Source organism: Ixodes scapularis, unplaced genomic scaffold, assembly GCF_016920785.2.
Source record: "Ixodes scapularis isolate PalLabHiFi unplaced genomic scaffold, ASM1692078v2 PGA_scaffold4__175_contigs__length_147842914, whole genome shotgun sequence".
Taxonomy (NCBI): domain Eukaryota; kingdom Metazoa; phylum Arthropoda; class Arachnida; order Ixodida; family Ixodidae; genus Ixodes; species Ixodes scapularis.
This window is the reverse complement of record NW_024609879.1, coordinates 96,884,572-96,950,988: the sequence shown is the minus strand read 5'-3', so window position 1 is coordinate 96,950,988 and position 66,417 is coordinate 96,884,572. Positions and strand designations below refer to the sequence as shown.

Sequence of the window (66,417 nt, the reverse complement as noted above, 5' to 3'; positions counted from 1 at the left end):
TCGCGTTGGGTTCCTGGGGAAAATGCAAGAGGGTCGTTTTGCTGACTCATTTTTTTTTTCAGAAAGCCGGTTTTTTTGTCCGTCAACGAGCAACGGCCGGCCAGGAACGAACTCTCAGTCTCGGCTTCTCGTTCCATGTGTGCGACCTGCATCTTCCAAAGCAGCTGGGTGTGCAGATGAAAAGAGTATATTTTTCAGTGACCTGTTTCTTGCGCCTCTTTGTCCCTCCGTCCTCAGAAGCATCCAGCGAGCGAAAAAGACTGTGCCAAAGATTTCTCAACGTCGGCGGATGTCCGTTTCGCGCGTTCGTGGTTTTCGCTAAGCGTGCTACTGACGCCTGGTGCACCCGCGGCGACGGCATATGGTAGACATCCTGAGTGTGCCCGGGATTTCTCAACGGCGGCGGATCTTCGCTCCGCGCGTTCGTGGTTTTCGCTAAACGTGCTGCTGACAGTATACGTGTGTGTGTCCGTGTGGTGCACCTGCGCGATTTTATTAGTTGAACTACCGTGAATTTAGGAATTTACCCACCGGCATTGTGAGTTCCTTGAAAGATTTCTTTTGCGGCAAAGACCTTGGTTGTTCCTATTTGGTGTGATTGCTTTTGTCTACAGCTGTGCAAATTTTTTCACTGGTATCGACCATGTTAAAGAAATACTTAGAACCTTCAGGTCTATATGGACTAACCACTTTAATTGTTATCGAATCGTCCAGCATCTGCTAAACATAACCAACCATGGTTCACAGGCTTCCTCCTAAGTGCCTTCCGTTGACGTTCGAAAAAAACAAAGAAAAAGCACGGTAAATTCCGGCCAATCTGGTGATCTTCTGGTAAATTCTGGCTTTACTGGAAGTGTAAGAGTCCCATAGTCCAGTAAAATAGATTTTTACTAAAAATAATCTTCCGGTAAAAATCCGGTGACATTATGATAAAATATCTGGTGGCATTCCGGTGAAAATCCGGTAACATTCCTGTCAAACAAACGGTGACAATCCAGTAAGAAATCCGGCAACATTCCGGTGAACTACGGCTTTACTGGAGGTGACAACAGCCCCATAATCCAGCAAAATGGACTTCTACTGGAAATGACATACCGGTAAGAAATATTTTTCAATAGGGTAGTAAATAAATTTGGACGAAAAAACGAATACATGTGGGTTCTATAATAGATGACAGGATACCAAATAGCTCCGAATTTTTGAAGATGTTTCACGACCACTTACCACAAGCGATTTTTACCAAGTTAGTAAACAGAGCTTTACAAGTTCATTTGATGTGAATGCTGTGGAACGCTGGGAAATGGATATATTTCAGAAACATCGAAAGGACAGCAGGCTAGATCACTTCTATCAGAAAAAGAGATTTCTTCAGCTCACTGATTCTACTTAGCTGGAAACACCCATCGTTCCACTGGTCATCCTGGGCGTGAGCAAAGATGCACAAAAACAAGCGTAGGCAAAATCTTCAAAAGCCATCGAGGAACTTCCGCATTAAGCGAGGTCGTAAGCGCCGATTGCATAACTACTTAATAGCACCAACGACCGGGTTCTATCCTAAAAAAATAAACTTTCAACGTTTGTAGCGGAAGCGAGCTTCCACCACCACTTGTAACACGCCCTTAATTACAAGTTAAGAACCAGTTGGCCTGATCGCATCGCAGACGACAATACTTAGGAGGAGCCAAACATCAAATTGAAAAGGGTGTGTAGTTCCACCTTATATAAAGAAAAGGATTGCTTACTCTGTAAGAGTAGAACATTCTCTATGTTTTGCTATCGTCAGTGGTAGACATGTTGATGCCTTAGTTGACAATGGTGGACCTAACAGACTTGTTAATAAGTATATCGTGGGCACGTGACATAGACAGATTGAAACGCTCATCGAAGCTCACAGCTGTGTCGATACTGTTGGGGGACACTGAAAATTGAGTTCCAGGAAAATAAACTTATGGTAAAGGCACTCGCTGTGGAAGGGGTCGAATTTCTGTTCATTTATTACAGCCTAAAATGGAGAGTATTGAAATGAATGTATCTTGGAAAGACGAGGTGACCTCGACCAGGGTGCAAAAGTTCAGCCGGGTACTTTTTGCGAACATCCTATTGTGAAAAGTGCTGAAGACGTGCCTGCCCCTTGCCTGGCACTGATAAGTGTCAAATATTGTACACGAGCGACTTTAGTTACTGTTTTTTTTATGCTACATGACACTTTCGTTGTACAAAAAAAAGCCATACGTCCAACGAAAAACAAAATTAGCTAAAGCCCAAAATTCAAGGAATGCTAGATGCCGAGATCAACAGGTCATCGACATCAACGTTTTCCTCCCAGATTACCTTCGTGCCTGAAGACCTAAACTAGGGGTGTCGCGAACCGGCCGAGGTTCGAGTTCAACCAGGTTCGACTTTTTCGAACTTTTTGTGGAAATTTCGACGAACCTTGCATTGAGGTTCGACTCGTGTGCGCTTGCGCGACAGGCTGGCCAGTTGGCTCCAGATTGGATGGTGATGGCTAAGGGATGAATTAAGGGCAGTGCTGATTGGTTATTTCAGTTAATAAAGTAGAAAAAAAATTGAGTTATTAGGTTCTTCAGTGAATAGAATTGGTTTCTTTTAATTGCAACCGTCCATAAAATAAAATAACCTTTTGCATAAAAATAAATTCTCCAAACCTAGACATGGTTGCATCAAAGTCTGGCCACACTGTCCGCAAAGTCGAACCGGTCAAATCTCGTGAAAAGTTTCGAAGGTTCGTCGAGCGGTTCGACCTAGTCGAACCCCGAAAGTTCGACCTAAAAATCCGGTTCAACAAAAGTTCGCGACACCCCTGACCTACACTACACGGCATATCCCGACTTCGTAGCGATAATCGCCAAGTTAATAGCCAGGCTTAACTTTTCCCGTTGCCAATGCCACGGGTGGATGACATCATTAGTGATACTGGAGGGTGTTCATGGTTGTCGAGGATTGTTATCTGCGGAAGGCATTGTAACGTAATCACATATTTGTGACGCAGTTAGAGGTGTGCGAGTATAACCGCGGCTCACACTTGGATGAAGGAGCTCTGGAGCCTTGTTTCTGAAGATGACGAATGAAGTGTTCTATAACGTTTTGGGTCCTGCACCGTTTATATTAATGAGATTATCAATCGTTCTCGAGCTTAATTACTTTGAAAATTAACATAAAGAAAAGTAATTTCCTTAAAAAAAAATAAAAAATGGCGTAGCTCGGAAGTTTCTCATGGTTTAACACGAAGCATTAAAATGAATTAATGCAGAACAGCTCAAAACCTAGAGAGCGCTAGGTTTTGCACATACTTCGCATTTTCCTCGCTTGTTGCGGGACATTTTCGGGTGCTTGTAAAAACTATGCCACAAAGACAAAATGGCTGGCGACACTGACTCAGGTACTTCGTTTGTTTCGTCTGAGGAGTTCGAAAGCGTGTTTGAGTACCTGATGAATGTCATCCCTACTGATACTGCCTGATTTGGAACTGACGCTTGCACTTTTTATAGACATTTCACACAATGGCACAAGAGCCGTCTTTTATCAACAAAACATTACAGCATTGCCCAACCGCAATGCAGGACTAGTCGGCTACTACTCATTCGCTTTCTCCAAGAGCCAGGAAGAATATGCCATAACAGAAAAGGAAGGTCTAGCGGTGGTCTCGGCCTTGAGGGATTCCCGAAGTTACCTCGAAGATCGGCATTTTAAAATTTTCAAGGAAACCCAAGCTCTCACTGATGTCTTGAACTTAACCCAACCGACTAGACGGCGTACCAGGTGGATCAGAGAGATTCAAGAGTTTCCGTTTGAAATGACCCATCCATCTGGAGGGAATCATCCCGATGCGGATGCCCTCTCCATACTCGGCATTCGTATGGATACCCACACCTAAAGTATCAATCATGTCCAATTGTGGGACGGTTCTAAGGACGTGAACTTACAAGATGGGAAGTTCCCATGTGTCAGTGTAAAGATTCCACCACCCTAAAGCTTCATCACGAGAGTCATTGGTTTGGAAAATACGATACGTTTTGGAGGACTCAATGGATATTTAGACGAAAGTTCATATAGATGAGCATGAAGGAAAATGACACTAATTATATGCGTAGTTGCTTCGCCTGCCATTTCAATAAGGCATATGACCAACATCCCGCAGACGAAATTATGACCCTTGAGTACTCTCGACGTTCCCTTTGAGACCATTCATCTTGATTTTGCAGAAATCGTAAGAGGGCAGGAGTCACGAAAATGCAAGCGTTTTTCGTCGTTATTGAAGAATTTATGCTTGTGCAGTCTGTCTGCGCTGGCCGAAGAGACACCGACTCCGTCATTTCGCTGGTGGAACGAGATGTTATTCGCGATGCAAAGGAAATTGTTCCAAATAATTAACCAACCTTTTCGAGCAAGAAGTTCCAAAATTGGCGCAGGAGAGAGATATGAACCTTCGATTTTCTGCTATTTATTATGCTTAATCAGATCCCTTAGCAAAACACATTTTACGTTACATATCAAAGTTTATGGCAATTTATCCTGAGTTTACAGGTGGATAGAAGTGCTTGCTTGAAGCAACCATCGCGCACCAGAGCTCCCATACTGTTGGATTAGGATGTAGCCCACACTTCGCCGAATGCGAGGTGAGTCAATGGTTGCCGGTGGATTACTTTCTTGCTTTGACTAACAAGATAACGTTATAAGAACTAAAACAAATTCTAAAGTAGATATAAAAAATAATAATAAAAAATTACTACAAGCAACACTAAAGTGCAGTCGCTGCTAATGAACCAGGCGAGAATATTTTAGGAAAAGCTTGCAAGGCCCCAATGCCGCCGTTCCTGGTCACTACATGGTAACCAATACTTGCAGGCAATGAGTAATCCTCAATATTCTGTAATGCTTCGGATTAAACGATGGCAAAAGCCCCGGCTTGTGTGTAGTTCAAAGAGGAAGACCAAAAAAGCACACAAAAGTAGACATAATAAAAGTGACATTAGTCTTCTTAATTATATAATAATAATATGATTATTAATAATGCGTTATAATAAGGGTTATCAAAACTTTATAACTGTATTTCGTGCGTAGAATTCTTTTTTTTTTCAATCGAGGTGTATTCAAGCTACTGAATTGAGTTCAATTATCATATATTACGAAGCAGTGCATTCCCCTATATTTCGAATAAGTCATATTCGTAGAATGTGTTCTTAAAGATATATTCTTGGACTTATAGCTTACATTACGGAGTCGTTTCGGGGAATCAATAAGGCGTTTTATTTATTGGCATTGTCCCTTTCGCCTCTTCAATATTAGTAGCACTACTGAAAGCACCGGCTTGTGTGAACTGTATCAGCAGGAGCATACTGTATACACCTTGACCAGCGCAACTACAGAGTATTGCAACTGGCGAAGACGTAGCGCATCGGGTTGCGAATCGGAGCGGTCTTGGTTTCGTTTCTTGGTGGGAGATGGGAATATCTGTCTGTAGCTTTCGGGACATAAATGGTAATTGGAAATAAGTGGTAATTAATTTGTTGTGCTGATATTTCCTACCTTCCGGTACGTGCGGACGCACACACGCTCGATTGAGCAGACAAATTTATGGGAGTAGGATTCTCCTACAAAGCATGCCATGCCTTATAACTAAAAAACAAGAAATTAGAATGATAGTTATGTCTGAATTGAGTATATTGGTAATTTAGAGCACAGAAAAGCGAAAGCGGGAAGAGATTTTGTTTAACGTTACATTAACATTCTATGCAGGTGATTGAGAATTTTAGGGAAGTTTACGGAAAATGGCGTTATATTAGAAAACTGTACTCACTCTCCAACAACACAAATCATATCGGGGCTCACTTTGCTTTCATAAGACTGCTTTAGATAGTCCATATAATGCTTAGCATTTATTACATTGCGGGCACAGAAATATGGACATTTTTGCGTGTCGGTGATATCAGTCTACGAGAAAGAAGTTCATCAATGTGATAACAAAACAAACCAGCACCAGTAAAAGTAGCAATTTGAATCTTAGGTACTTACCATATTAATATCCGTAATGTTAAATTTTATTTTCATTTGAAACTCTTTGTTTAACTCTTGTTGCGCCTGTAGATATGTTGGGGATTGAAAAATGTTATACATAAATAACTAAATAAACAATTTAATTGACTGCCTTGAGGTCTCTTTCGACCATTTCGTTTTAGTCGAATACAATACAATACAATGCAATTTATTTTATTTTTTAACACATTTCGCTCTGAACGTGTATTCTAAACATTTTGTTATTTAGAACAAAGAAGGTGGCTACGGTGAAAGCTTAATTCTTGTTAAAAGGACCGCTAGCCTGATTTATTGGTGCCATAAAATATAGGTGAAATTATGTGATGAAGTAATACTTATTCGCAACAAAACGTAAGGCCGCGAGTGAGGTGGTGTATACTGAACATTTTGAAGCAACCCGATTCTGAGGAAAGACGAAACGACACAGACAGAAGAGAAGGAGAACGTCTCAAACACAGATAACATTATGTTATGAACAGAACCCCTGATATAAGGATTGAACAAACTCAAGGAAAGGAAAAGACAGGAATAAAAATTTAGCTCTGTTTGGAACGCTTTTCTTCCCTTCTCCTGGTGTCCTTTCGTTATTCCCAATCCTTAATATGTACGGCGCCTTTATTACTTGAGGCATTCATTAGGTTAGGGTGGGTGTTTGTGTGTGTATGAACATCTTTTATCATTAGATACTATAGGAGCATAATCTCATAAATTTTATCCTGAGCCATAGCAACTGAATGTAAAGTAATTGTGTTGCATTATAGTTAACGACAACTGCATTGCCCTCACTACACTTAAGAAATTCTGAGCGGGCGGTCGACTATCACTAAGGCAAGTATCAAAGGTTATGTCTGAAAGCATCTTCCTACACCGTAGGACAACACGAAACTCGATCCCTCCGTGACCTTTGTATTGCCAATGTTGGACGAATATATTCGCAAATTAGAGAGTTATTTTTTTTACTAGCAAAGTTTATAAGGTTTCAGTAGCTGTGCCATCGATAACAGAAGTGCTTTTTCTTAATCAACAAAAGTGAACATACATGCCTTAATAAGAAAAAATAATCCATGATTTTTTTCAAGGATTCTAGGTTGCCGTATCTTAAATGGAACATGGCATGGAAAATGTAGGGCAACATGCTTCTCTCGGATATTCTTCCGAACGACCGAGCCGCTGTCGTTCCCCAAGCCCCGAAAAAAATATAAGGATTTTTTTTTGTACAGTTATCAATCACTTGGCGCACGAAGTGAAACCTTTTATGGTCTGCGACATTTGGATTTTTTAAAGTTTAGCAGCTGGTGGGCTCTAAGAGATGCTAAACTGCACTGCGCAATGTAAATTTTCACTTTCGCAGCCCCTTTCCCCCCTCTTGCCTCATAAAAATTTTCAATAAAATGTGAGAATTTCGTTTTCAGATTATTTTATCACTGCTTGATCAGAGTCACAAGAACAATTAAAGCTCAATTTTTTTAAATGGCTGAGCACCGTGCTAGCTTCTTTTGTGGTAACAATTCTTAAATCACGGAGCCTAAGTTTTTATTACAAACCTTACAGAGTTGGTCATATCGCTTTTAATAAAACCGTACTGGGAGATATGTTACCTTTTCTAGGACACTATTCAACCAATTTCCAACTGTGGAATTCCGAGCTGCGTCTTCATTTAAAAATGCGTTCGAATCCAATAGGAAGGCAATCGTAATCGGCGTTTCATGCGTGCCTGAAATAAAAAAAATTACCCATGCAAATAAAAATATACCTTTCATTTAATTGGCATAGGCCCGTGAAATAGGCGGGTAGTTTTAGAAGCATTAATAATATTCGGGTTTGATGGCATAATCGGCCTTTCCAAGTAGAAATACGATTCCGCAAAAAAGGGTGTTTTACGATGGCCTTTAATTACGCCGATAATTTTACCTTATTGACAGCATTTCTTGACAGAATAATGATAGGTCTCAAACATACCAGTAGCTCTCAGAAAGAAGTCTTTTTCTTTGTTTAATAAATAAACGTTTATGCTAGTCATTCCGTGCCGGAATGACTGGGAGCAAAGACGTGCGCGGAAAGTGCTCTTCCCAGTTTTTCGGCCGTCAACAATTCCTGGCTTGTAGTGGCATCTGCATGTGCCGTTTTCACTGTAAATGCCTAAATGTTGAAGGGGATGATTACGGCTTCTACATGTCCAGCAGAATGAGCACGTAGAAATGTGCTTCGTGTACCAAGCGCCGTGACCCGGACAGTCCTGGGATTCTCGATAGCGAGCCTATCGTGGTTTCCGTGAGTGCTGATGGCGAAGATCGTGTGGGACCGAACGCTACTGGGCAGTGCGCCTGCGGACTCGGCGGGCTTGTAACGGCGCTCGTACGAAAAACGGACCAACTCGTCAGTGCGGTTCAATTCCTTCGCGATGACAACGCAGCCCTTCAAGATGACCTTCAAAAATTGAATTGAAAATTGAAAAATTGCCGCGCCTGACGCCATCGATTCCAGTGAAACTACTGAAAGTAGGCGCACTTACGTCAAAGTGGCACGAAGCGCCGTTTCTTCTGTTCGTCGTCCTCAATCGAGGGACAAGGTGGCCGCGCCAAGCTCCGCTGAGCGCCAGTACACGCGAAGCGGCGTGTACTGGTTAAGTTTTGTAATTAGCAGCCAATACTGTCGCCGCGAAGCGGCGTGAACGCAGGCGGGGGGCTGTGTTAACGAGCTCCCAAGTGATACACGCGCCGTTCGAAAAGGGTGGCCCGAGCGGCATGAGCTCTCCGGGGAGTGCGTATAGCCATTTCGTCCGAAGTGCACTGCGGAGTGCGTATTGCTTAACTCTTTTGAAAAAGTCATTTTTAAGCGTGTGAGTTTTCATTATAAGCAGACGCTCAGTCCAAATCAGCACTGTTTTGTCGTGGACGATCCGTTAAAACATATCTTTTAACCTTTTTGGTGTTCGCGAAACCTATCGTTGGGTCCCGTGGTGAAGTTGATGTTATTTATTTTGACTGTTCGAAGGCGTTTGACCTCGTAGATTACAAACTATTGCTGTCGAAGCTGTTACATGTGGGTCTTTCTTCGGGTTCCTGCGACTGGTTTGCTAGTTAACTTGGTGAAAGCTGAAACATGGTTTCCCACTTAAGTTGAAAATCATCCCCTTATCTGTTGAACTCTGGGGTCCCCCAAGGGTCGAACCTTGGACCTTGGCTTTTTTAATATTTTTGTAAATGATATTGTAACTAGTGTGAGTGACTCAATGATACTTCACTATGCTGATGACGTGAAAATTTATCGTAGTATCCACACGCATGTGGACTGTGAATTGTTAGAAAAAGATATTGATGCAATTCATTTGTGGTGCTGTGCGAACTCGCTGGTTTTAAAGCCTACCAAAACTAAGCTTGTTTCTTTTTCCCGTAAAGGCCCGTTCACACTCTCGCGACCTCTTAAACCTGGGTTCCTCAAAACGTCTTAAACCGGAGAACACACTGGCGCCATCTATTGGGAAGCAGAGTAAACTCGGCGGTCCGGCATATTTTTTATTTCTTGCGCATTATCCTTTTCTTTTTTTTTTTTTGGCTCGGAAAACTTTTGTCAACGTTATAAACGAGCATTTCTATGGGTATTACGCACATTGAACCTCGGAAATCCCGCAAAGCCTTCGCTCTTGTGCAATGCATTTTTAGGGTCACCGCATAGATGGCGCCCCAATGCCAGTGTGTTCTGTCATTCTGAAAACATTTAAGTTTTAAGAGATCTCGTCTCTCTCAGTCGTACTCGGTCGCAAGAGTGTGAACGGGCCTTAAGGCAAATGTTGTTGTACATCCTTACACCTTAGACGGATCTAAAATTTCAAGATCTTCTGCTGTGCGTCACCTTGGCATTTTCTTCGATTCACGCCTGAACTTTAACTATCATGTTTCAAAGGTTATTAATGATTCTTTGCGAATCATGGGGATAATTGCACGCATTACCCGTGACTTCCGAAATTACAACTGTATACTGCACCTTTTTCTGGCTTTAGTTCTATCACGGTTGGACTTTTGTTCAACGGTACGGAATTCTTTGGGTGTTAGGCGCTCACGTTGGAGAGCATACAGAGACGACTTGTGAGAATTGTCTACGATCGCCACATTGGACGGAGTGTTTTTTTTATGATTATGTGCTTCTTTAGGGCACTGTTCGTCCTTTGCCTTTTTCAACTTTGCGTCTAGTCCGCGACATGGTGTTTTTATATAAGTTGTTTAATTCTGCTTTTGATCCCCCAATGTCATTGAGTAGAATCTCAATTCATGTCCCCCAGCGACAAAATAGGTCTACTCTTTCCTTTTTTTTACCCCTCTTATCTAGAGTCCAGTCCCCCGCTGACACGGATGATGCTCACGTACAAGTATTTTAGCCCTCACGTGGACTCTTTTATACCTTTTAAAAAGTTCAAGTATAGTATTGTGGTTAGGATTGTCGTGTAGTTCGTTTAGTTCATTGCTGTTTTATAATGTGAAGTGTAACCCTAAAAAGGCCCCTAAAGCTGCTTGGGAAACGCAATAAAACTCTGAATGATGATGCCTCCCATAAAAAAATGAAATCTTGAGTGTGGCAAACAAGCTAATTTAATTCTAAATTGGGGTTTGTACAACTTACATGTTGCATAAATGCTTTGTTTTAAGCAGTTGTTATATTTTATAACTATTTATTGATATTACATAAAATTATACCAAAATATGTTGTGTTAAGAAGCGCATATTACAGTAAGCGTGGTTGCCACTCTTTAACGGACGAAAGAAATTAATCTCGTGACTCGAAGTATTTTTTCAAAGACCCAAGACTGCAGTGAATACAGCAATATATACAGCGTTTAAGATGAACACGAAAGTAGTTAATCAAGCCACGACATATAAAATATTTTTTTAAATGTTCGGATTTCGATTTTTAGCTATCGGTCGACACAATCAAAATCCTGTGTAATTTGAAGCTACTATTACGATTGCTTTCGACTTGTAACCAAACACTACGAAGATGTTTCCTCGTAAATTCTAGTGGGCATACAATTGTTGGTCATGCACTTGAAATAGTTAGGAGCTTCGGAAATTGACCTTCATTTATTTATGCTAATTTATAGCATTCTTTGCAGGGTCTGTGCTGCTATGACATTACACCGTACACCATTGACAACGCCAGAGAATTCCACACATCGGGGCGTTGGTGAATGTTGTGCCGCTTAGGGGATGGAGGAATAATTTATCTGCCTATCATTTTGGTCTAAATGTACGACGTTATAGTGGGCAACGATAGGAAATCGCGACACTATAACATGACCCACTGAATCTTACTTTAGAATTAAGTAATTAATTAAAACACGTTCATTTAGTCACACGAGTAAATCTTGCACGTGTTTATGCTGCTGAAGCAATGATTCGTTTGCAACGTATGTTTCTTTAAAATCTAGCGCTGGTGTCAGTCTACAGCAAAGTGGATGTGTTTGAATTGAAGTTCTTAAATTCAATTTTAATAAAAATTAACACTCGATTGACAGACTACGCGGTGTTGACAAGAGGAAAAGTATACCTGCTACAGAAAAGTGACAGCATGGCGACAGAATAGAAGTAGAACCTCAACCCCAGAAATGTGTGCCATCGCATGCGTGCGAATCTCTTAGCTAGTTACGGAAGCGCTCCCGTTGAAGTCCATGTATTTAATATACAAATATAATAGCACCGAAACGTTGCGCTTGGGACATTTCGCCATGCTACTTCTCCAGTGTATCATATTCCACTATTATTGTGACGACATTTCAAGACACTCAGGTGTAAAATGCAAGTTCCTCATTCGAAACCTTTTTGGTATATTCAAAACCTTTGATGTATTGCCACTGCGGATAGTATCATTCGAAACCTTTTGTTGTTTTGCCACCACGGTTGGTATCCAAGTTAATATAATTCTGCGGTTTATTCTTTGACGTAAAAAAACTGATGACTTTATAAATTAAATTTAATCTCTTCCCAATATTATGGCAAACACTGCAGTGCTTATGATGTGTATCACATTCGTAGAACATACATTTTCGAGGCACCTCGCGTAAATATTTGAAAAACAGCGAAGTTCTAACGAGCACACTTTAAAAATACAACAAAGTACAAGATTTGCCGTACGACCGTAGTAAACCAGAATAATCCATAATGGGCTAGCTACGTGTTTTTTTTTGTTTTTTTGTTTTGTGTGTGAAATCTGGTTTCTTGGGTCCCTGAAACCAATTTGCCAAACAAAATAGATTCGTTGTCACTTGGATGTTTACGATGATTTACAGTATTCTAATACTGACATCACTGAACTAGCAGACAAAACAGCTGTTCTATATCATAATATTCTAAAATCATAAGGAAAGTTTTCAAAATATTCTCGATATATAATACTGTTTTGTGATCAAAAGAAAGTAATTTTTATTGCAAGGAGTGGGAGCACTGCGGTGAGTACCCCATTCATGAGAGGATGATTGTTCACGCGAAATAAACATTCACATCTCAAAAGTTATATTTAATGGCGTACTAAATGTCTAAGCTAAATAATTAACCAACTTGATATGATATTACTCAGTGTGGGGGAAAGTCCTATTTGATATAGCACCGGCTTGCAGTCGGCGACCTTAACTTTTATATTTCGTCGCCAGTTGAGAACTCGGTCGACCTCAGAATGTCCCCGGGCAAGACACGGGTTTCCGAATTTGAAATGATGAACGAATGCCTGAAAACAGTCGAACCATGTCTACCTCAATCCAAGTTTTCTCAAAGATGGCTGATTTTAGAGGTTTCGCCATAGCAGCAACTTGAAGTCGAGGGTCCTAAAGTGTTTTTTTTATCGTTGCCAATTAAGGACCCTTCCGATCTCAAAAAAATTCCTGGAGGACACGTAGGTGCCCTAATCTGAAGGGATATACGAATGCTTCGAAATAGTCGACCAAGGTCCATTTCGTGACAAGTTTACTCCAAGATGACTCATTTTACAGGTTTTTCCGTAGCAGCAACGTATATTCGAGGGTCTAAAATTTTTTTCTTAGGTATTAACTAGTTAACTTCTCGGTTGATCTCAATAAGTTCCTGGATGACGCGCGGCCGCCAGAATTTCAAAAGATGAACCTGTGCGGAAAAATGGCCAATAATCCCCACTTTGGAACCGCCTTTCTCAAAAAGGGCTATATTTAAAGTGTTTGCCACTGTACCATGACGTGCTCGAGGGCCTTATATTTCGTATTTTGCCGTTAGTTGGAAACTGGGTTATCCTCAAAGTTCACTGGCGAGGCGCGGGTGCCAAAAGTTCAAAAGATTAAGTAATGCGTAAAAACGGAGGAATCATCCCCAATTTGAGAACGGCTCTCTTAAAAAGGACTTATTTCAAAGTATTTGCCATTGTACGAGGATGTGTAGGAAAGCTCTAGATTTTATATTTCGTCGTTATTTGCGGGCCTGAAATGTTCTCAAAAGTTCCCTGGCAAGACGCGGTTCCCGAAAGATGAATGAATGCGTAGAAATGGCCGAACCATCCCCGATTTGAGACCGGTTGTCTCAGAAAGAATTCACATTGAAGTGTTTTCTATAGTACCAGGGTGTGCCCTAGGGCTCAAGCTTTTTTATTTCACCTCTAGCTGGGATCTGGGTTGTCTTCAAAAAATTTTCTGGCGAGGCGCGGGTGCTCAAATTTCAAAAGATGAACAAATGCGTAAAAACAGTCGAACGACCCTCAATCTGAGGCCACTTTCTCAACAAGAACTAATTTTGGAGTATTTGCCATAGTACCGGGATGGGATCGCGGGATTTACATTTTATATTCCGCCTTTTGTTGTGAACATGGTTTTCCTCGAAATTTCCCTTGCGAGGCGCAGAGGCCCAAATTTCAAAAACGTGAACAAATCCGTAAAAACAGCTGACCTACCTCCAGTTTGAGCCACGTTATCTCAAAAACAATTCGTTCTGGATTTTTTGCCATACTACTACGATGGGGTCAAGGGCTGTACATCTTAGACTCTACCTTCAGCTGGGAACTGGATTGTTCTCAAAAGGTTGCCTGGCAATGCACGGGTGCCCAAATTTGAAAGATGAATGAATGCGTAGAGACGGTCGAACCATCCCTCCTTTAAAACGGTGCAACTCGGTACGCGTTACTTTTCGATAACTTGGCATGACGGACGCGGATGACGAAAGTATCATCCGCGTTTTCATACCGCCAGCCTCGCGCCTGTTGCACGAGAGGTAATAGGGAGTTTTAGCAGGTCGTTTCCACACGAACGGTTCACCCTCGAACGTATCCGCGACGCCACTGCTCATGCGCGCGCGAGTCGTTCGGGGAGTCGGGAGGCTCTTCTCGTTCGTTTCTCCCATTGCAGCCGCTGGAGTCGTCACCCCAACACAGCCAGCACCGTTCACGACTCGGGTAAAAAAAATAGATGGCGGTCGCTTCAGCGACCGCCTTTGCCGGGGAGGCACTCACTTCATCGAATGACGTTTGAGCGAACGCCCACGTTTCACCGAATGACACTTTAACGAATAGTCGGACGCCGCGAAGCAGCGTTTTCGGGTGGGCCAAATGGGTTTACATTTTTGTAATGAGCCGCCGCAGACTGTCGCCGCGAAGCGGCGTAAAGCGCAGCGCGGCGGATGGGTTAACGCGCCCCCCCGTTATTCGCTAAAACGTCGATTCGCTCAAACGTCGCTGTTCGCTAAAACGTCATTCGCTCGTGTGATATGGACCCCCTTTGCCGACCGAGCCGAGCGTTAGGCTTAGGACAGCGGGAGGCGATTTGCTCTCCTGTTCGTCTGCTTCATTTGAGAGGTTGAACCAAATCATTTCGAGGACTGCTCACAATGGTAAGCTATCGTGAATGCTGTAAACTGTGCATGCTAGTAAATTTTTGCGATCTGCGGGCAGACTAGCTGCCGTGGCGACCGCGAGCAGACGAAATGATTCGGTTCGACGGCACACAACGTGAACGATCGTCCAAGTTCAAGATGACGGAGACACACCACATACCTTTACGATCGTTCAGACACTTTTTACTCGATCGAGCTTCGCCGTTCTTGAATTTCCGACCGGCTAATGTTACGTCGGCCGTCTTGTTTACATCAGTCGTTCGCCGGACACAAGCCGCCACGGATTTACACGTTGCAGAATGTTTCACATGTTTACTAGAAGATGGCGCCACCGTTAAGCCCAATCATCATCATCGTTTACACGGTTGCGCCACTTTCACGATTCACTAAAGTATGTAAAATTTGAGGTACGGCTTCACGGAACAGACCAGCTGTTCCGTTCGCGATTTCGGAACCGTGTGCTTGAAAAACGACTCGCTAAAACTCCCTAATATTAGCGCCCCACTGCGTTTCCCACGTGCTGCGATTCTTTCCAACATTTACCGATTTAGAGGCTTTTCATGACGCTCAGCGAGTTTCTAAATTAAACGGTGTGTTTATTTAAACCATCTAAAATTATTCAGCGAATTTAGGTTATTGTTCAAATTATCGTGACAATTAGCCCCCTAATAATCTGCACATGACCGCATAACCTACTTGATTACGCAGCATAAATGTAACCTCAACGAATTAAAAAAAAAATGTTGTGGAAAGCCTAAAATAACACCAAGTTTATATGATATCAACGTAATACATTTAATATTGTAGTAGATTCGGACGCGCTGTAAACGCCTCATAAGCGATAGTTTTTACACTTTCTTTCTCATTAGGAAGAGACGCAGCCGACGCTACGAGGGGATCGACCAATGAAGCAGCGTCAAAAGCGCAAATCGATGAGTCTTTTTCTCTTTATGATAAGTTCAGTGATGATAGAACACACGACAGAAAAACAAAATGATGAACACTATGATGGTGTGTTTTTGACGCTTGATCCACAAAGTAAGGGTGATATTGCCCCGTGCGTGACGGAGCTGACAATGCATGTGGCTATCACACAGAGGAATGGAGTTCGGATCCCGCTCGCCCGGATCCTTCTCTTATTATTTTGCGTTCGTCTATAAAATCCCAACCCATTCTCGGCTTTCATCAAGTATTCTTGTTCAGAATATTCCTGAACGTGCTGCGTGTATGAAAGTATTGATAGCGCGCTTTTTCGGGTCAGTACAGTACTGAAAAATCTAATTTACGTGAGAAATTTCAGTGTCCAATAAACACATATGAATCATACAAGATATATAAGAACATATCAGAACCATATAACAACTATATAATATATATAAGAACATGTAGGAACCAAATAAAAAAACTAGTGAGAGCTTTCTTATAAGTTTCTTATGGGGTTCTTTTATGTTCTTACATATGTTACATATTTATTATATAGTTCCTCTATGAATATTATATGTTCGTATATATCTTTTATGATTCATGTGTGTTTATTGGACACAAAAAAAAAATCTCATACAAATGGCTTTTTCGGTAGGGTTGTCTACCCGTCGCCGACGGAAGATGCGTGGCACCTTTCTCTTTATGTATGATAGGCAAAATTTCGCTTCATTGAACGTTTATTTTTCGTTTTAAAGTAATGTTTTTTTTTTTGTTTTTTTTTTACTGGCGACAACATTCCACGAGGCGGAAAGTGGATAAAAACCAACGCGTAAAAAAATTATGTGCCTAGAGTACATTCGTTTTGAATACATCCTTCGATACGCCCTGTACGAAATGAACCAGTAATAATAGCGTACGTTTTATGCCCTATACTCACTCACAACACAGCTATCTCTGAAGGCACATACCTAACGATATCGCACCACAAATCAACTATAAAAACTATATAAACGCGCGCGACGACGTCTGCCAAATCTCTTAGAAGCTAATTCCGGTGTTATTCCTTAGATCACAGTATCGCCATGAAATGGTAACGGACAACTATCAAGTTATTAGAATATTCCAACAGCAAGGCATCCATAATCTCTTTAAGTTTTCTTTTTTTTTCACTCGGCACACCCCGCTTTGGTGGGAATTTCGACACGTCATAAAAGTTAAAGCTGAATACGCCTTGTGGAGGGCTGATAATTGAACTAGAAGCGCCTGTCTCAAATTTCTGGCGATGGGAAGTCGGCATATGTTGTCGTTTCAAACTCAAATGGACGATGCGTGGCACCGAATCAAGTTGACACTATCTAATAATTCGAGGTCCACAATACAGTCTTCTTCAAAAAACCTTTGTCAAAAGCATCTAGGCACACACCGGTGCCCTTTGGCGTGAGATTCGTGCTCATAAAATGCATCCAGTCATGATATTCATTCCTATCATGACAATATGCTAACGTAGCACGTTTTGTTTCAAGTGCATGCTTAGCTGCTTCAGAGAAACTTCACCTGCCATTGAAGAAATGTTATTTTGATATAATTCTGCCGATCTCTCATACCTTTGTACTTTGTTAGAAATGACGATTAACTGAATAAAACTGGAGAAGTGTCGGCGTTACAAACAAAAATAATGCAATGGCCATAAAGCGTTGTTTCGCGTACTTGTATATAAAAGAACGAAGCTTTTAAAACCACGACCAGATCAAATTACTTACCTGAACCTTTCTCCTTGGGACCTTTTGGCCTGCGTTCAGCATCAAGACAAAATAAAAGTGATGCAATCACCAACATTCCGAAAAAGACCTTCATTTTGAAACGCTTAGACTGGTATAAGAAAATAATTTGTTTCTCCATTTGCGCACACTTTTTATACTACTGTAATCCGGAAGACAGCAACTGTTCCTGACGAATATTCATTTCATTGTTTCCAGCGGCTGTGCTTCCCTCGTACATAAATGACAACTTCCTATTCCGAGAATTGAACTCGACTGGAAAAGGTCATGAGTTTTATAGCTATAACTTTATTGGCTCTTCCCAGGCACGTAGCCAGGATTTTGTTTCGGGGGGCCCACCCATAACAAAATGCTGCATGAGGGGGAAGGGGAGAGGAGGACCCATGCAAAATGGAAGATTTCGGGGGGAGGGGGGGGGGGGGCCGGGCCCCATGGGCCTCCCCCCTGGCTACGTGCCTGGCTCTTCCCATCACTGGAAACGGCGTACGTTGTTGATGCTGTAGACGTAGTTGTCGATGTTGTATTGGCGTAGTAGAATGTCCGTCGTCGATGTTTGCCAAATCGTTGAAAAACATCGGCCGCCGCCCGCGGGGAATGCACCTAGGTCCGCCGCGCGTGAAGCGGAGTCGTTGCCACAGAGCTACTCGACAACGTTAACAACTCGCTTTATACTTAGGGTTCTTGTAGTCTCCAATGCCCACTGCACGCGATATCTGAAAAAGAAATAGTTAATTCCAAAATACTGTTGGAAAACTGCCAATGCCAAGAGTCTGTGCCTGGAGACACGATTTCACGCGATCCGGAACAAAAAAAAAAAGAAAGTATTTGGAATAAAATGATGAGACGTTTTTTTTCGTTCCGTACGCTTTTGTTCACGCACCACACGGTGCGTGAACTGAACGCCGATGCCCAACAATTTGGCCGTGACGTGTCGCAGCTCTCACTGCGACTCTACTGTGGGCTAACGCAGGACTGCTAAATGGTTTTTACTGCTGGAGTTAGCAGGTTGTCCTAGTCGTCTTTTGTATATGAGAGACTGTTCAACTATGGAGAAACTAATGGTGTTAAATATCATCCCGAGTTTTCCTCAAGGACAGGTATTGTTGTCAAGGTCGACGACATTGCCGTAAAAGCATTTTACATGGATGCTGTATTCGACGCTATTTTCACGCATAATCTTCATGCACTCTATTTAGAACATGGTGATTTTTGTCCATATACCTGGAGGTATGTGTTTGTGCTTAAAACATTCCGAGAACATTTCCAAAGCAATATATTGCAAAAAAGCAGAGCATCTATATTTTTAAAAGCATAAAAGGCTTTTTTTTTAACGGAATCCCCAATTCCAAAATGTTGCCCGTCCCTTCTAGATAAATTTAGCGGGGAAGTGGCGTTTAGGTCACGAGATGTGAATTGATGTCACGTGATCTCACATCACGTGATCTATACACTAATTATGATCCCCTACTAAATTTAGCGAGAAAATTAATATCACGTGACCTGCCGTCACGGGACCTACAATCAACTCAGTTTCCCCGCTAATTTTCCCGGACAAATTGATGTCACGTGACCTGATGATATGACCTAACACAAATTTAATTTCCCCGGTGAAGTTAGCAGGATAATTCATGTCATGTGTTCATGACGTCACGTGACATTTACAATTTAGTTTGCCCCCGTATGTTTAGCTGGAAAATTGATGTTGCGTAACCTGACGTTTTCTCTACACCATTTCAGTTTCATTGCTTAATTTAGCAGGAAACACGGTGCCACGTTACCGCATGTCGCATGATCTATGCATCAATGCAGTTCCCCCCTATATTTAGCAGGCCAATTGATATTGCGTGACCTATACGCAAATTTATATTTCCCGCTAAATTTAGCGGGAAGTTTGTCACGTGACTTGACTCTTGACACCCATACATCAATTTATTTTCCCCGCTTAATGTATCGAAGAATTTTATAAAAAGAAAGGCTCTTTATTCTCCGAAAGAAAGGTTTAATATACTGTGACCAATTTTAAATGGTCGCATTTTAAATACTGCATTTCATGCATTAGAGAACTTTGAAGACAAAGGGGCCCTGAAAATATTTGCTTAATATTGCTTTGCACTGTTCCCAGATGCTAACATTACATGTAATTCCCTAGAAATAGGTTGATTTATTTCCTAGCCAATGGAATCCGTTTTCTTTGAACGATTTATATTTCTTTAATATGAAAGCGGATTTCTTCGTCAAATTTGATAACGTCTGTTATTTAATCACACAATTTTATATAATAAAACCTAATATTATAATGCGTGGAAATAACCAGTTAGGAGATTTGTGATGGGTGTATTTATACTGCACGAAAGCTTCGTTAAATAGTTTACGTGATCAACATAGCACTTCTTCTTAAAATTGTTTTTACAGATACCCCTTAAAATTCTCAACGTCACTAGCACTAGTATGGTGCTTGGATCGCGCTTTTGACTGGTGTGTTTAGCGTCCTATCCCGCCTATACGTCAAAAGTGGTCCCCTAGTGGCAACAAATGACGTCACAGAAGCCGGAGTGTCATGGTGTTGCCTGTCGCGATCCTGGCGGTTGGCCGTAAAAATGCTGGCGAAAAGCACGAGCGAACGCGAGTGTCGCTGTCGTCACGGCGTCCCAGGCGTCCCAACTTTCGGCTGCTCTAGCTTCCATGAACTGCCACTGTGGAGAGCGTCCTACAGCAAAACAGGCGTCTGCCATATATACCACAACTGTTGGGACGCCGTCAGGGTCGCGACCTGCGGCAGCATAACACCTCTATGACGTCATCAGGCGGCAATCAAGGGACCACTTTTTAGGCCGCCGTAAGCACACCAGTCGGAGACGCCGTCCAAACACCATAGCACTAGCAAAAAAAAGAAGAATAAAAAAATGAAGCCATGCAGCCGATAGCGAAGCGATACAACTTTACGTTTTTCTTGTTTTAAAGCGAATATAACTCTGGGATTCATAATAATGCTAGTAACAAAACAAGAAAACGAGGCGCATATTCGTAAATTATGGTGTTAAATTTTGACGATATTAAGATCTTTGGTCATTCATTAATGATGATTCCCAATCTACAAGCTCGCTCAAAGGGTTAGCTATCTTTCGAGCATTCGGGAGCAAGTCAACAGTTTTTGCGGGTCGTAGAGGAGGCCGACATAGCGCATAATGGTCATGGAATTTTCAACAAAAAATGTACTGCATGCATGCGATGGGATTTAGAAATTACCCACCCAATGATATGGGCACGTGACATTGCGAAAAGCTAATCACTATTCGTGATGTATATCTGCGCCATAAAAATTCGGAAATAATATATATTTTTTGTCATAACTGTCATAACCTCACGGGGGTCACGTGACGTCACCGGGGCCACTTGACCTTACGGGGGTCACTTGACGTCACGGGAGTCACATGACCATGACGATGACGCCATCAGTGACGATGACGACGCCGATGCCGATGACGTCATCAGTCACGTCACCGATGACGTCATCAGCGACGATGACGATGCGGATGCCAACGTCATCAGTGACGTCACTGATGACATCATCAGGGACGATGTCGATGGCGATGCGGATGGAAATGACGTCATCAGTGACGTCACTGATCTACGTCATCAGTTACGATGACGACGAGTATACCGATGAGATCATCAGTGACGTCCGTAATGACGTAAAGAGCCCAGGTCAACAGTCGTACTGTGCGTGCCACGTTAACCCCACACAGCTAGGAAACGGGACGTTGTTTAAGGATAAACTTTTTCGGTATAGAAGTAACAGTACATGCCAGTTAGAGTCTTTTTTTCTTGAATGCCCGCGAAACTGGCATATATTACCTGCTATAAGAAACCAATAGTTTTAAATATTACTGTGTTTTAAAATTTATATTTTTACTTCTGAATGTTCCCACATTTAAGGTAAGACAGAAAATTAATTTAATATTTAAACCTGAACAGACAGGCAGTTTAGCATATCGTGGACTCTCGTGCAAGTTTTAGGAACGAATCGCCTTAATGAAATTGATAGGCACTACTTTAAACCATTTGAATAAAAAGCGTTGTAATGTCAGTCTCTAAAAAAAGCGTTTTTCGATAAACGGAAGCAGAGAGGTCTGCGAGAAGTGCCTAGTTACTGAATACTTAAGTATGCAATTTTGCTTCAGCAGAAGTCTGCCCAGTATTGTATAAATATCATCCATGAACACGAGAAAACTAACCGCTTACTCGAAGTATTGTCCCATATTACGTAAGTGATGGGCAGTGCTGCAGAATAAAGAAGGTTACATTTTTATTGAAGTTATATAAAGAAATAACAATTCAGGTAAAGGAGAGTCTCGGCGGTTTCTGTATAGGCTGTAGAATCCGCTTTAGTTCCAGCGTTAGATTGAACTAGGCCCGTAGCCAGTAGGGCAGGGGGGGGGGGCGGCATGGGGCATGCCCCCCCCCCCCCCCCCCCACGAAATCTTCCATTTTACTGAGGCCTCCTTTCCTCCTCTCTCGTACAACATTTTAATTTAGTTCTGTGCTAATGGAAATCACCAAGTAATATTGCCGTGTGCATGGCCGAGATGAGTGCTTCTCCGTACTTTTGGAAGATTCGCATTTACTCTCCCCCCAAATGATTCGACGTTTGATTGGAATGTTACAAATACCAAGTGTAATAAAGCAGGAGGCCACCATGACCTTGCCGAGTCAGTCTCGCGCGTGTTCGACGCTCGAACATTCTAGACCAAATCTTGGAGACACCGAGTGTAGCAGATTAGGAGCCCAGACTGACCTTGCTGACTAACTCCCGCACTCTCGCACTAGAGAGCTGCCAGGCCGACACCGTGGCGCTGCCGCTTTCACGGCCCTTGTTTTTTCTTTAGCTTTGGACGCAAGTTCGCCGGTTAAACCTTTATTTTCCATTTTGCGCAAGTCGATTTTTTTTAATCCGTGACATTTCTTGAACAAAAAAGAAAAAAAAATGAAAACTGTTTATAACACTCTGTAACGCGGAATTAGAGCGCAGCTCTTGAGAAGGAGGCAAGGGTACTGAGGGGAGCGTATACACCTCCTCTCTCCCCTCCTCTCCCCCTCCTCCGCCTCCTCCATCCCCCCACGCAGTGCATCATGGGAAATATCCCATATTGCACCGCGCGGTTATGCCGACGGCGCTCAAGCCGGAAACGCGCGCCAAAGAGCTGCGCTCTAAAAAATAACGAGCGTCGAAAAAGCAGCGGTGAGCGTGGACATGTCGGTGTGACATACTGCGTGAGTGCGGGAGTGAGTCGGCAAGGCCACTTTCGGCTCCTTATCTTCTGCACTCAGTGTCTCTAGCATTCAGTCTAGAATGTTGGAGCGTCGAACACTCGGGAGATTGAATTGACAAGGTGATGTTGTCCTTTTCATCTATTACCCTTGGTATGTGGAACATTCCGATCTAACATCGAATCAATTAGGGTCAGAGTAAACGCGAATCTTTTAGAACTAAAGAAAAGTTTTCCTCTCAGCCATTCACGGGGCAATATACATAGCGGGTAACGAGTGATTTACATATTAACCAGATCTAAAAGCACCATTCTAAAATGTGTTTGCAATATCAAAAAACATTAATTGAAGGCTAAGGATTTCAGTTAATAATGGTTTCAACGGACACTTTGACCAGTGAATAAACACGACTCACCTGTTCATTACTAGTTTATGTCAAAGATGCCCAGTAATTTTAACATTGTCTCTATTATATGTCAAAAGCATTGGCACCGTAGTGGTGCGAGGGGATTTGTGCATTCCATAACCTTGAATATGAATAGGAACAAGTTAATCGGGATGTTTGAGATACTACTTGTTATAAAAGTTCTTAACCTCAACATATGCAACATACGTTTACCATGTCTCACAAGTATAGATCACAGTGTACTTTTAAAGCAAGATTATGCATATATTTTATGAATATACATAAACATGCAATGTCCGCAAAACATTCCTGTCGAGATTTAATCTAATATTAATATACTATCACAATATTTCTCCTGATATGGAAATAAAGGCTTACCCAGCAAATTAATTTCATCGTCTTGGTACAGTTTTAGTCTGAAAAAAGACATTTCTGGATTTTTAAAATGTAATAGTCAAAGGGCCTGTGTAAGAATGAGAACAAATATGATCGCCGGGGTATATTGTTTCTCGTTTGACTACTACCCTCAGTTTGGTAAAGCGCTTCTGAAATAACAGTTTGCTGAGAGGTGTCTCCACGCCGGTAACAACACGATATAAACAGACGAATCCTAATCGTATAGTGGCAGTTCGTGGTAGAACATGATAAAACTAAACATTATAAATATTTGTACGTAAAGCGAAATACTTAAACAAAGCATGTGGATGTTCGTATGTATTTTTGAAGATTTTGTTTGTAGTTAAATTTTTGATAGTATAGAACTCTGTGCTCGGCAGCAGGAGGAGGGGAGTCGTGGTAGAGTGAAGGAATGCATTGGGCAGAACAGCACACGACGAAACAGCACGCGATAAAAGAGCACTGTCACGTAAGCACGCGTCAAAATAGCACACACTTTGAGAAATAGTGGGTGTAACACTTATAACCCTTGTCCCATATATAAAACCCAAAAACTGCCTATCGACGTTCAGTCCGCCGACGTCGAACTGACGATACCAAATTTCACGAGCGACTTGATAGCAGTGTGATATAACTTACTCAGTACCTACTGTGCGTATCAAAGACTACAGAGAACAAAAACACCGAGGTTTCGCACCATGGCCAAGAGAACCTTCAGTGTTTTCCCGTAGTGTTTTGTGCGTGCATTAGCTATTTTAATAAGTTTTATCACTGGACAATCAAACCGCCCGTGAAACCTGGTACCGTCGCTTCTACGTCAGTGGACTGAACATCGATTTGTAGTTTTTACAGTGTTCTGGGGTCTAATGAAGGCGTAAGTACTACGGCCCCTATTTCGAAGAGTGCAGCGACAAATCAGCATGTGGCAAAACAGCACAAGACAAAACCGCAGGACAATGAAACAGCACACACTTAAATGCGTGCCGTTCTTTTTTTTTTTTTTGTGTGGGACACGTAGTTATCAGCACCCTAAATTAAGTACTTGCCGCTAACGTTTTCAGTCGAATATGTGCAGTGTCGTTCCATTATATTATTTGCCATTATACGAGTTTATATTATTACCTGTGCCGTTAGATTTGACTACCTACTTATAAGCCAATGCGCTCTTTCCAAACAAGCTCCCACAAGGTGTGGGCGAGCGCGGAGTCCCCACATGAGGTGCAGGCACTGCGCGTGCCCAGGAACTAGATTCGCGTGAAGCATGTGCGCATGCGCCAAGCCAATACCAGTGCCGCCGCAGCAATGTGACGTCAGGGCCGTGCGTGGGTGTATAGCTTTTCGTGCATGTTTAGTAATATAAAACCTCCCCAACGCAAGCTAATTAAGCTACATTTCCTGCCTTCTTTTTAATTATTTTTTAATGTTAATCTGTTAGCGTTTTATATCGATACAAATGTGGCACCCTATTTACTAAAATGAAGAATGAAGATCACAATTGACGAGTTTAGTGGAACTGGTAAAGGTTTTTTTTTTTTTTACATGCGCTCTTGTTTAACGTACCTGCAGCTTACGTGCACTAAGAAAAGCGACAGCCCAAAAGTGTGTCAGTGAGGGACTGTGTTCCATACTGGGGCAGAATGTTCCCTAGTCTTAGCGAGATTCTCGTGTATGGATTTGAATCTGATAAGGTTCACAGCCGTCGATTATCTTCTGCTGGGTGCGGCTCTGCTCTGTTTCAGGACCTCGATGAGCCGATACGGGCCAGGATGTTGAAACACGAGCGAAAACTGAATATTTCGGTGTCATGCTTCTACGCTGTTGTTGGTCTTAGGAAGCTCGTCTACAACGCGCTCATAGCACCTCCACACTCTAAACAAAAGGGGTCAACGTTGATTCCTTTTGAGTTTGTCTTGACTTGTCTGTGGTTATACCTCTAAAAGAGTCATCAGACCTTAGTGCTCGGTGACTCAGTGGACTGTGACCCTAGTAGAATGTGGTGCCTCTATTACTCAGTGGCGTCACGTGACCCTTCTCCTGCCTGGAGTCAGGCGAATAATTTTCACAAGAGTAAGCGGACTCTATCCAAATAAATCATATGACTTGTTTTACTTGAATCACGCGACCCCAACATATGAGTCACCTGATTGCACTTTTTGATGGTGTCGGACGTCTTATTCATAAGACTCACTGGACTTTTGTGTTTTGTTTTGTTACTAGAATCACGTGAACTCCCCACGAGTGTCACTGAATTCTCTCCGCAACAATCATGTGACTTCTGTTTTACTCTAAATCACGTCACTCCGTCATGAGAATCACTGCACAGCCCTAGTTGCGTAAAGCGCGGTCCAAAAACACGCGTTTTTGTGCGTAGGTCATGCAGCTTTCGTAAATTACGTATTTCGTGACATCGCGCTGATTTCGTTCTCCTTCCGGGAGCGCATAAGAAGGTTGGATAATTTCAACGTTTTCTAAAGGCGCAAGAAAACACGCTGCGACGTAGTAGGGCACTCCTGTCTCCCGGCCAATCGGTGGAGGCATAGCCTCCTTATACTCACAAAGCCTGGCAGTTCGACGACGCAGCCATAGAGTGCGCGGTCGCAGATTTGCGAGGATCTGGTAGCAGAGTTCATTTCTCAGGAAATCTCGTATTCAGCGCACAGCTCTTGCAGCGGCTAGGGCCCGAATCATGGTTTTGTAACCCGACGAGAAAAGAAGCGGTAGCACGAGGAACGCAAGGAGCACGAGCGGATATTCCATCGCTCTAAACGAGTGTGTTTGGAGTCTCGCCTCGACGGCGCGGCCATTACATGGGTCTCCACTCATCCGTTTTCTGCCGCTCCACATTTTCACTTTCGGCGACCGCGTCTCTTGGCGATCTGCCAGGCTTTTTTTTAGAGGAGGCTAAGGTGGAAGGCAGTCCGTTTCATACTTGGCCCGCAACGCTGTCAAAGCTACTGGCGCGAGCGCGTGACTTCATCTATGGGTTTGTTTGCGCGAGAACGCGTGCAAATGATCAACGAGATCAAGCCCCGTGCTCGCGCCAAAAGCTTTGACAGCGTTGCACACTAAGTATGAAACAGAGTATAGTACCGGCTGCGCGTTTCTTCGCCGTCTGGCATAAATGCTGTCTGCTTGCTTGCAAGTATATGGCTGTGTGTTAGAACTTTCCCTCTGTTCCAACGCGAGCAAGTTGACCTCTGCACCTGAAAAGAGGGCTGCTGCGGACGCCCAGAGGATAGACGAAGCTGCGCAGGGGGCCGCAGATGCTGCCGTATCCGATGACCAGAGAAAGTGTTTTCAATTGATCGAGCTCATGCAAAACTACCCTTGGCTCTACGGGAAGTTTCGGCGCAACCAAAAAGACCATCCGAAACGGGAAAACCCATGGAAGGAGACCGCCCATGTGTTGGGCGATCTCCTTCCAAGACGGGCGTGCGAGCTCGCCCTAGCCGCACCGTCTTAACCAACGCGCATGGTCGTTACTCAGAGACAGGCCCGGAAACATCAAAAACGTCACGAATTACGTCATTTCCGGAAAGCGCAAAGCTTACGCACGCACAAAAACGCGCTGGTTTGGTTCGCGCTTACGCTGCTTAACATCGACTACATCGGAAAATGCTGAGTAATTTTTTTACTCCAAACATGCGTTGTCTCTTTTTTTTTTTTTTTTTGATTTATACTTCTAAGTTTTTGTCACCAATATGCATTTCGTATTGTCTAAAAACCGTCTTTTCCGATTTGTGCCGGTGTTCAAACCAGATTAATGAATGTTACAATCACTATAAAAAATGGGCAGAGGCACTTAAGACTGCAGGCTTACGTGTAGGAATGCGAAAGCATTCCTATATGCCCAGCGCATTCCTGCAAGCAGAACGCCAAGTCTTCCTTTTTCGCACGGCGCTCCGGCGGTGACATCACGCTCCCTCAAGGGGGGCAGGTGCGGCGAACTCCGCCGGCTTCCGGGCGCATCTGCGCATCTTCCAGATGCATCTGCGTTGCTGTGCTTTTCTTTGTGTTTTATTTTTGAGGCGCGTCCGCTTTCACCTTGAGCTCCCTCGCCGGCTTCCGGGACGGAACATCTGCGTTGCCGTGCTTTTGCTCAATGGAAATTTAACTGCCGTTTCGCCGCTACAGGCAGTTAGACAACGCCGGCTCCGTTCCATCTGATAGCTAATGCTTTTGCAATAAAAAAAAGTTCCTTGGAGTGGACAAGTTAGCTAAACTTCACACAGAGGTTATTCGGATCACCAGAAATAAAAAAGAGGAATCTTTTAACCAGTGTGTCGAACCGAAAAAAATACGGGTTCGGTTACGGTTCAGGTTCAGGTAAATTTATTTTGTTCCCGTTCAGTTCCGGTTCGATTAATTCGATCTGCGAACCGGTTCGCGCAGCGGTTCGGGGCACTGAACCGGTTCGGAAATTATAAATGGCAAATTGCAACATCAAAATAAATTACAAATAAAACAAATGAAATCAGCACATACGAAACGGGATACATCGTAGTGTAAGGCTCAGGGATTTCTACCAGGAATGGTTTCTTTATGTGCACTCAAAGGTTACCTCACCGACGTTTACGCATTCGGACTTCATCTAATTGGGTCCGTCGCAGAAGCTGTAATATTCGCGACCTCCTTATAAACCCACTTACAAGTAGAACTCGCTAACTATCCCGCCACCTCGGCGTGTAAGCAATTGAAGGAACACTGGGGAGAAAATACAGCTTTCTTTATTTGAACTAGCATTCGGTAACTCAGATTAGACCTTTATCAAGAAGTTTTCATTAAACAAGATACGGAATATGAAAAACACTTCACCGAACGCAACGCCAGAAGGACGTAATAGGATAAATATTAAAATAGAAGAGTTCGCTGTCTCACAAATATGTTAGCTTCTAAGTGCCTATACGAAACCGGATGCATTATTATCAAACTCCACAGCCTTTTCTTTTCTCATTCCGATGGAAGCAAGCTTCAAGAACTCGCGCGTTCTAGAAACGTGTTATGAAATGAGCACACAGCAGCATTTAGGATTTACGCGATTGTAAAAAAATAAAATCCCGTGACGCGATTGTTTTTTTGTTGTTTTTTTTTGCACAGCTTTTTCCAATTTTCTTTCTTCCGTGCAAGTCGCGACCAGCGCAATACTGGTTCCTATGTCAAGATTCATGGATGCAGCGTTTGTCAAGATTCATGGATGCAGCGTTTATATTCCTAAGACTGAGTGGAGAAGAAAAATATGTAAGCGAGGTGTGTGTCAGTTGACGGCACTTAAAAAACAAATGGCATTGATAGCACATTCATTGTCAACAGCGCGTGGCCGAACCGTTTTGACATGAGCCGGTAACCGTTATTTTTTTTCCGGTTCAGTTCCGGTTCGGGTTCATCGCGATAGCAATATAACGGTTCGGGTTCGGGTTCAGTTTCGGAAAAAATACCCGTTCGATTCCGGTTTTCGGTTCGCTTCGGTTCCGGTTCGACACCCTGCTTTTAACAATTCTTTATCTCGAGTTTTGACTATTTTTATCTTAGTGATATAGTTTGGATTTGGCTAAAAAATACATATTGTAAAAGGATTGTACTCACTTTGTAAGGACACATATGATATGTGACTGGAGAGGCCAGTACGTTGATTCCAATTTTATTGCACCCAGGACCTTGCCAGCATTCATTAGACTCTCGCTACCGCAGCTACCCATACTTGTCCAGCTGAGTAGCTTTCCTGTAAGTTCCTTATCACTCTACGAAAAATAAATAATCTAACGTTAATAAAATCTATGAAACGATATCATCAGCGGTTCAAGAATAAAATAAAGTTTCAGTCAAAGCAAATTACTTACCAGGCTGATGTTTTTAATATCGAATTTGATTTCCTCTTTTGTTTGATGCTTTAACAGCGTTTGTGCCTAAAGGGAAGTTTGAGGTAAACCAAATGCATAAATAAAGAAATCATTGATATATCAAATTAATGTAATTATTTGAGCTGCGCTTCATTAAATGCATATTCTATGTACGCACTAATTTTCATCAAATAAAAAAAAAAACTAGTTTTCAAGTTTAGTTACGTTTGTCATCAAACCTGACGCTAGAACTGCGGCTATTTTGCAGTCGTTTTTTTTCTATCAAGATAACTTCTAATCTGGTATATTAATATATCATGGTGTTTTATTGATTGAAGTAATCATGTGACCGATGTGTTTTTATTTTCAAACATTTTATGTTTGAATCATATGGGGAGCACAATACAGAAGTGAAATAATTCTTGGTGTTCCTGCGTACCATGGCAACACTGAATATTTTCTATGCTTCAATTTAAGTAGTTGTGACTTCCGTTTTAATAAATAAAATAAAATGTGTGCTATCTGTAAAATATTAAGCGACGGCCATACCGCTTTCATAAATTGACTGTCTCTAAAGAGGTGCTGTGTTGGCGATTGGCCTGACAAAAAAAAAATAACCTTGGAATATACTATAGCGCAGTGCTTGTGATCAACCTTCACAAAGATGTTGAGCATTCTTGTCCATTCTTCAGACAACACAAAATATGTTTTTAGCAGCGTCTCTATGGCTACTGTTTTTTAAGTAACTACTATATTAGACCAACAGATCTTTAGAACAACGTTCTAGCATTAGAGTAGTTACGCCCTCGTCTCCTGTGAGAAGCGAGTTTTAAGAAAGTGCAATTACCTTAGTAAAGGCACATACAGTGTCCTGAGCACTGGGATCAGTTATCAGATAATTTAAAAAAATGCTACTGTGTGTTCGAAATAACGGTCAGGTTTTTTATATCAACCGCAAACATTCGTTTCTTAACCTATCTCGTTCCGATATTGTACAGCGTTGGCCAGAGGTCGTGCATTCTTTCTATACGCCTCGCAAGTGGGCTCATTTTCGTCTTCTGCGCATGATAAAGGAAGTAGCGGCGACGTCAGAACGCCGAGCCTTGATTGGCTGATCGCGTCCCCCTATCTCAGCATCGTCTGCTCCTTTGCAACGTCGTCTGCTCGAAACGTCGTCTGCGCCTGTCTTACCTTTCCTGCGACTTTCGGAGCGAACTCCACTTCGTCTTTAAGAGAGGGGAGACGAAATAACTCGAGCGGTACGTTGTTTTTGTCTAAAACTAGCAGACGCGCATCAAGGAGAAAGTCAAAGGACTCACTGGCGAGGTGTCCCGGGGCGTTGAGGTTTGTTTGCTTAGAACCGAGAGTGAGCGTGTTAGTGTCCGCAAGTTCCCTCCCAAATACTTTTTCCCTCCATTCGTGTGCGGCGAGCCCCCTCACTCTTTAACGGCGTCGGCGGCTGTACGTCTGCTAGTCAAAGCTATGGCTGCTCTACCTTTCCTGCGTCTGTCGGAGATTCACCGCTTTTTCACCGGCGAGAGTCACCGTTGCCTCGGGAAACAAGGAGATAACAAGAGGAAGAAATTGACCTCTTAATCTAAAATTGAGGTCAGCGATCAAAGTATAATACGGGAAGGGTTCACAAAGGTCGTGCGGGCATATTCCATTCGGCACGCCAGCCGGTCGTGGGCAGACGGTCGCCGGGTCGCGGAGCGACTGCTAGGCCTAACTGCCCAGCTCGTTTGGTCGCGTTCGGTGGAATCGAGGCCGTTGGAGCTTTTCCTGGGTGTTTGTGGATCCAGCGTTCTTGTTCGTCGTGGTCTGTTTCAAGTACTTCTTAATTTTTTCTTGCTGCTTGGAGTCGGGACGCGTCAGAAGCGCAGGTTGAAAAATAAACGTCCGTGGGTCGTCGCGACCGCGACGCTGTCGGCCATGCTGATTTGATCGTAAGAAGTGCGTAAGACAGCTTCGGAGGTTCCGTAGGATTTCGTCGTAACCTGCACAAAACTTACGAAAATTTCGTTTCGTGAATACGAATTTGTTCTTCAGTTTTGTCTTACGCACAATTTTGGCGTAAGATCGTTTCGTGAATCTGAGGCCAGATTCATAAAGAACCTCTTACCTACGACAACTTAGCTACGAAGTTCGTAAAGTTACGATCATCGTAAGATGAGGCGAGAACGGTATTCACAAACGCGTTCTTAAGTGAGAGGAGGAAAGTTACGACCTCCTACGGAGAAACGATGACTTCCGGTGCTGTTGCTATGGCAACGGCGTCTTCGGCAAAACGAACAACCAATTAGAGAGCTAGGCATAGTTCGGAGCACGTGGATTTTTAATAACAAACACAGGCTAACCACTCGTTGATAGCTGCTCTGTGTATGTCCTGTCCTGTCTGTGTGTAAATGTGTAGTGTTCAAGCTGATTCTCATAAACACGGGCGACCTTTCCACCACCGCTTGTCTGGGGTTCGTGTCCGTGCAGTGGTATATCGACGCTAACAGGATTTAAACGCTTCGTTGACTGCTACAAACTCGATCGCTACGAAATCAACACAACTGTCATCGTTGGTAAAAGCCCCGTGCCAGTCGTTTGCAAAGCGACGTAAAAGGAAACAAACCGCCGCGGCGTTTCTCGCGTGCTCGGAAATGCAGGAGGGAACCGACGTTAAAAGAGATACGTTTGAACTACGAGAGTGTCAGCAAGAGTGACGCAAATACCTGTTCACACTCGGAGCGGACGCGTGCGTTTGATCGAAGTGCTGGATTCAGACTGCGTTTCGGTAAGCGCTTCGGGACCGATCTTCTACGATTGCCACTCGATACTGACGTGACACTCGGCAAAGAAAGGTTGGACCGGCATCGCGTAGCTCCCCACAAACTGATACAGCTCGACAGTTAAAAATGGCATACTAATAACAAAGTGTACATACCGTGTTGCGAAGGTAATCCATACGGCGTTTATTTGAGCTCTATATCACACAAAACAAGGAGATAGAATCGAGGAGTCCCTTTTCGACGACAGCTTTCGTCACCGCTGCTTCGGAAAACAAGGTGATCGAGATGATAAGGGGAATCGGTTGACCTCTGAAATTTAGTTCAGCTATCAAACTGTTCATACGGGGAGGGTCCACAAGGGTCGCGCGAGCATATTCCATTCAGCAAGCCAGCCGGTCGTGGCCAGACGGTCTTGGCCAAGGACCGTCCGAGCAATGCTGCGCCGGAATGGGTCGGAGTGCCTGCTAGGCCTATATATTCTGCCGAGCTCGCTTGGTCGGTGGGATCGTCGCCTTTGTTGCCTTTTCCGTGTGTCTGGATCCAGCGTTCATGTTCGTCGTGGTCGGTTTCAAGTACTTCTTCATTTTTTTCTTGCTGCTTGAAGTCGGGACGCGCAAGAAGAGCAGGTAGAAAAATAAATGTCCGTTGGGTCGTCGCGACCGAGCAACTGAGCGACGTTGTCGGCCATGTTAATTTGATCGTAGAAAGTGCGTAAGACAGCTTCGGAGCTGTCGTAGGATTTTGTCGTAACCTGCGCAAAAGTTACGACAATTTCGTTTCGAGAATACGGATTTTCTCTCAAATTTGTCGTACGCATTTTTTTCGTCGTAAGTTCGCTTTGAGAATCTGGCCTCTGGCCTCTGCGCTTCCGAAAGTCGCAGGAAAGGTGAGACAGACGCAGACGACGTTGCGAGCAGACGACGTTGCAAAGGAGCAGACGACGCTCATATAGGGGGTCGCGATCAGCCAATCAGGGCTCGGCGTTCTGACGTCACCGCTACCCCCTGCGCAAGAAGCAGACGAACTTGCCCTCCGCATAGAATTAGTAAAAAAAGAAAAAGGCTTCACTCCTATGGAAATGTAGCGAAGCCACCGGTCTTGAAACCATAGGGCGCCCTATGGTTTCAAGACCGGTGGCTTCGCTGCGTTTTCATAGGAGTGAAGCCTTTTTTTTTTTTACGTTTTCCTCAGGTAAGTTCGCTTTTTGCGAATTCTATAGAAAGAATGCACCACCTGTGGCCAACGCTGTACGAAATCGGAACGTGATAGGTTAAGAAACCGATTTTTGCGGTCGATTTAAAGAGCCTGGCCGCTATTTTTTGACACGGGGTATAACGCTAACAGTTTAAACTATTCACTAACGGTGTATTGCGTTTTGTAGTCGATAGAAAGTGCCATAGATAATTGTCCGTTACATATATTTACAGCTAAGGTCACGGAGAGGACTCAGGGCGTTGCGAGTCCCGAATATTTGGTAAAAGTCACGACCTATGTTTCTTAAGCCGTCAGCAAATATAACCCTTATTGAATAGGCTTTGATTTCTGAAATCCCGCCTCCACAAAAGTGTTTACATTGTTATGATGATTGGGTGTCAGAGAATCCGAACTGGCCGTCGCAGGCTATCGACCGCTGATGCTGCCACGGAACCTGCGACAGCCCACCTTCCTCTTCATCGTCGTATTATCCCGGGAAAAAATATAGGTCGCCTCGACAGAAGGGTTTGGCTGCTGGAGAAGAATAAATGGCAGTACTTTGATGTGACGTGTAAGTCATCCTGCGGCAGAGCGTCTTCCTTATCTTCGCGGTGATATATATTTGTTTTTCTCCCGAGGTTTGAAGTTATACCGCACTGTTGCTTCTACGCCACAAAAAAGACGATGGCCTTCCATCCTGAGGCCATCGTCCCTCTCCCTCACTCTTATGAAATGGATGTACTCATTTTGTAGGTTACGGCACCTAGAGGTGCAAACATTATGGCTGCTGGTAAACCTGGTGTCTGAAATATTTATAGCGGAATTATTATGGGACTTTGAATTTATTGGACCACCTAAATCGGTAGGTTCTTTCCCTCCGCCGCAGATTTACACAAAATAACAATACAGATATATGTATACATATAAATTATACATAAAAGCCGATATTTCTATTGGTTAATCATCTCATAATACCTTCTATAAAAGGGACATAAAAAAACTAAAGGAGTAGATAATTCTTGTTATTGAATGCTCATAGGCTAGTTAGTAAATACACCAAGTTTCACAAATTTTAGCCCTCTAGTAATTTCAATATTCAATTTACAAATAATGATAGTTTTCGACTGGCGACAGGTGTCTATGAACCAGGTGATGATGAACGCTCTCTTAATCAAGGCACCCCCCTAATCGCCCAAGCTCGCCACGGTACAATGAAAATCTCTCACGCAACCAGGCCACCTCTATTCCCGCCCCCGGCCTTTTGATCTTCCACCCGAAGGCACCTGCGATATCGTTACGGACGACGGGGACCAGTTCGTCCGTGACTCGTCGTCGACGAAGCTGGTCGCCAGCGGGTCGCAGTCGGAATGGACCTTTTCCACATTCCGACGGCACCAGGCGATGGCTGCACGAACTAAAAATCGAGCAAGTGAACTACCTGCGCTACCAATCTGGGAGCTACGCTACCAGTTTCTTGGCTCTCTGAGCTGCGGGGCGTGCGTAACGCGACTTTAAAGAAGGGAAAGAAAAACTGGACGCAAACGACGTGTTTGTCCTTCCGTCCACTTTCTTTTTTTGTGCAATTATATATATGCTCCAATTACGTGTTCTACTCGCTGATCAACAGCCTCCTTCCGAATTTCCTCGATTTTTCGTACCGATTTCCGCCGCATACCATCGGGCGCTCGCGCGTGCGCAGAACGCTTCTCGGAAAGGTCCATCACCAGCTTCCAAGATATGTTGATAACAACGGCTCTCATTGCTGCTTTGATCAGTGTCGAAGCCTTCGACGAAGCGAGCAATGCCGTAGACGTCACGGACCGCATGCTCGAAACACGGAATGTAAACGAGGAAGCTGTACCTCGAGACGCCAAGAAAGCCAAGTCTGAGTGCGTGCAAGGGACGCCGCGCAACAATCACGGCTGTCTTTTCGAGTGCGGCGGATACGAGGGTGCCGCATATAAATCGGTTTATCCATGAAACTATAGCGACATCTTGAAAATAAATTAAGCGGAAATATAGGAACATACAACGGGCACTAGCAGAATAGTAATCTCACATTTTATTTTCGGCGTGTCGTAACCCCTTTAAGAAAACATCATAATTGTGTGCCAACCGATATAACTATTTTTAAAATATTTTAGTTTTTATTGTATTTCAATGACACCGACAACTGCTGGTGATTCAAATTTTTCGAAGGTATACACACATTTTCAAAAGTCGCACGAGGGCTGGTGGCACCACTCTCAAGGCAAATCAGTGTAGCTAAAATAATTACTTCGAGGAATACACGTAGAATATATAATTAAGCTTTGTATTGGCAACGAATTTTTTTTCTCTGGGGTGGGAAATTGTTCACTCATGTCTATAGTTAGAAATGAGGTTCTTATTGTGTCTTTGAAATCAGTTTCAGTTGTATCGATCGCAGCTTACTGCGGTCGATACAACTGAAAAAGAAAGGAAGCTAACTGTATTCTAATTATGAATGGCACACAATTAGAATACAGTTAGGAAATGTTGCTTGCAATAAATTAGGTAATATCACTGTGTGCGACATCATGGTATTTTTAAGCGCTGTAAATACTTATCTCAAGTTTCACATTTTTTCAAGTTCTATTTTTATACCCATAGAGTGGGAAGGGGCATGAAGTAGATGGATAGTAGAAAATCACTAAATAAAGCTACGCTCTCAGAGTACCGAAACTCCCAAACTACGCGTCTGAAGCGCGTCAGGTGCCGCCATCTTGGTTCTACCCGCAGATGGAGGAGCGACTGTATACCTGAGCCAAGCCGGGCTGAAGCCGTCGCCTGCGGCAGCTGCTGTACCCGCAGCTGTGGCAGCGAATTAGGGTTGTGTTGGTCGTATCTCGACATAAGAAGGAAAAAGTGCGTGCTGAGTGACCAACTCCAGCGTGCGCGCGCAGTGAACAGTAAAACAGCAGCAGGCGGCGGATCGCTGGACCCAAGATGGTTGCGTTAAAACAAAAAACGCGATGATGATGGTAGCGACTCACGTGACTATTGTTGTTCAATGATGCCGCAGCGAAACAGAATATTGTTGAATAGAGCAGCTGCATTGTCGGCAAAGTGCCAAAGAAAAGGAATGCGGTACTCTGAAAGCGTAGCTTATTTAGTGACTCTAGTAGAAAGTAAGACTTCAGTATTCAGACCTTTTTCTGCAGGTTAACCATATAAGCCCGGTAAATGGAAATATGAATTGTTGCAACTAAGACTAGCAGAGAAATCTTAGCGTGCAAAGGTTCTTGCACTTCGACCAAAATGAAATATTGTTTTTATATTCTCATACATTTAATAGTTATCATACCTCTTTTTGGACATCTTGGAGCCAGTTTTTTTTACTTTTGAGTCGTTACTTGCATCTTGGTCTTGAAATCCATTCCCGTCCAAGAGGTAGGGTATTGTAATGATCTTTTCCCCCGCCATACTGTTTTGAAAAGATATACAGCAGATAACTAAATTACAAGATATTTATGACTTGCGTAATTCTGTAGAATAATATAGGTGCGCCGCCATGGGGCGCAAAGGTATTATTATGACTCTAGAACGAAATTGAATTTTATGAAATTAACGGTTCTGCTCTCGTTACCTGCGCCTCAAATGAAAGATTCCTTACGTTTAATGACTTGATTGCACAGACTGTTAATTTTTCAATTCACCGCTTTAAAATTTACAACTAAAAGCAACCCTACTGAAAAAAAACATTTGAAATTCAAACGGGTGGCAAACTGGTCGCCCGTTTGAATCAAACCTGTCGATCCGTTTGGATCAAACGTTATTATGGGATACGGGTACCCGTTTGGAAACGGTACCCGTTCGAAACGGTACCCGTTTGATACGGGTGCCGTATGGTACGAGTACCCGTTCGACATGGCACGTGACCACACGTTTGAACGTGCCCTTCGAAATTGCAAATTATGCGCTAGCCCTAAATGGGTATCGTCTGGGAGGTTGGTTATCTTAAACATATTGAAGACGTCCCGAAACTCATAAATGTATTTATAACATGGAGAAAACACGTAGAACAAATGCACTCGCGTAGGTGCTTGTAAGTGGACAGGAAAACCGACACAAAAGATTGTTTTCAATTCTCCTCGAAGTTTATTACCTCTTTTGTAGACAAGTACAAACGTGCAAGCGATCTGTGAACACTATACAGGTAGACTTTCGGGGAAATTATTCTCCTGGCTGCCGCGCGAATAGGCGTTGCATAATTCTTTAGATAATTTAGAAGAGTACGCGTAGAAGAACGGTCAATCGTTGCCAACACGTAGGTTGCAGTGCACTTACCATAACAATAGCGGACTTGAAAGAGGTAATCCGTGATATTTGTCGACACGGTCAAAGCAGGACAACCACACAAACACAAACGAGAGGGAACTGCTCCTTGGAAGTTTCAACACGATGCGGCGCACAAGCTGTCATTTGCCGAACCCAACCAAACCGCGAGAATTTGCGACTTCTTTGAAGAATCGCTCGTTGCCGACATACACGTGGGTCTTTTCGAACAGTGATAGCTTTGGTGCACATCCAATACGTTGTCGAGACATCCCAATAAGACCGCAGGGTTAGGCGACAGATTGAAGCAGGTAGGACGAGCGAACTTCGAGCAGCAACTGACAACAAGCAGACAAAGAAAAAAGCGGCTGCAAGGCGCGCCCTTCCGGATCTCGATGCTTATCAGCGTGTAGCTCGCGCGCTGCTGTGGGTCACGTGACAGGGGTGACAAGAGAGGAGGGAGGGGGCGAGGTCAAGGCGCTGGGACCACCGGGACAGCCCCTCTCCCTCTCCCCAGGCATTCCAGGGAGATGCGTTTTTGTAGTCCCGAAGAACAAACGCGCGCGCGCGCGCGCGCTCGAACTTTGGAAATGGCGGCGGGGCTGCCAGAAGCTCGGCTTGCGCCCGAGCGAAGAAAGAACTCAGCGCAAGCTCGTAGTTTGAGTGCTGCAACGGCGGGCGTGCTCTCGCAATGCTCGATGTTCTTGCAGCCGCGTGTACGCGTGCTACCTTCGCTGCGTCTTGAATTAAAGTGAAACGGAGTCTAGACGTACATTCTTTCACGCGGTCGCGTCTTCTGCGAGAGAGATTCGAGCTGAATAAGTAAATTGAGGCAACAAAGATGGACAAAGTATTAAAGGTCTGTCAAAAATATCGGCTCACCAACGTCGCGCGTTTACGTAAAACAAAAAAAAAAAGGTGCTAGTTTTAGTTGCAGTATAATCGAAAATCAGCGCAATCGAAATATAAATATAATTACTTGCATTACACGGACGATCTGAAATCGATGAACCGGCGCTCCCAGCCTTCCGGAAAACATTGGCTGCCACGGCTGAAACGCTAGGCGTGCCCACGCCGCCGATCTGTACGTTCAATATCAAACGGGCTCCGGAGAGCCGTTTGATTAAACCGGTGCAGTTTGCAACATGGTCGCCGGTTTGAGCAAACGTGCGACAACTTTGCCCAAACGAGTCGCCCATTTGCCCAGACGAGCGACCCGTTTGCCAAATAGGTGACCGTTATGGCTCATACGGGGAACCCCTTTGAGCCATACGGGCGACCCCTTTGACAAACTGGTGACCAGTATGGTTAAACGGTTACCGGTATGGACCCGTTTATTTTCATATGGGCGCCAAATGGTTTTTTTCAGTAGGGAACCCAATTTATAAAAAAAAAAAAATTGCGTATTTTTTGATGCAAATTTTGCAATTTTGTTTCTGAAGAATTCACTTCAAAGGAATTCGAAGACCATCAAGAAAGCCTCAAATATGTCCAATTTTGCTGAAAGTGAATATTATATCGCCTTGCTCTTCATTCGCATATGAATATACGGATTTTATATTGTTATGTTGTTGACACAGTTGCTCATTTCAATTAATTGTTTTGCAATTTGTTAGCATGGGAAAAAGTCAGGCAGTTCTTAAAGGTACATTTATTTATTTCTAGAATTTTTTTTGTATCCTAAGCATGTTTACTTTTTACTAATAAATACCGAGTGGAGTTCCTATTACCCTAAAAAAATACATTGTTCAGTCGGCCAGTGCTGCACAGCCGAAGATTAGGAGTGCGACAAAGCGTTTATCAGCCTCTAGGTTTGTTCTGAAAGGTGCGATGAATCAGTGATTGCTGAGCTTTTGCTTGTAAGATTGGCGCTAGATCGCACATAACCAATCGTGACTCTTTCTTTCGGATTCCTTAGAGAGTAGCCAGTGAGGGCTTAAAAAAGCAGCCAGGGTGTGGCTTATTTTATTCACACTTCTTGCTTAATGACTGATTTGTCGATACTCTTATTCAGTAATGCCGAAATTCGACTGCTTCCGAAGCGTTAATGTGATTTTCACGACTCGCCACCCACTGCTTTCTTAAGCAGTAAATCTCTATGGCACACAAGGATCGAACCCTTCGGCGGCTATATTTTATATTTCTATGCCGCTGAAATAATGAATTGCTTGCTAGGTATAATCCTTACATATATTTGCATCGTATCGTTTATCTAAAAAAGAGTTGAAATGAATGTTTCTAGATCAAAGCCATCTGGGTTTTTACAAGTTATAAAAACATCGCAGCTTTTACAAGAGTGAAAGTGGGTCTTTAGAAAGGACACGACGCCTTGACAAGAGTACACACTAAACATTGTTCCACCCATAATTGTGTAAACAGGGTGTAAGTTAGGAAAAACACCCTTCTTACACCCTCTTTACATGGTCTCTGAATATCGGTGGGTGTAAGAAGGGTGCGCGGATGATTTACACCCCTTACACAACCATTTTTACGCCCTACTCGCAGCGATGGTCTCTGATGACGTGTGAAATGGGTGTATGGGCGAATTTTACGTCCTTCATTCACGCGGGGTGAGAGGGGCGTAAAGGTGATACAGTCGAATACACCCATGATTCCGCAGCCGTTCATGATTATTCCTGTAGTGAAACTGTTGCTGATGTACGGCCCTACAAAGATCGAGTATAAGTAATCGCCACACGAAGTCGCGTATAACTAGAAAGTGTTAGAGAATAGTTTTTGCAACTCCGATCGAAATCTCCGTCCGCCACGAGCCGAAAATTACGAGTCCCGCGTGCATCAGTTTTATCAGTTCATCTTTGACTTAAACAAAAAGAAAAAAAAAAAAAAAAGCCTGCGCTCGCAAAAGATGAGCGAAGACGTGGAAATACATAGCCCAGCCCGCAGAGAGTATTACGCCGACATTGGCCTCAATTTGGAAAGATTGTCCCGATACCATTTTGGTCCACCCAATATTTTTGAAGAACGGGATGGGCCGCGCCGACGCCATCCTAACATACTGTCACAGGTTCGGATGTTAAAGATCCCATTTAAACAAACAAATTTGTAATTTGACTTGGACCGCTGTCCAAGTGTTAGGACCACACCTTGGCGATAGACATCCTGAGAGGCGGGAGGAAGTGAGAGCAAAGCATGTCGACGTTACGAACAGTATTTTATATAAAATAATTCAAAAGTAAGGGAAAGACGCACAGGACGAAAGAATGAAAGAAAAAAAATATCAAAAGTCAAATCGAGGCTGTCATACAGTTTTGGAGGGGGAGAGCCGAGTCAGCGTTCCAAGGTGCAGGTGGAGGTCCGGTTCGTTGCGCCGCCAGTCGGGGTCGAGAAGCCATGGTGGTTTGGGTGTTGTAGTGACGAAAAACACTCACTCACAGGCACTCACACCCCCTCCGTCAAATACCCTCTCGGTGGTCGAAGAACCATACCGCCGCGGATCTGCTCAGCGCCGACCATCCACACCGTCGCAACCTTGCTCCCCGGTTTGTGTTCCACAAAACCTCGCGCGCGCGGGCTAAGCTCGTGCTCCTGTCCTCGGCGCTCGCGCACCCCACTCACAAACACGGGAACGGACAGCACCATAACCATTGAAGGGCAAAAGTAGCTATTGAATTCCGTGACACATACCATACGCGACACCGTTTCTGGTTGAGTTTCAAGAGTGTCCTTTGTGAATTGTCCATGCCGGCGAGGAATTTCTATTTATTAAACGCCTCAGATCCCACGTTAAAAAAGAATAAGCAAAATGGAATCTGCTTACTTTTAGCCCGGGAGAGACCTCCTGCGCTGAAGCTTTCAACAAACTGTGGCGCTCTCATTTTGGGTAGTGCAGACTCACCTGAGTAGTCCTCGCACTACTTATACCTAAAGCCCCTCTATCCTCGGAAAGGTGGCACCATTCATTGTTTTGGGAGTGCTCGAGACACGTGCCGCACGCCCCTTCTGGGAAGAACATGGCTCCCGAAATCTAGCTCAGTGCTGCGCTGTGCCGCCGTGATCTTCCCAAGGCTGCACGTTGCACGTGCCTCGTACAACGATGCACCTTGGGCTTCTTTTGAAACATGAAGGGGCTTTACTTATACCACCTCCACTGAAAATTTAGCTTACTGCGTATTTCTGAAGAAACAATGCCTCAGGACAACCGAAAGTTCCGGATTCACGACACCCCCGCTCGGGGACGAGAATCGTATCTCTGTGTGGTGACACAAAAATATCTAGCGTCCCCGACACTTTTTCTTCGGTTTTTCTTCGGAACTTGTGAAACCGCGTATCTTGTCTCATACTCTCAGCGTCTTAGATTTAACCCGCGCTTCAAAAGCGTTTTTTTTTTTTACTTATCTTGTGATCTTGCAATCCCCGCCAGAGCGGGCACGCTTTTACATGAGTGGCAGTTTGAGACGCTCAAGTATAAACATTTACCATGTACTCTCGTCCCCAGTCACCTAATAGGCGTATTCGGTATGGGCGACGAAAAAAATAAAAAAAACGGTTGAACCTACCAATAGTAAAAAAATGGAGGGGAGCCAAAACGAGAATGTGTGACGGTTAGACTTATATACCAAATGCCTTCTATTGGCGTCGCGACGACAAAACAATGTTTTCGCCCATACTGGAAGTGACTACAATTCAAGATGGCGGCGCCTTTGTCGAAAAGGTCTACCCAAAGCAAGTCCTTACGAGTCCCTTTTCGGGGCGCTATTTGGGCAGCGCAAGAGGCCTATACAAAGCAGCGGAGGGAGATTAGCTGCATTGTCCATGCCCCTTCGACCTCGTCTTCTGATAAGCCTCCCCACCTTCTTTTTGGTCTTCGTGTGGCTGTGAGCGAGTGTGAAGGCCATTTCTGGTGAATCAGAGAGGTGGAAAGAAATACGTGACCGCTCTCCGAAGGACAAAAATGCTTGGACGAATATTTTTCACGTAACTCGCTCTGACGCTCCGATGGGCTCACTGAGGTACTAGTTTTCGCCTTTTGCCAAGAAATGGCAATGTGTAGGGGGCCACCTAGGTACGGTTTCCGAAATGCGCCCTTCAGTGTTCTCCTACTTTTCCTGAGTTGCAGTCGCAGCCGTGGTTTGTAATCGTGATCGAACCGCCCGATTACTTCTCATGCAAACTTTTCGGTAAAGGCCTCTTACTTCGTCGGAGCTCATACAAATATTGTGCTGTGTTTTTTGGACACGTTTAGATGAAGAGCTGCTCATCGGCGACCGCAAGACTTTCGTTGAATGTGAGCGACCGCCTTCATTGTCGACATAGTGTTTGCGTTGTTTTGGGCTGTCCGAATTGTATTATTCATATTTCACGGATTACATGATATCGCTGTAATATTTGTAAGTACACTACAAGCATGCTTATGATAGTAGTCCTGATTCCTTATCTACAGGTAATTTTACTGTTTCCAAGTATGAACTGCCGACTGCGTCCGAATCGACTCCCTGTCGTTCCGTCTTTGCAAGCCTGTCGAGTTTGCCTACGTCAACAGTGCTAGAAAACATAAATGCTGCGCGGAAAGCAAAGTTGAAGATTGAACTAGGACCTTCGGTTGAAGAAACTAAAGGGTCCATGAAATGATATCCGGCTGGAATGTTCGTGACCTTAAAGGGGCGTATTGGTCCTAGTCTGGGCCAAGTATACTGATTCAGAAGCGTCTTGGTCGAGGTGAAGTTTCTAGGATAAAGGAGAGTTATTTCTTTCGGTCTTGACTTCGCAAAGCTGGGTGACGTGCTCGTGAACGTAGCTTTGCCCTTTGGCAAGCTTTTAATTGCACGCACTCGCGCGCACGAGCAGAGACATGGCGGTGGCCAGACGACTAGATCCTGGTAGAACGTTGTTCGAAAAATAAAGAGTGAATTAAGCATGTTTCGAATCATTGGCAGCCATTTTTTCGTGCACCAGTTTGGGTTATTCGACCCTATTTTATGGGTGCTGGTCATTGCGCCTCTTTACCACCCTTTCGGGTGCTGGAACTTCCAATTTAGAGGGTGCACTGTATCCTCAACACCCTAATAAAAAGGTGTATTGTCCAAGGCTATTCGGAATAACGCCTTCGTGTAGGGGCGTTAGGAACCACGCCCTTTTTTAGGGCGTGTTGCTACACTAATAAAGGTGTTAGCTTAAACTTAGCTTAAAGATTAAACCCTGAAGGGTTTAATCATGTTTAGTGTGTATACACTTTAATTCAAAATGTTTTGATTAGCCCCCTGAAAACTGCGATGTACGCAATGAAAAAGGTCTAAGTTTGAATAATGGGTTCTCGACAACTCAGTCTTGAGATGCGTTCTGTTGCCAATATATGTTCTTCTGTTGGTTCTCTAAGGAAAAAGAATGGTTCTAAGTCACAACAAAATACTGGTTAAAGGATAATAATATTGAAATAGTAAAATATCACCTCCATCACTTTCTGTATACAAAGCTTGCATTGCAAAAAATCACTTGCTTTGGTTGCTATGCACGAGGAGTCGAAATTTTAACTAATATTTATGATTTCTTAAGTCTATAAGCAGTGATCTGAAATGACCTAACTCGAAACGGAAAACCACAGAGTTCTGACGCTTCCTTAAGAGCAATCGGCTGCTTCCTCGAGACGTTGGCCGTAATTATGAGGCTTTACATGTCGTTCTTATTTTTTTTTTTGGTTTTTCCCCCAATTAAAGTTACATCCGTAGTCTTTGATAAGGACAGATTGATTAAATAGTAGGCATAAATCGGGCAGTAATAACGCAAGTCTCGTAATTTCGTCCGTAACTTAGTTTACATATTAAGAGTCTTTATTACTCGGAAGTACACAAATACGTAAGTGAACCTCCTCTCCTGTTGGCACGTAGCAACATCGGTTTTGCTGAAATACAAAACACACGTAATGCAATTGTGAACGCTTTTGTCAAAACCTTCAATTTCCGTCATATAGTGAAGCAGGAAATCCTTTGTATTTATAAACTACGCGGAAGCTGTTTTCATACGAGTAATCCGGAAGACCGCAGCTGTTTCCAGCGGTAATGTTTCTGAATCATCCTTGTCTGTTTCCGTGTTCGAGCAATGAGACCTATAAAGAAGCGTACTGCTATACGTATAAATGCTTGAAGTGGCATGTTGCCATGCGTTTCCAAATGTAGTTTTGTTAAAGCGATGAAATATTTTTTTCGTTAACCACAGAACATGTGGTTTGCGACAAGAGGTTTGTATTCTTACATAAGCGTCCACCCGTCGATTTTACTCATCATCTGTAGAACAATCCTTTGGCGCCAGATAGGAGTGTAGGACATTTTCAGATGCAGTAATTACAGATAAAGGCAGACCACGTCGAAAGAAAAGAAGAGTTTTAAATTCTGTTAAAATTTGAGCAGTTTATTTTTAACACGATGTTTTATGAATCAATTTAAACTCAATGCTCTAAATAAAAATGTGTCATTCTGAATTACATGGGCATACAAGGTGTGATCAGAAGTTTTGCAATTTGGCAGTGACCAATAATGTGAAAATGATATCTCTACACTTTTGGTTAGTTTATCTTCTAGCCAAACATGATCTCTAATTCAAGCCTTCCGGTTCCTCTCTCGGTTGGCATAATTCAATTAAACATAGCGTCCTCCACCAAATTCAAACTTGAGTATCGGCGCGTGGTAAAGACCGTGCAAAGGGCGTTCCGCACTCATAAAAAAAAGGGTACTGTAGTACCCTGCTTAAAGGGGTAACCGACTTGCACACAGGGCAACACCTTTTGGAGGTAACGTTACGCCCTGCAACGAGGTTGCAAACTTACCCTTTGGGTTAGGATGCAACATTGCCTCTTTTTGCAGGTAACCATAATTCCTTCTGGGGTTAAAAATGCGTCCTTTCAAGGTCCGCCTTTGCCTTCTTTAGGGGAGAACTTCAACCCCCTTGAGAGGTAAGAGGACATAATTGAGGGGGCTGCTTTTACCTCCTTTTCGAGGCAATAGCACCTGCTATAGGAGGCTGCATGTAGAGAAAACAGTTGCCCTCTTTTTGGGGGCAATAGTACACGCCCCCAGTTTCAACTTTTACCCCCTTATGGAGGGAACTATGATCCACTTTGGGGTTGAATGTACACGATGAGGAAAGCAGCTCAGAAAACGCGGACAACGAACAACAAACACGACATACAGTGCTGTCCTGTCGTGTTTGCTGTTCGCAGTCCACGCTTTCCAAGCTGTTTTCTACATCATGTATAACAGCAACCAACTGGCCGAGTTCACCAACTTAATACAGATTAAGTGTACACTTGATGGAATCACTTTTACCCCCTAAAAAAAGGTACTATGGCCCTTTGTGGGTGTGATAGTACATGCTTCAATGGTGGGCCTTATAATAGATGAAGACGGCCTAGTTTTGAAAGTAAATGACAATGTTTTATTTTGGCTGTCACAACCAAACTGGCATAAAAATCAATGGAATGAATAGCCCTCTTATAAAAGTTCTAAGATGAAACCACTAAGCGCAATAACAGCATTTGGAACAACCCTTTCGGGGCTCTAGTTCGCGACAGTCAATAAAAGTATCACAAAAAAAGTGCATAAACAATCAATGTCTATCCGTAAAATAACAGTAAAGGCTTGGAACACTGCTTGGAATAGCGAAACTTCACCGAGGTGAACTCAAATGACTGAGTCTTTTACAAACCAGAATCAAAATGAACGCACTGTGATATTACATAGACTCTGTATCACACATATTGCAAACAGCAATACAAACCAATACACGACTAGCAATGACTAGTGCATCTCAAGGAAAGCAGTACACTATGCCCGTCCTATTCACAGTAGTTTAATGAACGCTGGAGTAGAGGAAAGCAGACTCTGGAGTTTGCTTTTGTAATGTGGAATGAAGAAGGGACTTGTATCTCCTGCTGCTAATGACCTGCAACAAACTACCGCCAGGGCCAAAGGAATCTAACCCACTTCAAATGAATCGCAAAATTTGGTTCTGACCATCTTGTATTTAAACCCTGTGCAAGCCATCAAAAACCATATTGTATTTATACCTTGAAAGCACAAATTACTGTGAACATGGAACCGCAACTCTCGAATGCTTTCAAACAGCTAGCATGAAGTAGACTGGAATAAGTTAAGTATACCAATGCTGCACAAAGCAAAAAGCTAGATATTGAAAATTACAGAAATGTGACTATAAAGCAATATCATTCACCTGTAACTCTCAGAATCAACCATCCTGCCTTATGTCAGATAAAAAAAAAAGCATTAAACAAACGACATAAAAAAATTTCCCAAACCTGCATAAAAAGGCATTAAAAAAAGAAAAACCGTTTTGGCATTTCTTTTAGGTTTGAAAGCAATGTGTTGCACGGGACTCCACATTTGAGTTTTTCAGATCAATTAAATACACTTGTACAATAATCTGCGCCTGAACTGGTGATGGTACTCATAGTCAAAGATGAAGTAAAATCAGAATGCAACCAAAACTGCGTCAGCAGGCGACGCGGCGTCGAGGACTCCCTCCACTGCCAGATAGCTGGGCACCTCAGGATTAATCGGGCTTGAGCTGACAGCCACAGCGTAGATTGCACTGCGCGCCGGGAACCAAGAAAGAAAATCTGGAAATGTGGAATTTCTTCGACGCCTCAAAGAAATTCACAGCAGAATGGTGAATGTCCTTCAGTGACTGCCCTTCATACGCTGCAGAGACACGTTGGTTAAACGAGTCTGAACCCGGTCATGTAGATGTAAAAAAGACCTAACGACAAGGTGGCCCAGCGCTTCAACTGATGGCGATCATTGAAACCGAGCTGAAAGCCTTATTATAAAGAATCGCCGAATCAAGCCGCCGAAGTTGACGTAAAATTTAACATTTCATATGGCAGTGCTTTCACAATCATTCATGATGTTTCTGGTATGTCGAAGGTCTTGCTACGACGGGTGTAAAGGTTTCTCTCTACGCAAGATCGCAAGATCGACAGCACCGCTTGCATTCGTCAAGGGAGCTCTTGTGCCTCTAAGAAAGCAGCACTGAACATTTTGTTTCAAAGCTTGGGACTGAATAAGAGGCGTGGCTTTGCAATTGGAATCCAGAGACAAAGAAACTGCTTGTGCAGTGAAGGCGTTCGGGACCCCCCCCCCCCCCCCCCCCCTTTCCGAAAAAAGGATGAAGACGCAACGCTAGGGGAGGAAAGTAATGGCGGCAATTTCGGGCGACGAAAATGAGATCCTGCTTATTGATGATTTGGAAAACAACAGGACAATTACAGACGAGTATAATTTCAACGTTTCCCACAAACCGTCTTCAACTGCTTAATAACAAAAAAAAAAAAAAAAAAAAACCAGAGTAGTCTACCTCATGCGCGAGCAACGCTCCCGTTCACAAGGATCGTATTGTCCAAAGAAGATTTGGTTGTTTGTATGTTTGTAGAGCCTAGAACTTAGTGTGCCTCAACAAGCGACTTGTCTTTCAGCTGTAGATGAGCAATTTTGCCAGTGCGGCACAATTTCTAGCCTGGGGTCTTTAACGTGAACCAGGCAGTGGTGACACACGACAGCACGCCGGTATGATGCTAATCCAGATCGAAACGGGCAGGCGTTTAGATCGAACCCATGATCCCTGGGTTCCGCAGCGCGAGCTTTCGCTTTGCGTGCCCCGAGCTGGTGTGCGCCAGACAACTTGGCCCCCGATACCCCTCGTATTTTCCAGGGTTTAATTAGAGAGTGCTTTAGGAGCTGAGCTTGACGACAGACCTTACGGTCCTAATCTTGCCCTAGTGGCGTTGTTTTATTTCCGAATATATATATAAAAAAAACATAACATGTTAAGAAAACAAGGCTGTTTGACATGCAAAAGCAGGGTAGAAAGTATGCAGAGTTGGAGTGTGTTAAGATTCACCTGAGCGTCGTACATATCTGACACACACTCAAAACATTATACTGAAGATCTTCCAACATAATCTCCTGCCTTGGCCGTATCAAAACAGTCCTCTGACGCCCTTTCTTCAGTGGGCTGACTGAAATTCAAAACTCCAACCAAAGCTTAATCAAAGCAAAATTGCCCGACGTTTTGGGACCAGCCCGGTCCATTTGTCACGGGTGGATGTGCGTTGAGCGGATTGGAAAGCCGCTTGTGTAGGCCGGTTGCGATTGGTGCGTTCGGGTTTTTCCATGCAGCGGTGACGCTTTGACACCTATAGACATTTTCGTGTACTCTCGTCCGCAGCCACCTAATAAGCGTAACCGGTATGGGCGACTTGAAAAATATTAAAACGTTTCAACCTGCAAATAGTAACAAATAAAGGGGATGCAAAGCGAAAATGTGTGACGGTTACGCTTTTATAGACCTTTTCTGCGTACTCTCGTCCCCAGCAACATACTAGGCGTATCCGGTATGGGCGATGAAAAAATAATCCAACGCTTCAACCTGCGAATAGTAAAAAAATAAAGGCGAGGCAAAACGAGAAAGTGTGACGGTTACGTTTATGTCCTAAATGCCTTCTGTTGGCGTGGCAAAGGCAAAACAATGTTTTCGCCCATACTGAAAGTGACGTCAATTCAAGATGGCGGCGCGCTTGCAGAAATGGTCTATACTAAACACCTTCTATTGGAGTGGCGACGGCAAAACAACGTTTTCGCCCATACTGGAAGTGACGACAATTCAAGATGGCGGCGCCCTTGTGGAAAAGGTCTATTGTCGGTGACAGGTTAAGTGCGAAGCTGAAGCTCCTCCCTCCCCTTTCCGCTTCAGCGGAGCGAATGGTGGAATGAGGACTGTCCTTGAAGAAGGGAAGTCAGTTACGGATGGTGGACACAGGTTTGTGAGTGACCGCAATCCCATGTTTTTGAAGGACGCGTCCGATGGTCTCGCTGACATTCCTCACGTATGGCTGGCGCAGACGTCTCGAAGGAGACGGGAGTGTGGTGAGACGGGGACGGTGGAGCTTCTTGTGGACTTATAGATTTTTGGAACTGAAGTTTACGCTGGCAACCTCTTTATTGACATTGGTCATCAGAAAGATTAAAAATTCAGCAAGTGGATTATTCCCCTCGTACTGCAAAACTGGAAAATACTTAAAAAAATCGGTTAACATTGTGTTAATGACCAGGACTTCGATACAACCTGTTTTCAGGGGGCGATAAATAGGTTTCGATTTACGAAGCATAGCAGACGGGAGAACGATTCGGTGCCCCAGGTGCACCGTGCCACGAAGCCGAACCTGGGTCTAGGTAATATACCATAACAAAAAGGGGTTTGCTCATGCTGACAGTAGTGCACTACCAGTGCTGCCCAGGCACGGCACCTAAGTGCGGTTGCAGGAACACGACCTGCTTCCACCCAACGTTGTCCCTTGCCACCTAAGAAGCTAAAAAGAGGAAGGAAGATAGCATAGTTGAAATAAGAAGGGCGTGGGGGCAAAAGTGAAAGGAAGAAAAGGGTAGAAAAGGAGACTGACTGAATCATCCTGGCCGGGTCTTACCAGGACACCTGCACAGGCAGTCGTGGGTGGGTGAAACCCCGTGGCTCAGTGTCCGTGGGGACGCCACTCAAACACCTACTCACGTAGCTGCCACTTGAATGGCACAGGCGATAATGCGCCCATGGATTGCGATGGTATATAGTATCTTCTGAAGTAGAAATACAATTGTCAGCGTTTTATTACGTTGACATGCGTGTTTTTGCTTGTTCCCTATGGTAAGAGGGATACGTCTGAATTGCAGTAATGCTATCACAACAGTCATTGGTGGGCCAGGGGGGCCCGTCTACGTGAAATACAATAGAATACAGTACAATTTTATTTTTTCAAATTCAATTTCGCTCAAAACCCACATACGCCGATGGGGCTTGTGCGTGGAACGCGACAGGTCAAAACAGATTCCTTCATTTACGTAACACATTCTGTGTGAATATATTACGCCCTAGACACTGTAACTCATACTATGAATTAAAACGAATATACATAGAAAGGTTTGGTGAGGCACAGTCTGTAAATATATAAAAATAACAAAATAACAGGTGGAACACACCCAATTTAGTAGTACAATTCTACAGCTTTCCCTCCGTCTATATCTACAAAAACCAAACTCGGGTTTCAATATATGCGTAGTCTGGGTCGAAGGAGAGGTCATTTTTAATCACTCCCATATGAATAATTAATTTTTTTTTTTTTTACTGGGCATTCATTCATTGTTGTGTTAGAGAGTAAGATAAGAAATACATTAGATTCTGAGCGACAACTAAAGTTTCTATAAATACAATTATTTTATGTTCGTACAGTAGAAAGAAATGTTTGGATTCCATTTCTAGGTAGGTACGGCCGCGTGAAGTAGACATGTAATCATCGTGCTGCATTATATTATGTGTGAACGGCAAGTAGGGTTACACTATAAAGAGCTCTCACGGCGTGCAGCATGCGTATAGCATGTCCTTTGAAAAGCCGGTAGCATTGTAACCATAGAGTTCCAAATGCTTCCTTCCACAACGATACTAAATTCACAATAATCAGCTACCAAAGCCAGGTTTGTTGAAAAGTCAAGAATATATATTTTTGAAGAATCGCTGTTTCCTTTCCACCTTACATCACTCCTAAATATTTGTTTGTTACATTAATGAGATCCTTTGTTTTTCAGATTAGTACGCGCGCGTGTCGCAGTAACATAACTCCTGCCGTTGTGAGCCGCGCCCCTTATATTTGAAGGATGGGCAGTCTGAAAAGATGCGGTAAGTGAGAAGACGCGCTAATAATTGCAGCTTTCGTTGGCAAGGCCAACGTTACTCGATGAACTCAGTTGGCAAACTCCCACGGAGAGCGTGATCCCTTTGAAGATACGCGTCGACACATGCCATTTTGAGCGGATGCCATTTTGAGCGCTGACACACGTCAGTTTGCGTTGATAACCCGTAGATTCGGAAATGCTGTTTGAAGCGTCATCCTTCTTGCCCGCTGCGGCCGTGTTTGAACTGCTGTTCCAAGACGCGCCCCAGCGAGCAAGAAGATTAGCGCTTCGAACAGCGTTGGCCAATATCTGGGGTGTACGGGAGGGGATCACGCTCTCCGTAGGAATTTCCCGACTGAGTTCATCGAGTAATGTTGGGCAAGAGGAGGCTTAGGGCTATAAATATTTTTCTTTGATCAGCACTGATGACGGGTTGAAGAGTAGTTAAACCACGAAGCAAATGCTCTAGAGATGGATTGGAGTGGTTAGTTCGTTACAGCATCCTTAATTAATTATGTACTGTTTTCACTTTCAATCTTTCCGATTCATTCAGTCGATGCTCATAATTCAAACAATAATTTTTACGAAGAAAATAAAATTTTGATTTTATGTTTTCTAGGAATTTTGAAACCTCTCAAAATTTATCGTAGAGTTATTGCGAAACAAAAGTGTGATTTAAATAAAATTATTCAATTGTTCTACACTTGTTTTTAGGCAGACCATTTTTGGAAGGTCTACACACTCGTTTATGCCATAAATATGTAAGACCATCAAATGTTCTAAAATCCAAGGAACCATCAGGTGTAAGTACATTCATAATTCGGTTTTACAAATTGCTTGTTTAGAGACGAACACTACATATGTGTAAAAAAAAAAATTATGCGGTTTCCACTCGGAGGCCCACGGTGAAATTACGCGCGACTGTGTTGCATCCAGTTAAATACTTTGCTGGTTGGATAGTTGAGAAAGCCAACTCTCGAAACACAAGTTTCATTATTGCTAGGTGCAAGGACCTTCCTGCTGAACTTCACTTCAGGTGCCCCAAGTGCAACCATTGAAGAAGCGGCATAAAGAAGATAAACTAAATATTCGTACAAAATAGACAACGCAATATTTGCCATTTTAGTGTTGCCGTTTCAAGCCTAGTGTATATTACACTTTCTATTTTGGGGTGCATTTGAACTCAAGTTAAAGAATAAGTTAACACGCTGATAGTAATATAAAAAATTGTATGCTTGTCAAACCTGTTTAGGTGCGAATTCGCTTGACAAGTGAAGGGAGAAAACACTCAACAGAAAGGCACACAGCTCTGCGTAAAATAAAGCAAATATTCCCGCGTCAATATAAAAGAAGCTTGTTCGGTTTATTTACCCTTTGAAATCACTGTTTCAATTTTAAGTGATACCAAAAAACGCGCCTACGTACATGTCAATTCACTTTGTTATACTCTTTTACAATATACATTCAATATGAAACAGGGCAAAACAGCAAATAATTATCCGGCAAGAAAGGAGTACACATAGCACATACTGTAAAACCTTCATTAGTTTCTACTCCATATCAACGCGCTTGCCTAAAACGTACTTATTCGCGATCGATAAACTCTTGCTTAAGTGTAGTTTTAAGTGTAGTCTTCGAGTGCTTATCCCTGCACCACTGTGGTTTAAAGAAAAATCCCCACACGTTTTACTAAACACATTGAGTTTGAATTAAAGCAGAGGGATATTTTTATGGGATGCTGCAGAGGGTTACATACAATATGATAACTTTGTTTTATCCTTAGCATTGTTTCTAAATTAAGAATAATATCTGAGCAAAAAATGGCATTCCAATCTTTTTGAAATCAAAGTAATCGGCGACAAGGTAACTATTTTTGCTTTCAGATATAAACAAAAGAAGTTTGGTTTAGTTATCAAGAAAAGGGAAAAAAAACTTATCATCAGCGAACGTTTTTTTTTTTTTTAATTTAGACCCAAACGCTAGAGTGCATGGGTATTTTAAAGCTGTTGATATTATTAGTATTATAATATAATAATTTTATTAACGTTTCTTTTTAGAAAAGGATGCTAGAAGTAGCTCGATTCCGTTGCGTCTTGGTTGGGTTAACCTGAAGCCGCGTTCATAACAATGCCTTAGACTCTAAACCTGCTTTGTATTAGAAAACAAAAATACTGGAAGGTCGATTAACTTTTGGTGGGCGGTCACAAGCTAAAAAGTGTTCCAAAACTATGTTCGGGATTTGATGTAGGGCATACATTTCAACCACCATATACTGTATGCCAAATTATTTTCTGATATATTTTAGTAGGGTTGTTATGACGCAACGACTTCAAATATTGAGGCGCTAAAAGAAAGCAATAAGACATATTGCAGTTGTAATTTATTTAAGAAAAAGTTTTTATTTCTTAAAAAGTGAGGGACTGATGTAATTCAGTGCAGTAATCTGGTAGGACGCTGATAATAGCGCTTCGGTAGTATGCTCTACTAATATCACCTAGATGAAGTGTCAAAATATAGTAGATTTTCTGCATTATTGGAACTATAGAGCCCCTAAGGGTATTTATGATCTGCAAAAGAATCATGCAAGTCGAGAGTTTTAGTGACATATACTGCATGGTAATCTATCCAATTTATGACATTTCACGATTAAATTGGTAATATGTTTCGCCTATGGAGTGCTTCCTTTATTGGATTATAAGAAATAATTAGTTTATTATAGGCGGCTTTATGACGAATGTGCTTTAAAGGGATACTACAACGACATTTCGGCGCTAATTTTTTGGTTTATATGTGTTCAAAGGAGCAACATCACATTGAACATACCAATATCTGGTTAAAAAAGTCACGAAAAGGAATTTTAAAACGAATTAAACGATTAGCAAAGAGCACTTGGTGGATGTCGCTAAAGCCTCGCTTGTAATGCCCGTCTAGGAACCTTGGCAGCTAGTGACGGAGGTTGTCTCGTCTCCGGCCACGACGAGAGAAGAGGGGCAGGAGGAACTCCCCTCTTCCCGAGAATGGCTTTTGCATGTCGCAGTAGTCGCTATTGCCCCCTAAAAAGTTACAGAAGATTGACCCGTCACTCAAAATTCGTACGAAAGCAGCCGCTTCGGTGGCTGGAACGACTAGGCCATTCTCTCAACGTCAGCCTCGCCGTAGCTTTGCACGTCTTGAGACGACCTACGTCACGATTGCGTTGGATGTCACGTGCTCTCCGCTGGGCCTTCTCTGAGCGCTTGCCAGAGTGGGCTGTTTATAACGAAAAATACAGCCACCAGGCTCAAAATACAAACGTGCGATTGTCATTTACGGATATTGTGGATCATATTCAACCTATTTTTGAACACGACGGGAATATTTCAAATTTCGTTGAAGTATCCCTTTAAGGGGAAAATGCTGCCTATGTAATACACAACATCTCAGGAAAAACGACTATATCATCTACTGTAATCCAATATGAACTTCTGAAGGTAGAAATACGTTCAAACCTTAGAAGTGCAGCTTGAAATTCCAGAAAAGACTCCTTTTGAATTGTTAAAAAAATCATTTTTACAGAGAAAACTGATTTAACATCGTTTTGCCCATTTAGCGACTTAACTATTATCGACAGTTTTTTTTATAGAGATAATGTTTCAACTTCCTCAGTAGAAGTGTAGGTTAATGTAACTCGGATCGATTAAAAGTTTATTGCGTTTGACATCTCGTTACCCTCTTTGACTAGAATGAAGAAGTTCGTCTTGGAGAGAAGTCAGTATCGTTTTTGGTACAAGTATGTACCAGAAATTTTGTGTCAAACAATATACAAAAAACATTATTTATTACGAAACAAAAGATAACTCCTAAATCAAGTCTATCTGTCTCATACCATGGGTCAATAAAATGTATAAAAATCATTATTTCCAGATTTGGAATCGACAAAAAGCGAAATGTGTTTAGACTCCTTTCAACGCCAAGCTGACATTGCAGTGGAAGCTGGGTATTTTCGATACCAATCAATGTCTTGCTTTTTACCTCTGGAAAACCGCACTCGGCGTATGAGCGCAGTCAAGGAGTCTGATAAAGCGGTTGCGTAATAAACGGTTTAAGGAAAAAACGAGCATGCAGCTTTCAACGCCCTCTGGTGTGAGCGAAGTACACACACACAGCTGACTCTGACGTCAGGCGGCTGCAGTGGCGCTGTCGTCGACGCGGCGCATGCCCAGCCCTATAGGCCTTTTCTGTGTACTCTCGTCTCCAGCCACCTAATAGGCGTATGCGGTATGGGCGACCAAAAATAATCCAGCGTTTCAACCTGCAAATTGTAAAAAAATAAAGGGGAGGCGAAACGACAAAATGTGACGTTTACGCTTATATCCGAAATGCCTTCTATTGCGTCCCCGCAGGATCACCTGTGAAAGCTTGGAGAGTGGCGTCTCGACGGACCCCGAGCCCCGCAGGGGGCGCCTGCACCTTATGTGCTAGGTGCTTGGCGAGTAGCGTCACCACGGACCCCAGCCACATTGGCAACACCACAGACCCTGAGTAAAAAGTGGCTAAGACCCACCCAAGTCTGGCTGTGCGTGGCGAGCCCGTGTCCGGGGAAAAGGGCATCCTGGTGGTTGAGCTGAACCCGGGGTAGGTTTGGACCCTTCGGGGCCCCCGGGTGAGGCGACACACCACTTTGGCCCCCGCCTCTCGTAGACGGGTGTCCTGGCTTGGCCCGACCAGGATGATGCAGTCAGTCGCCATTTCCTCTACTATCCCCTCTTTTCTTTCTCTTTCCTCCTTTCGCCTGTTCCTCGTTTTCACCTTCTTTGGCGGCAAGGGCTAACCTTGGGTGGCGACAGAACTCCCTCTTGACCCACACCTCGTTATAGCTTCCTGCTAGCACTGGTAGAGTAGCATACTCAGACAAGCCAGACCTGTTATGAGATGTTACTTATCCCCTTGTTGGACTCCGCGGTGGGTGGTTCGCTACGGATAACGAAGTTTTTGCCCTTCATATGGGTTTTAAGCAAAAAACCTCTCCCGATCGGATCTTGAAAAGGGTCCGGACCGAAGTAGTTACCAAAGACTCATCAGCTACAGCCCAGAATAGCTTCAGCCGCTTTCTGGTAATGCATTCGGAACAAAATGGAAAACCACCTGTCAAGCTTTCACCCTTTCTTATTTCAAAGACTCTAGAAAACTTAACTGGTCAAAACTTTAAAGCAAAAAAATTAGCATCTGGTGACCTGCTTGTTGAAGTACAAAACGGAGTTCAGAGTGTGGTTCTCTTAGATTTAAACAAGATCTCGGATTATAAAGTATCTGTCACTCCACATCGCACCTTGAACAGCTGCCAGGGCGTCATTTCAGAGGAGGACCTTCTAGAATCTAGCGAGGACGAGATCTTGGAGGGCCTTTCCGGGCAGGGAGTGGTCGCTGTGCGACGAATCTCAATACTCAGGGATGGACAGGAGAGACCCTCAAAACACCTGGTCCTCACTTTTGCATCCACCGTACTGCCTGATAGCATTAAAGCAGGCTATCTCCACTGCAAGGTGCGCCCTTATATACCTAACCCAAGGCGATGCTTCAAGTGCCAAAGATTTGGCCACAGCTCGGTATCCTGCCGAGGAAAAACAACGTGTGCTAAATGTGGAGGCACAGACCATCCAGCCGACACATGCGAAGGTACGCTTCTCCAGTGTATCAACTGCTCTGGTTCCCACCCCACCTACTCTCGAGCCTGTCCAAAGTTCCAAGAAGAAAAGAAGATTTTAGCTTTAAAGATAAAAGAGAACCTGACTTACCCTGAGGCAAGGAAACGATTTTCCTTCCTCCAAGGAGGGACTTATGCCGAGGCGGCAGCCAGGGAGGCAGCGCCGCCACTCAAGGCATCGGTGGGCACTCAGTACAGTCCTCGAGACTTTGGGCGCTCCACCAGCCCCCCAACCCCCAGCGAGGCTACTGTGGGTTCCCAGACCCAGGCGGCCCCGCCAAAACTTCCACGTGCAGGACGATGCCTCATCGTCTTGGCCCGAAGCCTCGAGTGGTGCTAGACACCACTCCCTCTCACAGCAGTGAGGGACCCAATCCTTCCACTTCCCAGCGGGAGGAGGAGGCCATGGAGGTATCTGTCGATCTGACAGAACCACCTCCACCTGCCAAGGGAGGCACAAAATCTGCCCCTGAAAAAGGGGATCAGAAGAAAAAACCTCCACGTGTCACTGCCCCAACCAACCCAAGCTAACCTTTGTCCATTTGGTCACAGCTACGAACCCCACATTTTAACTACATCTTAAGCAAGCAAACAAATGGGTCATGTTGGCTTCCTGCAGTGGAACTGCCGGGGTCTACTACAAAACATAGATGACGTTCATTATTTTCTGAACGAGCTGCTGCATATTGCTGTCTATTTGCAGGAAACTCATCTGAAAAACACTCACACTGATATTTTACGCCGTCACCGTGTTTTTAGGAAAAATCGTTTGTCAGCCCAGTCTTCTGGTGGTGTTGCTGTGGTTGTGCGGAGAGGAGTAGCATGTGCTGAGGTCCCTCTTCGTACACCACTTGAAGCTGTGGCAACCCGTGTTTTAGTTGACCGGCTTATTACCATTGTGTCATTATATCTTCCCCCACAAGTTCCACTTCATATTCATGAACTCGAAGGTCTTATTGATCAACTGCCAGAACCCTTTTTAATTCTAGGCGATTTTAATGCTCACAATCCTATGTGGGGCAGTGACCGATTTGATTCTCGTGGCAAGATCATAGAGCGTCTTTTACTGTCTTCAGGTGTGTGTCTTTTAAATAACAAAGAACACACATTTTACAGTGCACCTCATACCTCTTTCACATCCATCGACCTGTCTATTTCATCACCCTCATTGTTTCCTTGTTTTTCTTGGAACGTTTTAAAGAACCCTTTTGGGAGCGACCACTTTCCGGTCATTTTAAAAAGCAATGTCGCACTTCCTACCATTTTAAAGCGCGTTCCTAGATGGAAGTTAGAAAATTTAGATTGGGGGCTTTTTAAATTAAAGGCAACGCTGAATGTTCCACTCCTGGCAAGCTTGTCTCCAGAGGATGCCACATTATATGTCACCGAACATATTCTAAGTGCAGCATTTGAGGCTATTCCGCAGACTTCTGAAAACATGCCGAAGAGGTGTAAGCCATGGTGGAGCAAGGACTGTGGATCTACAGAAAAGAACAGCATAAAGCCTGGGATACGTTCAGACGGTACCCTACTCCTCTCAATAGAATTGAGTTCAAAAGGAGAAAAGGAAAAGCTCGATGGACGAGGAAACGAGCTAAACGAGGAACTTGGATGAAATATGTCTCTTCTGTCAACAGTTTTGTCTAGTCCAAGGAAGTGTGGGATCGATACCGCAAAATCAAGGGTGATTATCATGCTTTTGTGATTCCTCTTTTCCATTCTCCTACAATCTCGCTTAGAGATGTGGCTAATGTCCTTGGAGAGCAGTTCCACAATGTTTCTAGCTCCGATAACTACCGGGCAGAATTTAGACAATTTAAGTCTCGTGCAGAATGCCATCGTATTAGTATGTCTGGAGGAAATACTGCCGGATACAACAAGCCTTTTACAATGCACAAACTTAAGTTGGCTCTTAGTCTGAAGAGGCATTTGGCCCCTGGCCCTGACAGGATTCATTACGAGATGATTCGTCAGCTGGCTCTAAACTTTCTGAAAACTTTGCTCTGGTTTTTTAATCATCTGTGGACGCAAGCATGCTTTCCCCTAGCCTAGAAGCAGGCCCATGCTATCCCGCTGTTGAAACCTGGTAAAGACTCGTCAGTTCCATCCAGCTACCGCCCTATTGCACTTACGAGCAGTCTTGGCAAAATATTTGAGCGGATGATTAATAGGAGAGTGGTGTATTTTCTTGAAATGCAGGGTTTCTTCGATCGGAACCAGTGTGGTTTTCGTGGAGGGCGGTCAACTTTTGACCACCTAGTGCGCCTGGAAACGACTATACGTAACGGTTTTGTAAACAGGCAGCACTGCGTGTCAGTCTTCTTTGACTTGCAGAAGGCGTACGACACGGCATGGCGGTATGGAATACTCAGGGACCTGTTCGCATGTGGTTTACGTGGTCGCATGCTTTGTGTTATAAAAAGGTTTCTGTCTGACCGAACATTCAAAGTTAGACTAGGTGCCACATATTCAGACCTTTTTATTCAGGAGAATGGGGTGCCACAAGGGGGGGTTTTGAGCGTTATATTATTTGCTGTGAAGATCAAATCTCTTTCGAAGGTAATACCACGCACTGTGTCTTACTCCTTGTACGTTGATGACGTTCAAATATCGGTTTCTTCTTGCAATCTCTCCAGCTGTGAACGCCAGCTGCAGCTCGCAATAAATAAAATGACTAAGTGGGCCGCCGAAAATGGTTTTTGGTTCCCACCTGAGAAGACTGTCTGCGTACCGTTCTCTCTAAAACGTGGAATAACGCTGGATCCATCATTAGAGATCAAGAGAACTCCCATTAGTATCCGAAATGAACACAAGTTCTTAGGACTCATTTTTGATAGGAAGCTAAATTTTATTTCACATTTGAAACAGCTGAAACTTAAATGCCTAAGAGCTGATAATATCCTTAAAGTCTTGTCACATAGGTCATGGGGATCTGACAGGAAGTGTCTGCTGCACCTGTATAACCCCCTCGTCAGGTCCCACTTTGATTACGGAGCAGTAGTTTACGGATCGGCAAGGTCATCGGCACTCAAGATGTTGGATCCTGTTCACCAGCTTGGCCTTCGACTTGCCACAGGGGCTTTTCGGACATCACCAGTCCTCAGTTTATATGTAGAGACAAATCAGATGTCGCTGGAAAAAAGACGGCAATATATTAGCTTGATTTGCACCTACAAAGTCCTGTCCGACCCTGACCATCCAACATACCGCGGTGTGCATGACTCTAGTTCTTCCCTTATTTTTCAAAATAAGCCTAGTATTGTACGGCCGCTCAGTCTTCGCCTTGAGGACATCTGTCAATCTCTTTGTCTCGAACTGAATGACATAAGCTTACTCGAAAGGACCGACACTGTTGCGCCTTGGGACCTGCTGCCAATCAGCTGTGATTGGTGTTTCACCAGGTTCAACAAACACAACATTTCTTCAATAATCATCCAGCAGGAGTTTCATGAGGTACTAAAAAATACAAAGATTATTCACAGTTTTATACCGACGGGGCAAAGACCCCCTCTTTTGTTGGATCTGCTGTGTACTCTGAATCATTTCCGAGCGTTCAGCGGTTGAACAGTGTTGCTAGTATATTCACTGCAGAACTTCAAAGTGTATTAACAACAGTGGACTATATTATAGAAAGACATACAATGAAGGCCGTCGTGTTTGTTGATTCTCAAAGTGTCATAACTGCAATCAGCTCTGTAAAGGATACAAAAGATAATCTCGTCCAGCTTGTGCGTGCAAAAATAAATAAGGGCCTACAAAAGGGGCATGACATCATATTTTGCTGGGTACCCAGCCACGTTGGGCTCAGTGGCAATGAGAAGGCTGACAGGCTTGCGGCCTCTTCCAAAAACTTGCAGGAAACACGTCTGCAGCTACCACATCAAGACCTGAAACCTATTTTTAGGGCAGCAATTTTCCTAAAATGGCAAACAGAATGGAGCCAACAGCATGACAATAAGCTCCACTTCATCAAGCCTGTTTTAGGGATATGGGAGAGCTCTTCCCATAAAACCCGGTCTCGTGAGATATTGCTGTGTCGCTTGAGGCTTGGTCATTCTTATGCCACCCATGCTTACTTGTTGCATGGGGCAGATCCACCTTTTTGCGAACACTGTGGTGAGATCGTGACGGTCTGGCATATTCTTGGTCTCTGCTCTGCCCTTGCACAAGAAAGACGCTCCTGTTTTCCAGAATTCGCAATGTATTGTACTCCATTTCATCCTGCACTAGTGCTTGGCGAGCAGCCGATTATTCCTTTTGAACGTGTTGTTATGTTCCTTGAGAAAACAGGTTTTTTGCATAAGTTTAGCTTTTCCAACATGCACTTTCTATAGTATGTGATCACCACAGGTAACTAGGTTCTTCTCAGCATTTTGTCTTCTGTCAGATTATCTAACTTTTTACTTCTACATTAAATAACACCCTCTGCTTTGCATAAATATTTAAGTTTGGCGCAGTATGGCCACGTCGCTGTTGCGCCAGAAAGCCCCTAATCAATCAATCAATCAACCTTCTATTGCGTGGTGAAGACAAAACAATGTTTTCGCCCATACTGGAAGTGACATCAATTCAAGATGGCGGCGCACTTGCAGAAAAGGTCTATACGTGACGCGGATCTGTTTCCTGAGTGCGCGCAGTACCCACGCGTGTTGTGGGCCAACGCCAACGTTACTAGAATACTCAGTTGGGAAGCTGCTATAGGAGCCTCCTTCGAAAAAGTGGCTTCGATCCGTACTCTAGAACCGAACTAAACGCGATCGCAACGCCGCCATTTCTCTCGCAGCAGCCACTCCGGGAACTACACGGCCGCGGTACTGGTTCCGTCAAGTCACGGAATGGCAGGTGTCGCCATCTCGGAGGGTCATCTTGCAGTATCTATATAAAGGAACTTTCATGTTTTGACACGTCGCTAAAGGGTGGTGCTGTTATCGTATTTACTTTGGTGTTGGTGGAAGACAGCGGTCCAGGTTTCACGGGAAAGTTTCTTACTTGAATGTTTTAGTATCATTGGCCAACGTGGACTGGTTTGTCAACCGTGCTTTCGTCTATAGGCATGTTGCTGTAGACGTCTAAAAGCTTAAGAATAGCCTATCGACTAAAAATAATCTGCGAAAACATTGCACATAATAAAAGGACAATAAGAGTAACCGAAAAAAATGTAAAATTTCGTAGAATCACGCATACTGGAGAGCCAACTCTATCTAAACTTTCTTAGAAGGTAATTGGAGCAGCGTTATGGTCGGCTAGACGAAGAAGGGGGACAATAGCGGGGTGAAAGTGGTTCCATGATTTAGCTTACAGAGCGGAGCTTAGTCTATGTGGGCCAGTAGCGCAACCTTGAACTCTTCAAGCTATGAGAAAGAGGTGTCCGAGACATTCCCTTCGCCGAGCGCGTGAGTGGATGAGAGGGCATACGACGGGAGGTGGGCAACAGTAGCTCGGAAATCGAAATTACCGACGCCACACGTGGTTGAGTTGTGGCACTGCTCTCAGATTTGATATGATGCCATGGCGATAGTGACACTAAAGCACTAGCTGAGGGACCGCTCTTGTTGGCCGTGAGAAGCGAGTGATCGTTGCACCTTTCTCTCTTAGTTCGCCATTCCAGACTCATCAGAGTCCTGCTTTTTTTGTATGTTTAGGTTCTGAGGAAGCGCTCGGCTACGGAACAATGCATCACAGTCGTCAGTATTATAAACACGGGATTTATAACCCCCCAGTCTCAGGGTAAACGACGAAATGGTTGACTTCCACCAGCTAGCCTGTACTTTGACTCTTTTCTCATTTATATTTATTATACACAAAAGCTCTAAATAACGAATGTCTACCGAATAAAGTGTGAAAGCCATCAGGGAAGTTTCTGAAGTTGACAATATTTTACCGGTATTAAGCACACCATACAAGAGACACACTGTCCATAAGTCGAGATATAGAACTGCCGAAACAGATTGCTATCCATAAGCTTGGGCATATCGCAGTTCCCGTTTTTCCATGATTGCCTAAGAAATGTCCGGAACTCATTCCCGCCTCGCGACTACATAAAATTATCGAAGCATTTGCTTTTAGCTGTTTGTTCTGTACATTCACCCTGAGGATATCCGTTATGTAGTATATTTTTCTCGCAAACAACAACAACAACAACAGCTATGCATTTTAATGGGCGAATAAAAACACAGCAATCTAGTTTCCCTGCTAAATTTAGCGTGAATATGTGCGGACGGACGGGAGAAGTCTGAGGGTACGGGGTTCCGTAAGAAGCAGTTAACTACTTTTAAATACCGGTTTTATTTTTCTCAGACCCCATGCAGGCACTATCGTATTAGCTGAATATTGCTTTTGTTCGCGACGGAGAGTAATCAACGTGGAGGAAAACATTGGCACTTCCAGATTTTTATCCTTCATAATTAGTGTACAGTGAGTGTCGGTTTATAAATGCCAATTTTTTTTTAATTTTTTTTTTTTAAGATGGGAATTGTTTTATGGCCATATTTCACACTAAAAGTGTTACGCTTCAGGTTAACAAAAAGCCTTGACGCAATGTCCCGAGCAACATAGTTCAAATATGTCCGAACACAGGGAAGGCGAAAGCATACAGAGCGTTTAAAATCATACATACTCCCAATAATAGGGCCTATTTGGCACTATGCATGCTTTTAAAAGATGGACGCCTAGCAAGTTTTACCAAGTAGCGCAGCAAGTATCAAACCCCTGATCATGCGATGAGCAATCTTATTTATACCTTTTCTCGGAGCCACAAGTAAAAGATGAACGTCAAAAAAAAAAAAAAAAAGCATGTGGATTATTTATGATTCAAGGTATCCGAGGTAGTAGGAGACTTTAGCCGCAAGCAGCTGGATTCCGCATGACTATGCGTAGCTTCTCTGATGAGTTCGCGAAGTCACAATTCCTAAAACAGTTACGTAGACTTAAACGTTGTGACAACCAAAGGCAGAAGATGAGTGTGTCGCACGTGAAACTTATCTGAAGCCAACCCAAACACTCCGTAACCAATCAAAACAGTTCATAACGCGTGCTCAACAGGTGCACAAAATAGTTTGCGTTCTCCGGGTTTATCAGAATGATCGGGACAAGTTTGTTGTTTTACTCCAAACACTGCGCAATGGACGGCCATAAGTAACGACAGATTTAGTCGCGAACTTGCTGAAGATGAGAAAAAAACTTGTTTAACCTACCCGCGTACGTGGGAATATCACACTACTGGTCCTTTGTTCCTTCTGAAATGTTTGTTTCTATTGTTCTTTTTGTTACATACACTGAAATAACGAAGTGCGGTGACGACACCTTTCGTAAGATATGAAATGGTTGACAAATATTGAAAATAAAATTGGTGTTGTCGCTCATAGCTTAAGAACGCAGGCGAAGACCACAGAGTTATTACAATAAACGCTAGAGGCTCAGCTGGCGCTAGTGTCTGCGGGACTTCCGGTTGCAAATCGAAGTAGACAGCAAGGAGCCCACATTTCCAGTATTTTTCTCTTCGCCACGGAATAATATAAATCAGCGTAGTCTCTTTAATCTAAACGGGTACTATGTAGTGTTATTCAGATTATACAGTGTATGTTATTTAGTTAATGAGCTTTTTTTTTACTGACTGATGTTTAAATTAGCAATAATTGAATCCTGGGCCTGTGTTTTACAGCATATATGCCAATACAAGCTATCAATACAACCTACTAGCGATCATTCATGCACACTTTGTTACTAATCCTGTACGTGTTTTTCCTTCCATAACTCCATGGTTCTCTCTTGTCGTCTGTTTTGATTGTTTGATTTGGCATATATTGGCATTCTTTTGGTGTTTTGTCAATAGCATTGACTATATGCGTAAACGCGTGCCCTATAATAGCAGCCTGCAGCGTCAAAACGTATTATACATGTGCATTGGGCTATTTTAGCACAGTGTTCGACGCCATCAATTCTAAAGGACACATTTTTTGTACATCCCATTGTAAAATGTTCCCAACATCTTTATTTTGTCGCACTACTAAGCGATATTTACACCTATAATCGAGCAAGAAGAGAAAACGCGTTTTCTCAGAGGAATGCATTACCGGGAGTCAAATTTCGACTGCTTGCTGTCTGCTTCAAAATGTACACTAGCGCCACTTGAACCTCTAGCGTTTATTGTAATAACCCTATGGTCAACAAGAGTCCCGAGCAATCTAGGGGGGCAGAAACTGAGAGAGAGGAGGAGGCGAGAGCGCGCGGAGATGTCAGAACGCGAAGCTCTGGTTGAAATTAGTGGGCGGACGCAGAGCTGCCTCCGTCTTCGCCGCACTCATCGAACGCCTTTAAACGCGAACACCAAAAGCCGAACGCTGGCGTTCCGCGTTCTGCGTTCTAACACTCGAACAGTGTAGTGGAAGCAAAAGATGCCCTTTCCACCCTTCAAACGCAGAAAGCAGGCGTGCAGAATTCGGCGAATGTAATGCAGACTTTACGTCTACCCACTAATCGTTCCAATCAGGGCTCCACGCTTTCACGCCCCCGAGCGATCTCGTCTCCTCCTGTTCCTCAGTTTCTGCCCGCAGCATCGCTTCGCGGCCAATGAGATGGGCTGCACTGGCCATTCAAAAAAACCCGGATAGCGTATCCACACCAAGGCGCGTAAACAAAATAGTCCAGGCCATTCGTTCGTTTCATACGCTCTCAGTGAGTGCAATATGAGTACCTGTTATTTGCCCACCCGTTACCGCACGCCTGTTTTGACAGCACATAAAATGACAGCATGCGCGGTGGATGCAGATATTATTGCTTTCGATTTGATTTGAGCATGCTGCAAGTTTTGAGGCGGAAGCATGTTTTTATGTGAAAACACCCTTATGTATTTAAAGTGATAAAGATAAAAGCACTGCAATTTGTACTATTTCCAGTATTAGCTAATAAGCAGCTTTATTCATTGATACATTTTAGGACAAAGTTTACAAAAGGCATTGCCCTTTTATACGCTGTTTTTGTTGTGAAATATTTCTGGTAAACCACAGGTTTCTTTCTTGCGATTTGTTTGATACGAAATGGAACAAAAAATGAATATCAATCTGTACCAGTATCGCAGAAACTGTTCACGCTTCCTCTGCCGATTTAGTTTCAAATATAGCATATTGCTTCCAGTGCCTAAATATAAATCCAGAATGTTAACGACACATTCAACATCGGCTTATGTAATATCTCAAAATAGGGTCTTAGCTTATAATTGCGAGTTTTCGCCGTCTAGTTGGCACTTAAATAATACAATGTCATCGTCTGATATGCTATCTGATACTT

At 43.5% G+C, this 66,417-nt stretch overlaps 1 protein-coding gene and 1 pseudogene across 1 annotated transcript; both read right to left on the bottom strand.

The window, feature by feature from the left end:
• Window positions 1-5,814: 5,814 nt before the first annotated feature.
• LOC115315955 lies at window positions 5,815-17,666 on the bottom strand. The gene is made up of 4 exons (XM_029975258.2): window positions 17,573-17,666; window positions 7,653-7,768; window positions 6,034-6,099; window positions 5,815-5,952 (listed from the first exon to the last, which is right to left on the bottom strand). The coding sequence occupies exons 1-4, from the start codon at window positions 17,664-17,666 to the stop codon at window positions 5,815-5,817; spliced, it is 414 nt and encodes a 137-aa protein (XP_029831118.2).
• Window positions 17,667-21,767: 4,101 nt separating this feature from the next.
• Window positions 21,768-44,870, bottom strand: LOC115315954 (annotated as a pseudogene).
• Window positions 44,871-66,417: the final 21,547 nt, after the last annotated feature.

What these genes read in the sequence shown, in the direction of transcription:
- LOC115315955 (XM_029975258.2), bottom strand. Translation starts at nt 17,666, where the DNA reads ATGAAGGTCTTTTTCGGAATGTTGGTGATTGCATCACTTTTATTTTGT. An exon ending in TGAATAGTGTCCTAGAAAAG is followed by an intron (nt 6,100 to 7,652) that starts GTAACATATCTC and finishes ACATATCTACAG; the next exon opens with GCGCAACAAGAGTTAAACAA. An exon ending in ACATTACGGATATTAATATG is followed by an intron (nt 5,953 to 6,033) that starts GTAAGTACCTAA and finishes TCTTTCTCGTAG; the next exon opens with ACTGATATCACCGACACGCA.